At 37.0% G+C, this 72,089-nt stretch overlaps 1 protein-coding gene across 1 annotated transcript; it reads right to left on the reverse strand.

The window, feature by feature from the left end:
- Positions 1–18,967: 18,967 nt before the first annotated feature.
- TRPA1 (transient receptor potential cation channel subfamily A member 1) lies at positions 18,968–51,463 on the reverse strand. Its single transcript, XM_051768429.1, has 27 exons — positions 51,099–51,463; positions 48,432–48,594; positions 47,277–47,452; positions 45,409–45,516; positions 44,884–44,992; positions 44,384–44,529; positions 42,985–43,121; positions 40,738–40,786; positions 37,076–37,175; positions 36,060–36,160; positions 34,616–34,785; positions 34,363–34,527; positions 33,676–33,790; positions 32,250–32,416; positions 31,299–31,392; positions 30,638–30,697; positions 29,593–29,691; positions 28,663–28,733; positions 28,044–28,191; positions 26,085–26,174; positions 25,709–25,878; positions 23,486–23,615; positions 23,173–23,355; positions 22,198–22,266; positions 21,469–21,579; positions 20,857–20,954; positions 18,968–20,084 (listed from the first exon to the last, which is right to left on the reverse strand). Exons 1-27 carry the CDS (start codon positions 51,216–51,218, stop codon positions 19,853–19,855), a joined length of 3,381 nt encoding a protein of 1,126 aa, XP_051624389.1. The 5' UTR covers positions 51,219–51,463; the 3' UTR covers positions 18,968–19,852.
- Between the last annotated feature and the right edge of the window lie 20,626 nt (positions 51,464–72,089).

Here is a 72,089-nt window from a genome sequence, read left to right on the forward strand (position 1 = left end):
TACAGGGCTTTCTTAGTCCTTGACAGTGTTGGCATTTTGTGGAAAAGTAATCAAACAGGTCTTAAAATACTTTGTGCTGTAGCAGGCCATTTGTAACTGTGAAACAGGGAAGGCTGTGACAGCACATGGGCATCCCCAGACGCCCTTAGAAAAGACTAACCCTTGCTTCTTGTACTTCTCTATATTTTCTGCCAGGAAAGCACCTGATACATGAAAAGACAACAAAGATGCAATATCATTCACTCTTTGAATCTTTACCTCCACAGTTACTTCGTGCTCCAGGCCCCAGGTAACACTGCCTACGGTTGATGGTACTGTTACTTTCTCTTTGTTGTCTTTGCTATGTTTGGCAGGCAAAGGCCATTAAAAGGAAAGAATTGCAGGGCTGCTCAGTATGGCTTAGCTTGACTGTTAGCTTAGCTTGACTGTTCACATTTAACGATTCCTTTATTATATAACTCTGACATATAATGTTCAGTCATCTGGCCTGATAGCTGGCTTCTTGGACAGAAAATATACCTTTCCCAAGTCACTTCCTTCCATGGATTATGATAGTTTTGAATGTTTTGAGTGAATTTGCAGTGAAGTTTGCTTTCCCTTTAGTTATCCCAAAGGAATCTCTTATGAGTCCCCTGCACCTTTGAGCCTGCTACATATAGCAGTTGAGAAGATGGCACCATTTCCAGTATTCCTTTTTTTTAGCACAGTTGGCTTCCAGGAATATTTGAAAGTATTCAAGTCATCTGCTCCAGCTTCCTGACAGTTCTCTTCCAAACTCAGACTGCTTCAATTATTCCATTTTTCTCACTTATGTACTTTATTTCTAACAGTGTATAAAAAAGACATGGCACAGGAGTTTTGGCAAGGACCCTCAGGGCTTTTCCTCCTTGGGTCTTTTCCAGGACATAGGCACATTAGACTAGCAATGATTTTAAAAGAGTCACCCCTACTTCAGGCATGAATTGGCCACAGCAAGAGCTGTGCTTCATGAGTGCTTTTGCCCCTCTGTCTTCCTTTACAGGATTTCAGGCGATGGAGCAAAGCAGACGGTCCTTAGCTGTCGTAACTGCTCCTACGTGACTTCCTCTTCTTCTACTGCCTAGAAGTGAGTAGGAAAAGCAAACAGCAAACACTTCTCTTTTTTTTTTTTGCAACAGTTGTTCTAGTCTGCAGCTGTTTTTAATTAATTACTTGGGTAAGTGAGATGGATAGAAGAGCTTTTGAAAGCTGTTGAGAAAAAAGCTGTCTGCAAGCTAATTATACTGTTATAATAATCCCATGGCATTCCTCAGACTTTTCATCCCCTGACTGAATAACAGTTTAGCAAAATATCCAAGGATCACTTATAGTTTTGAATAAACAGCAGGGAAGAGTGGTAAAACAAAATAGGATCTAGTTAGGAACAACTACATGTTTTTCAGCTTGCTCATAGACAAATCATAAAAGATCAGGTACCAGGAAAATACATGGAGGATTTTCAAAATGTTTCCCCTCCTTTACCCAAAATATTTATTTAAGTTTGCTTTTTTGCACTTTAGGTAGTTGACATAATTCATTTTAATGAAAATACTTAATGCTTATCAGAACCACTTGGGAAAGTTCCTTGTAACTGCCAAGAAGGAAAAACAACCAGAATATCATGTAGCATTTTTGCTCATTTTGGGAAGAAAAATATGTATTTGAAAACTGAAACAGTAATACCACAGAGCCAAATGAAAGATTTTTCAAGGACTTAATAACATGAGGGTTTTTTTTCCAGAACATACTTTTATTGTCAAACATCTTAGGTTACACCTGAGAAATTAGACTGGGGGGCAGAATGGAAACATTAAGTACCTGGTGAATTGGGGGACATGTAATAACAACAGGACAAGTTGGGTGTTTCTTCCATAAAATGCTGTAAGATAGGTTTCTTTGTGTGCATAACTGCACATTGCAAATTGCTCATGAGAGAGACCCAATACATGAATCCCACTGGGAGAAGTAAAGAATAAAATGGAAGAGATCTTCCAATCTGTGGCCACAGAATTGGTTTTATTTCAATACGTTTATGTCTCCACAAGCCTCGGTGAGCTTTCAGTGCATACATCATCCTCAATACAGGTACCAATTATAAACACACAATATCCTAACAGGAATATTTCTCCTGCAAACATATCTGAAAATAAAGTTGAGTAAAATCAGTGCCAGCCAATGTCTAATGACACCCATCAGAGCCACTTATACTGAAAGACTCCCTTTTGCTGAGCTTCCATTCAGCCAAAAAACTGTGATGGGAAATGATGCTATATCTTGGTTTAAACACTATGATTTGTAGTCTTGCTACATACAAAAACATGTTAGCTCATCATGTTCTCTAGAGCATGAGAAGTCTAAATATTAATGGATATGTTAATTCAGGTGCTAAGACATGACATTAGAATTATTAAAAATAACACCTCAGCATCTGTGTCCTCAAGCATGGAAATTATTCCAGAGTAACAAAACCAAAAATGAAAGTCACACCATGTTGGTTCCAATGGACACGTTCAAAACTCTTTTACTTTCAGCTTCTACTTCCATGTGGATAGTCCTACTAATATTTCAGTTGCAGATTTTTCAATAGAGACACATATTTGCAGAGCTGAGTATGCAGCAACTACTACTTTGACATTGCACCAGTTGCAGACACTGTAGGTAGACAGTGGAAAAATATCTCACTTTTGTGGAATAAGCCTCTGTATGGGCAGGCAGAAAGGAGACAGTAGTGTCATGCACAGACAGCCACTGCAGACATAACCTGGAGATTTCATTTGGCTGTCAACTGCAGACACTTTTCTGCAATAGTCCAGAGTTCTACACACCTAGCAAAGACAACATTTTTCCAAGCTAAAGTTATGCCTGACATTTTCATTTAGGGCATGTCATTAATAACCTGGCCAAAAGGAAGCATCCCAACACCCAGCATCTGCAAAAAGGTCCTTCAAACAGCAGCTGCAATGCAACAACTTCAAAATCCAGTTGGTGATTTTCTCATGTCTTGATAAAGCCCATTGAGAGGGAGGTTGAGCTTGACAGTATTGTTTTCCCACTCTGCCCCTCAGCTTTCTGTCAAAGGAACAGGGCAGTGTTTTTCGGGGTTTCTCAGTGAGGACCATCAACACCTGAAGCCCTAGGGATGTAGCTCCATTTCACCAGAATCATGTGTGCTCACAGTCTGGCCCTATGGAGTCCTCTGAATGTAACTTACAACTGCCTTCTGAAGGGCCTAACAGAGGTGGCCTCTGCCTGGACAGACATGGATTTTCAGACCTGCTTTCTGTCTCTTGATCCCTTATGGATAGTGGAAAAGAGGATGGAGTATGGGGGGAAATGCTAAATGTGTATCAGGTGATGTCTTGCTTCTTTCTCTGATAGTCCTTTTGGAATTATATTTTCTTGGTTTATAACATGACAACATAACCCTCTCAAATGAGAAGACACCTGCAAAGGCAGCACCTGGAATTAAGTACATGTCATGAAAACAGAAGCCTGGATCCTAGATGGGACTGGGTCTCAGTCCTCTATGGACATGTGACCAGCTGTTTAGCTTGTGTGTCAGGAAGGAAACTTGTCTCCAGCCAAGTCGATAACTTTAGGCTTTGTGTCATCTCCTTTAACCTAGTCCCTATAGAGTTTTCAGTGGCCTCTATCTTTGCAGTTCTCAGCTAGAATAGGTATGTTTAACAAACACAGGCATGTACATAACAAAAACTTTCCTTATGGTGTCTTGTTAGCATTATTTGCTTTTTTGTGTGTGTTTGTTTTTCAGTTAGGGGTTCAATTAGTTCTACTGAGCACTTGAAAGATCAGCTTCCCATTTAAGGGGAAATAAATGTTGCTCTTTTGATTTCTACAGTCTCCCACAGTCTTCTGAATATGAAATAGAAAATGTCACCACATTCAAGTGCAGAGGGTATGATCACAGCATGAATGTGAGAAGCATGGCAACCAGTGCCATTTGAGGTGAAAAATGTGAATTTTTTTTCTTAATATTTCTCCTGCTAGTTACAGCTGAAATCAACCAACCACTGTTTCAGACATTTTCTACATCATGTTGCAGGATGACCTCTCCAGTGCCAGTGGGTATAAAGTAAATGAATTCAAAGGATTCCAAGATAATATCAGGTAGGCTATCTCACCTGGGATTTGCACACTGAGAATATTTCACAGTGCTCTGGACAGCAACAGACTCTTGTAATAGTGCTGTAATAGATCAGTTACAAAGTTCCCTCCCTGCACCCAAAAATCCTAAAGGTGATGGAACAATAAGAGGTGATACAAATCAAACAAAATGGAGAATGGAAAGAGGAATGAGAGGATGGCAGACTGGCATGTTTCTGTAGTCACAGAGGTACAGTGTCTGGTGGTCCCATAAAGATGTACAATACATGGAGTGTATTGTATTTTCTGTTACTTCTCTAGGGAATTTCTCAATTCAGTGAAATATCTGAATGCTGGAGACACTTCTCCCTGGAAAACTCCTTGTGTGCCTCTGGCTCGCAGTGGTGAATGAACAAGATAAGGGGATATCAGGAGGCAATACATGGTCTCTCTCCCACCTGGCCTTGAGATAACTCCTTCAAAAGATAAAACTGAAGTGACTGCTGAAATGGACAGCACAGCAAATATAAAGGCAGAAAATGTATTTCCCTAACAGCTCCACCACTGCTAATCACACAGGACATTTATTAATGAACTGTATATAATACAGTAAGGCTTTGTTGATTTGATATGTAACAGGGGAATTTTGGTTTTTCTATCTCACCGACATAGTTTATGGACCACTTGGCTTTCCATTACTGATTGCACAGAACTCCTGGTGCAGCAATGAGTGCTTACATGGTAAGTTGATATTCAGGCAATATTTGTAGTATAATTTAGCTTTCTGTTGGCAAAATTAACCAGATGGAAACCAAGACTGGATTCAGCAGCATGTGACCAGTTAGCCTGCCACAGCTCAGGGGCTGCCAGCTGATGCTCCCTGTCCTGTGTTATATATCCATCACATGGAGGATCTGCTGTGTTGTGGTGGCAATCACTTCTACAACAAGACTATGTTATTTTCATATGTGTGGTGTTATTTAAATCACTCTGTGCTTGTTTCAGAGAAGATCAATTGTAGAAAAAGTGAAACTTGTAACAGCTACAGTGTAGCATTTCTTATAATATAAGGTAACTGAAATTACTTTAAAAGGCAGTCACCTTGTACTTCATATCTTATGAACAGCAATGATTTAATGTCAAGAAAGTGCAATTTATTCTAATAAATTTTTCTTTGGAAATGAAACTTAGATTCTAATGGGACTTCATAGATTATACACATTACATCTTGAATCATAGATTTTTGAGCTGAAACTGAACAATGAAAAATCCTACAGTGCTATTAGGTAATTTTCTCTTTAATTTGGGCCAAAAGAACACTGCCTTTTGAAATGCTTTCCCAAAATCTTTGTGTAATATATTTTTAAATGACTTCTGGCATTCTTCTTTAGAGAATATTCCCAAATCTAATCAACCAATTAATATACTTTTCCTGCAATTCGAATGAAATTTGCTGCCCTTAAATATTTTCTTTGAAATTCCACTTCAGTTCCAGATTTATATAAATTATAGTAACAAAGTAAAATAACTATTCATAATAATGATTGTTATATACATAGTTTATTGCAGTAATGTCCTCTGTTAAAAAAAATCTGATCCAAATGTCAGACACACTTTGATGGACAGTGGCACCCTTATGGCATGGAGACTGTCAAGGCGCTTGAGGGTGAAATGAGGAACGAGCGAGAGGTCCACTAACCCAGTGAAATGCATTTGATCGACTGTGCACGATCTCTTTATCTTCTAACTCCTTCTAGATTCCCCTCCCCTGCAAGGTCAGGCACTCAGAGGAGCAATTTATAAACTCACAGCTCATATTCTGGTTGCAGTTCCAGAACTGACACAAAATTAAATCAGTCTTGAGTGCAGTAGGATACAAAAATTACCTTCCCAGTCTACTGAGCCCTTCAAGACTTCCAATAAATCTCCCAGCAGCAGCATTCCAATGCCTATCTTCCTTGCCTTACAAAAAGACCTTGAAATGGAAACAGAAGGGTTTTCTTTGAAGTCATATTTCATAGCACAAAAAGACATGCATAGAAGCAGCTGACTTAGTGGTTTCCCCCTCTCGCTCAAAGCATTTTCTGAAAAGTTTTAAATTGGACTTTTTAGTTAATCCCCAGAACTCCTAATTGCAGGGGCCACAGCACGTGTGAAAGCAGGAGCTGATGTCAACAAAGGTTCCTTTTGAAAAAAGATGAAGGCAAAACTTTTTAAAAATACACTGGCTAGCAGAAACATCATTGGGCTTCATCTAATTGCATTCGTCCCCTGAAAATTACAGCAGTCCTCCCTAAAAAATATTAAACTTAAGCAAGGACATTCACTTCATCTTGGAATTGGCACTGAGTGCAGATGAAATATCTCCCTGTGTAATTATTAAGTTAAGCAAGCTGTAATTATCTCTATTAGATTCCCCAGGCTTTAGTAGAGATATGCTGAGTTTTAGAGCAGTCCTTTCACTTACACTCCAGTAACTGTGAGAATGGATCTGGAGGCTGGCTCTGGTCCTTCCAGAGCCTGTTTTGCTGGTGTGTGACCTGGCACAGGCTCTCAGTGCATGCCTGGGGAAGAAAAGGCTCATCATGTTGGCCTATTCCTCCCTCCCAAGAGCTCACAGAGCTGGGGGACTGGAAGGGCCACAGCCCTCATGGTCCCTCAGTAGAGGGGCCCAAGAGATGCCCCCACACTGACCATTACCTGGGATGATGCTAGTCAGGGGAGGAACAGATCCCAGCAGAGATTGGGTGACTGTCCTTGACTGGGTGATTTGGGGATGCAGAATGTTTTCATAGCCTGCATGAAGGTCAGTCCATCGTTTCATAAAGGGCTGCCATGGTTTCTTGGATGTCAGGCATTCTGTTGCTTGAACCAAATCAGTGCTGCACAGTGGACATGGACACCAATCCTGGCAGCTCCCAAACTTTGGTCCTGATGCTGATACAGGCTTTGGCCTAGGACTCACTTCTGGTTTAGGTGTAGAGCCCTCCAAACCTGTCTGTATGCAAGCAGGTTCTGGGAGGAACTCCCATGTGAGTGACCCGTGAAGACTTCATTTTGTTTTAGACTGCTTAAAGTGTTATTGGAAAATTCTGTAAGGCAGCTCAAGTGAGTGAAAATGATTTGCTTAGGATGAATGTAACCACCAGTGCATTACTTCACATAATCTAAACAGAGTTTCAGGCACACTTCATCTATCATTCCCTGAAAGAGAGAGGCTGAGTTAATGCTCTCTGACAAATATTATGTTTCTCAGGCAGCCCTGGTGCTGTCTTACACGTTTCCTGACCTGCTTTGATTAGGTATATAAAAAGCACAAGTAAAACACAGGTTGGGTTTTGCAGTTGGAAATGCGAGATAAGGGCATAAAGGCTCATCAACACCCCAGCGCTCTCTGTGCAAGACACCCCAGCACTCATGAGATTGGAGATTCCTTCTTAGTGCTGTAAGATGAGTCACTTGGCTAATAACTATGATTTATAACAGCATTTTAATAGCTCCCTGGGCTCTCTGATGAAGGCAGGAGAGGGCAGGGTGTTACACCTCAGGATAGTTGCCTGCAGGGTGGGGGGGAGAGGGGAGAGCAGGGCTTATGTCCAGCAGTGAATGAGCATTGCTCAGAGGGCAGCTGGAGAAGCCCAGCAGGGAAGCAAGGAAGGGATGCAAGGCAGAGCCACGATGGGCTCCTGGCAGCTGATTTGCTAATGCTGACACTCTCCTCTGAATCTAACATTAATATCAGGTTTGGAGCTGGTAATGAAGAGGGAAAATTCCATGTTGCCTTTGCTGCACAAAGGAGTGTGCTACACCTCTGTGGTGGATTCTTGAGTACATTAAATTTGCCTTAAAAACATCCAAAGCCTCAAATGTACTTATTAATTAGCTCTAAGTGGGTCCACAGCCATGTCTCTGGACATGTATACAAGTAAGTAATTAGAAGAAAATTAGAACATTTCTTTTCAAACATGAAAACCTCGCACATCCATCAAACTGCGATTCCCCTTAAGTCAGTCCTCATTGCTCACTTTCCCAGAAAGGAGCATTACAGAGCAACTTGGCAGTCAGCAAACAATGTACAAGGCACACATCCTCACAATACTGCTAATCCAAAAGGCTCAGAGGTTAAGTGAGAGCTGGCAGGAAGAACAAAAGGGAGTTTTTTCTCTCTGGTTTTCCTGATAGAATCATGCTAAAACATTGGCTGGAGCAGTAAAGGCTTAAGACACTTCTCCAGAGAGCTGGGCTCATGCCCTATCTTTGGATCTTCACTCATTTTTTTTGAGGAAGAGAGTACAAACAGAGCAATTCCATCTTCCCAAGACTATCCAGAGAGGCAAGAACAGCTCAGTGCCATGGAGCTGAATGGTGATGTTTGGGTTTTCAGCTCCAGGGGTCTGAGATGCTGATCCCATGTTGATGGATGGCTTGGGAGCGCTCAATCTGCAGCTAGAGCTTGGTGGGCATGATATACCTCCCTGTGACATGCTGCAGGTTTTAAAAATACATGTCACAGGGCAGATAAAAATGAGTAGTGTCTACAAAGCTCTCTCAGCTTCCTGGGTGCTAAAAAATCAGAAAGCTGTATCTTTTTTAAGAAAAACCGTAAGAATGGTGATTGCTATCTAAAATTATCTTTCAGGATGCTAAATTGTCACTTGTTATAACCAAGCACACAATATATGCATCCTGATTAACTGAAACTCAAATTTAATTTTTTTTTCATTAGGAAGTGTCTATTCCTACTGTCTTGTCTATCAGATATCCAATTCACATTTCTACCAAATATTGAGATGGGGAAATGAGTATCCCAGGGTCAGTGATATTGTCTTATGTGGGTTGTAATAGGGTTTTTTAATTGTATTTGGTTAAACCTTTACATAAAGACAGCAAACTTTTTTTTTTTTAATGGGAAAAAGGACAGAAATAGTAATCACAGATTCTGTCACTGTTAGGAAATTAAAAAAAAAAAGGTTATGGTTGTAAGCCACAGTAACAGAGAAATAATTAAATTGTTTTTAACTGCTCCTGGAGATTGCCACACTAAACTGATGTTGGTGGGGGAGCTGGGTACACACACCTTAAGTTTGGCCAGGTCAGCCAAATCTGTGACCAGGATAAATTTACAGAAGTGAGGGTCAGTTAAGGGTCAGTTTCTACACTTAGCAAAGACCAACCAGTGTGTGACAGGCTGATGCAGCAGAGGTGGGAAGAGGCCTGACAGCCCAGTAGCCAACTCAGTGTCCATGATCAGCTGGTTGCTTCCCATGCCCCACTGCACCTGCAGGAAAGGTAAATTGGCTTCTGTGGAGGCTGCGTTGGCCTTCTGTGGGGGAACATTAGTGTCTGAAGCTACCTGTGAGCATAGCAAGGCTCTGTGATGGATGTCACTGCTCTGTGCATGGACAGGGGAACCTTCTGACAACCTGGAGCCTTGGTCAGGATCACAATAGCAGAGAAAGAAATTAAGGCAAATCTTAGTCTGCAATGACAATTGAATTAATTTAGGAGTTACGAAGAACAGGCTACTATTTTCTTTCCTTCTCTTCTCCGCTGGGACTCACTTTCCTTTAATTGACCCATTTTATTGACTAACCCTGAATCATCTTCAAGTTGCTGCCTACATTGAGCCCCATCTGGAAGCTGACTTCAAGCTCTGTGAAGTAAAAATGGATCTTTGCTTTCAATGATCTGTGGGACTTGATGCCATGGTCATTATAATGCTGTCACTTCTATGTAGTTATTAATTCACCTAACAGCAAAATATGAGTGGGGAAATGAAGAATCACTGGTGGGTTTGAGGCAGCTACACCACCCCTCCACTCCCGTGGTTGCAAGCTGTGCTACAAATGCTGGCAACACGTGACATTACAGAACGGGCATACAAAAGGCTCTGCAACTCCGAAAGCCTCTCAGGAAACATCATATGGCTCTGATTTGGGAAAGACCACACACATTCCAGTACTTGTGACACCTGCTACATGTGTCTTGCCAGTCACTGCTTTGCTTTGCTTTGCTGGTTCTGGTGTAGAAGGTGATCTTGAAAAATATTTTCTTATTTTATAACAATACCACAGTAATACATATTGTTATAAGCATCTCGAGGATGTATTGCTGGAAAAGCACAGGCCACTGCACCAGTGAAAGCCAAATGATAAAAGTTCAGTTTCAGATTCTAATTGATTATGGCAGTCACCTGGGACAACACTGCTTTGGGAGTTTATTTTTGTCCTGGAATATATAAATTCATTCTGCAGCACCTGCTGTTTGATTTTCCTGGCTGCTGGTTGTTAAGTGCACCTCGCCAATGGAGATGGGAGCTCAGGGGGGGTACCCTACACAGCACTGCTTGTGTATCACAACCCTTGTGTCTTATTTCACTGCTTGTGTCTTCTGCTCGTGCTGGATGGCCTGATCACTGCTGCTGCATGCCAGGGAAGTGCTCAGGGAGAACAGCAATGCCCACATGCCACCACAGGTACCCTGGGAATTGCTTGTGCCATGCCACTCCTGACAAAAACTGAGCAAATCTCACAGCCACCCCCAGAGGATTTTAAACCAATTATGGATAGCAGGGTGATAAGATGGATGTCAATAATGGTAACAATAATGCTGCCACAACTTATGTCTTGCTTCCCTGGGAAAATGATCTTGCTGATGGAAACCAAGAAGCAAGTGGTGTAGTAGCATGGAGGTTCTGGCAGTAAACAGAAACTTGATCTATTTTGAGCAACAAGGGACTGTATACTCTACTTGTGCTTTGATAGATATACAGGTTTGCTGCTCCTTCACATTAGAATGTGCTTCGTGGGGGATTGTGTAGCACAGGGCAAAATGTTACAGGCAGTTCTCCTCTGGGTGTGGTCAGACATCACACATATGCTCTTAAACCTGGCATAATTTGCTGGAAGGTTTGCATGAACCTCTCAGGCATTTCTAAAGTTTTGCCAGGCTGGGAATGCCATACCTTAACAAAGGTGCAACCACCTGTGTGTCCTCTGGCTGCAACCAGGATTGTCACCTGAAATCAGTAGGACTTTCAAGCATTTTCTAAACTCCTAGGCAACGTGAAGGGTAAATGTGGCAGCAAAGCAGGGAAGACTTACTGCAGAACCTCTTATAACTAAAAAATGGAGTATCTGAAATAAACTACCCTAAGGCTACCTGTTTGAGTGAAACAGCAGAGCAGCAATACATCACACGCTGTGGGGGTGCAGGGGAACAGATGGGATGGGACAGGGCTTGGAGCAGGTTGTCTGGCCTGAGTGGGGGGCTCAAGTCCTCTCACAGTGGTGTGGCATTCAGGCTGCATCTGAAGCAGTGTGTCCAGTTCGGGCTCTCCAGCACAGGAAAGACAAGAAACTACAGGAGAGGGTCCAGCAGGGGGTTACAAAGATGATTTGGGGGATAGAGCATCTCTGCTATGAGGAAAAGCTGAGGGAGCTGGGCTTGTTTAGCCTGTAGAAGATTGGAGGGGATCTTATCAATGCACAGAAACATTTATCTTAAGGGCGTGTGTCAAGAGCATGGGGGCAGGGCTAGGTCAAGGGGCAAAAAGCCCAAACTAAAACACAGGAAGTTCTGTGTGAGTATGAGGAAAAACTTTGTTCCTTGGAGGACAACAGATCACTGTAACAGTATGCCTGGAGTTTGTGGAGTCTCCTTTTCTGGAGATATTCAAAAGCTGTCTGGATGAGATTGTGTGCAACCTGCTCCAGGTGAATCTATTTTAGCAGGGGGGTTGGACTAGATAATCTCCAGAGGTATTTTCCGATGCTAAGCATTCTGTGATTCTGTGTTTATTTTTATTTTCTTCAGCCTCTCTGATTACTCTCTAGGTAGAGGTTTTAACTATTGTTAAAGCCTAAGAGGAAAGAAATCCACAGGCCTAGAAATGTATTATTACTTCCTTTCAAAATTCAACAGTAAGCTCTTTACCAATCATTCAGTTTTTATTTAAAGGCTGTTTTGTACATTAGGATTTTAGGCACTAGAAAGAAAGCTTTTACATCAGAAAATGTTCATGCTGGAGCTAGGATTCCATTGTTTCACTCTAGAGTCATTAGTACATGTTTTATGAGTTCCTCAGGAATAATTGGTGCATTGTTGTATTTATTCAGATAAGTGGTCAGTGCTTTTATCTCTGCTGGAAAACAAACAAAACTCCCTGGTGACTCACAGCCCTTGTTGTGGGGGCTCCACCCTTAATTCCCCCAGTGCCTCTTGCCTTTTCTTTCACCAATCTAATTTAAGAAGCTTTATAGCATTGATAACTTTGCTGTCCCAAACCAGGAGATCACAAGTGGCCTTTAAGCTAGCTTCTCTTTAGAACCTCTCATGTTTCCTTCCCTCTTTTTTAAATTCAGCCATAATTGCCTACAGCTCCCAGTTGGGTCAGATATGCTTTATATTTGCACCTCTTCCTCCTCCTCATCTAGCACTCATTACTCCACACTCATGTTTATTAGCTTCTTTCTTAGCCTCTTTGTTCATGTCTATTGATTACACAGTTAAGAAAATATCTGTTTTAACAGTGCATCTTCATTTGCTAATGCTTTCTGGAGAAACTGAGATTGTGCAACTTAGGGTATGCCTCAGCTGTGTCCTGGATAGGAAGGGGTACTCAGGTACATCCTCTTGCCACCTGTGCTTGACCTCTCCCTGTGGCAACATCCATCATACAACTGATATCAGGCAAGGAAGACATTACAGATCCACCTCAGCTGCTGTGAAAGAACAATTAGGATAGACACCAGGAATGAACAGGTCATGGGAGACTTCCCAGCTTCAGGCCACAGCTGATTTTGTGTCTTGGAAGCAGCAGAGGTGCATTTAGGCAATCACCTTTGCTTTCTAAGCAATGTTTAGAAATACATATTTCTGCCTTACCTTCCTGTAAGAAGTTTATGTGGGAAGCACTTTTTTTCACTTCTCCAGCTGTTTTTCCTTGCTTGTAGCAGCTTGACTTTTGTCCCTCAGTCCTTCCACAAGACCTCACCTGTCTGGTGAGTAGGAGGCTAAAGGTGCAAGCTTCTGATTGTGGTCATCTGTCTCTACTTCGTCTGACATAATTGTAGCATATAATTTATATCCCCAGTACTTATTTGCTTATGTTACAAAATATTAGAGGTATTTTCAAAGCAAAAGATCGTTTATTTGAATCAGATAAAGGAATGAAGAGAGTAGAAAAATCTTTTAGCTAGTTTTTTATATTAATGAAGAAACATGAAATAAGAGAGGATTTAGTTTTGTTCTCTTCCTACATTAAAAGTTAAATTTGATATCAAAATATAGCAAGTGTTTTACAAGTTCCTGTGATGGAGAGCAATGGATGCAGCTTATTACTGCTCTGCTTTTGGTAAAGGATGACCATGATGGTAACCAAAATGTCTTTGGGTCAACAAAGAGATGAAAGAAAAGCATTTTCACATTTTATCTTCTCTGCATGATACACATCCCATACGTCTTAGTAAATATAAGAAATGAGCTTGTGCTGAATGATAACAATGATGGGTTTTGAATAAAACAAATACTTCATTGGTTCCTCTTCACTCTCAGCAAGGTCTGTCTTGAACATGCAAACACAGACTTTATCTTCAGGTTATTTGTTTTTACAAGAAGGAGTTACGTATGTAGAGTCTACCTGAACACTTTGGATCCTCTACTTCAGCAGTGGCATAGAGCAGGGGAGATGCTGACACTTCCCAGAAGCAAAGCTGTTTCCCTCCTGCTTCTGTTACTACAATGGAGCGATCATCTTAAGGCTCTGAAACACTATACTCCTGTTATCACCAGGATATGTGAAAGCAAAATCCCATCGGAGAAATCTGGAGTTCTAGATTATAACAACTGTCTGCTTCTCAGCTTTTATCTAAAATACAATTTACATATAAAAATAAAACTATTACCTACAGATGTCTTTCTCTCAGGACAACGAAATAAAGGTGGTGGTGCCTTCACTGAATTCTTTATCCAAGATCAACACATGAATCCAACTCTGTCTTCTCCGTCCAACTCTGAATTTCTTCATTTTTGAAGAGTTGTTGGAATGTTGTTGGCAATCCTTGCCTGTTTCATTTTCTTTTTCAATTTGAGTGTTTGAAGGACTTATCCAGCTTTGTATAGCATTTTTTTTCTTGTAGCTTTGCAGAGTCCTGGTGAGCACTGAAGACAGCTGGAAGTGCCAGCAGATACACTTTCTACATAAACTTTTTCAGCCTAGGAAAGTGCATCTGTCCCTTGCCTTGGGAATCCTTTCCTCTCGTTAAGGTGAAGCCACCATACTACAATTCTTCATGCATGCAAGATGTGGACACAACTTTCAAACTGAAGTGAAGCAGACCAAATCCTTTGAAATATACATGCTCCTTTCCTCACAATCCAGTAACATTGCCAGTTGTGGCCTTTAGCCACGATTACTTTCAGCCATTTAATGCAACTGTAATTATCCCACAGACTAGGAAGATATGCCAATAAATGTTAAAATTTGAATCCGCAGGAAGTGAGTCAGCTCAAGTAATGACAAATGACTGTGAGGTACATTATGGATATCTCTCACAGCATCACTTCCATGCTGCCTTGCTGAATCATTCCCATGGACATTGCCAGCTCCAGGGATTATCATCAGAACTGAGTTGAGAAGCACACTTTCTTCTTTTAATAGTTTAAATGATCTTAACTCTCCCTGTCCTTCATCCCACATGAATGCAGCTGAATTTGACATTCCTCTGAGCAGCACCATTGTACTCTGGGCCAGTGGTGCCTTGGGAACTTTCAATCCTTTTTTAGTGTTATCATGCTAATGTCAATGTAACTTCCTGTTTCTCCTCCTTCATTTTTTCTCCAAGTTACTGGCCTGTTTTTCTCAATCCACCATTTCCTGCTGCTGATCAGTTTTTAGACTGCAGTCACCTCTCTGGATAAATAAATACTAACAACATTATAACAAATTTCTGAAATTAATAGCTTTAAATTTTGCTCTACTTTCTAAGCTATGATTCCCAAGTATGAAATAACATAAAATGCATCGCTTCTTGTCACTTGCATCACTTCCATCTTGACTTCTAAACCAAGTCTTACCATTGCTGAGATTTCTCCCTGTCCTGAGTGTCCTTGTTTCAGGTGGGATAGAGTTAATCTCTACAACACTGAGCTAGTTTTTCAAGCCTCTGAAGCACCTTTTCTAGTGATTACTGTGACATTGTCTTGGTGCATTTCTATAAGGATGCCAATATCTTTACCTAACAGGTTCAAGTATGCTTGAGTGGCCTGTGCATGGACCAACCCATGCCCAGGTTCAAATGGATCTCTCTTGCTGTTCCTGTGTCAGTACAGATTTACACCTTGGCATGACCCAGTATCTTTTTACTGCTGAGAAAATGCTGCTTTTGGTATCAGAGATTTTCTCAACTCCTGTGTTGTTTTATTACATCCTCTCAATCATTTAAAAGGGAAAGCTCAAAAAACTCTCCTGCTGTCTATAACTCCAGGGCTAGGTTTGCTATACTCCTATACTTTGTCTGTTGATTACAAAGGACTAATTCCTGCCTACAGTGAGACCATTTCTGTCAGAGAGTCAATGTAAAGATAGCTTACAACTGATGTGTACTATGTTGCAGCCTAAGTGATTTCTTACACTGACAGGGTCGGGTAAAAAGGCACTAACCTAAGGGAAGATCTGGCTCCAGTTTCTTCTCCTGGGTCCTCCAACACAGATTAAAGATATTTTCTCATCTTTTCTTTCTCTTGCTATGTGCTTTGCTAATGGGCATTTCATCTTACAAAATAAAAACCTAAGCAGTTAAAAGGGCCACCACTTTGTTCATATAGATTTCTCTTCTTCCTCAATATGTGTAGCCCCCAAGGGTTTTAAATCCTTCCTGGCTGATTTCAGTGTGTGTGGGTTCTCCTCTATCAGTTCTCTGTCCAATTTTTCATATAGCATTTTCGTGTGAAATGTTTTACAGTGCCAGTTTTACAAAGTCAGTATGTTGCAGATAAGAAAATGGTACAATAAGAATAAGGAGAATGCAAGGCTATTTCTCTAAGGAAAAATGTGAGTCAAAAAATGATGGAGACTTATTTATAGAGTGGCTTTGTCTTTGTTTCAGCAGCATGTCATATGAAGAACACCAATATGCACACTAGACAACTTTAAGCAAGTTATTTTCCACCTACCTGGTTTTGCAGCCCCAAAATAATAGTCTGACTCTAGTCCACTTCAAATTTGGTCACTTCAAGTTTTCTTCTAAGGATGTATTTTATTGCTCTAGCTGATTTTAAGTTTGCTAGTATTTTGCTAGTCTGTCCTTATCAGCAAGTCTGATGCTAGAAAGCAAGGCATCCGGTTTCAGCGAAGGATTGCCAGCTTGTTTCAGACTGCCAAATCACATAGGCATGGCATTTCTTGTCCCAAATTGTGACCCTCCTGTGTGTCACACAGGTGAGGTATGAATCAACCTTCCCAACAAAAGCTCTTGAGAATGGTCTGGTTTTGGTGGGAGGAGATGGTGCCATTGCCTGACCCACACTGACATTCATCATGACAAGAAAACAGTTCCAGAACTGCTGAGCAGCAGAAAATAAGAGATGGAGTAATTACCCTCACTATCAGAATTATTTGTTATACAGTCCTGAAAAAGACAAATGGTGACCACGTATGCTTATAGAACTATCTGTACCTCAGCTGAAGAGGTGTTGTATCCATACAGACTAAAGGGAAGTGGGTAAGGATTGGATACAGATATACACCCATCACAGTTTGCAGATGCTATATTCACAACCAGAGAATCCACTTCAGTTGCATTTATCCGTATTAATTCCAAAGTGTGAATTTAAAAATTCACACGATGACACTTTCAGTTAATATATATTTCCTTGTATCTATCTTGTAACATATCTAAGGAGGTTATAGACAAATGAGGGTGGGTCTCTTCTTCCAGGTAACAAGAAATAGGACAACAGACATTGGCCTTAAGTTGAATCAGGGGAGGTTTAGATTGGATATCAGGAAAAACTTCTTCACTGAAAGGGTGGTCAAGCGTTTGAACAGTCTGCCCAGGAAAGTGAAACCACCATCCCTGGAAGTGTTAAAAAACATGTAGATGTGGTGCTTAGAGACAGGTGGACCTGGCAGTATTAGATTAATTGTTGGACTAGATGATGTTAGAGGTCTTTTCTAACCTTAATGATTCTAACAGGACTGCTTCTAGAGATTGCTGAAATGACTCAGTATCTTCAGCTCAGTCTACACAATTTTATTTAACCATAACTGTAATTTGTATTCCAGTTGACTTGACTTGTATTTTTTCTTAAACTCTACACCTCTTGTCCTTAGGCTCTATTAGATATTTCTATCACATGGCAATTAAATACTCTTAGTCTGCTGATTTCTACAGAAAGCTAACTAATTCAATGTTGTAATGTTAGCTAATTATACAATACCTTCTTTCTGTCTTTGCATATAAAATTTGAAAGAAAAACTTTTCTCAAATTGTAAATTAAATACTCAGAAAAGCTGAGAGGCAGCTGTGTATAAATGTCTCAGAGTTCTATTTAAAGAGGCTTGAAAGGCTCAGACTTTAAAACTGTGAGTGCTGACTGGTTTGCTTCTGCTCTAATCATACTGCTATTCCTCTTCACTTCAAACAATGCATTTAGGTCCAATTTACTTACTCAAAAATGCTATCGCTCACTGCCATCTAGTGTTAATGATACAGACTGTCAGGAATTCAAAATTATTTTTGTTAAAAAACATTTGCATTTTTTAAGTTTGGCCCTATCCTGAGAACTTGGGCATTCTTCTTTCCACTGACAGAGGGAGCTGCAGATGCACAGCAGTTCAGAAAACTCCAACAGGGTTTATTCACAGGAGTAGATCCAAGTCAACAATGCTATTTCAGTGACTACAGTTTTATTATTACTGTCTCGACTCTGACTCTGCTTACTTGTTCTCTCTCTGTTTCACTGTGTCACACAGGCTTGACCCTGAAGCAGAGCCGCTCCTCCTGCAGCAGCCTGCAGGGCAGACACACTGAACTTGGAAGCACATTCCTCACACCCGTGTTGCCAAGGGAAAACTGGAGACACTGGCATGCTGCACTACCTGTGCAATGCATTTCTTTCCACCTGGGTGCATGACAGCGATGGTACACACCAGATCTCAACAGTTCAGTTAGAATGTAATCCAGAGGCAGACTTAAGGATGGGGCCTCTGGAGCAGGCAGAAGTACATCTGTGGACACAGTCATGCAGTAGTATGTTTATGTTTATGCCCCCAGTTTGCCTTCTGAAAACTTACTTAACTGAACTTTGCAATCACACTTATATGCAAAATGCCTGTGCACATTCTGGGAGGTAAACCCAGAACAGAACCTCAGTTTTAACAGCAAACATCTTCAGCTACAAGTGGCATGGATTTATGCCACAGGATTCAAAGGTATCAATGAATCTTGACGGTGGAAAGAAACAAAAGTCCAAATGCTTCCTGAATCTCTAAATGCCATTCACTATTTGATATTAAGCAGCTATTTACCCTAGTAAGCATTGTAGAAAGTGCAGTGATAACCTTTCCATTTCTCTTTTTTACCAGGCAAGGATTTAAATTCTCAAATCTGGGATGGAACTGTTGGGTGATAAAGAATTTTCCCATCTGAACAGCATGTCATCCATGGCAGTACATCTTCCTGTGTTTTCTAATGACTACACCAGTTTTGTACAGTGTGAATCACCTTCTGCTAATTTTAAATAAACAGGAAACACAATTGTTCTTTTGTGGAGAATAACGTATGTTAAGTTCTCAAAGAAAATGTCTGAATTCAAAAGCGAACCACAGAGAGTTACCACCACATATAGTCATAATTAATTTATTAGCACTGGTTTTGAAACAAATGTAGTCATGTACTTAAACACAGTTTAATTCATGTTTATTTCTACATTTGATATATTACTGTATATTACATAATGCACTGCATATCCAGTAAATAAACAGTAAAACCAAGGTGCAGATTAAGGTAGCAAGGTCAATTTTAGGTTATCAGGAAGGCCAAAATCACATTAGCAGTATAAGGACAGCAAGTTGTAAATGACTAATATTAAACAGTCATTCTATCATTGCTATATGCATGCTAGTACAAATGATCCCTCTGAGAATTGCATACAGTTGTCTAGAAAAGGAAACAGTTCTTCCCTTACATTACAACTTCATGATCTTTCATTTCTTACCTTTCAGGCCTGATCCTGCAGTCCCTACTCAGCAAAACTTCCAACCTCTCTCAGATTAGTTTTGTACTTTTTCTTTAAGCTACATAAAGCCCATTGGCTCTCTCAAAGCATCTGAAAACTAAATAACTAGAGTCTAATTTCTAAAAATTTAGAAATTCTGAAAATACTGGTAACAGAAAATAATGTCATTGCATACAGACCTAAGTGTACTAGAGCCAAATCCAAGATCAGATCTAGACAGAAGCCTTGGGAACTGTCAGGACAGCAAGGTTGGCATCTGGTGAGTTAGGCACTTTCCTGATTAGGCAGTCACTTTTAGGATCACAGTTTTGAATGTAGACATCTTCAGTCTCCTTAAATAATGTTTTGAGCATCTGCATCCTCTTTTTGGATCTGGCCTTTTTTTATACTTGAATACATGATGTATCACATTAACATTATGCAAAGACAATAAGAGAAGTGACCCTAAAGTAAAACAAAATGATAATACAACATGATTTCACAGCCATGTCTAGAAGAAGCTGTTGGTTTTTTCTGTGCTTGGGTTAGGCACAGTTGTTTTAACAGCTTTTAACACTGTATCCCATTTACTATTCTTGTGCTCTAACTGCCTTTTCCTAAATTTGTGCTGAAATAAATCATTGCTGTCTTCATCCTCAGCTTCTGACACTATTTCCATTTTCTGGATAATCAATTTAATGAGGTCATGTTGCTTTTCCAACAATGTTGATATATCTTTGAGCCTAAAAAATAAAAATAAAAAAATGCATACATCAGGTTTTGTCATTTGATTTCAAAGGACATTTAACTCATTAAAATTACAAAGACCTGGCAGTGCTTAACTTCACCCTTCTGACAGTATTTAACTTGATCCTTCTGCTAACAAAGACTATAGTCTGGAATATATTTAATTCTTCAAGTTGTGGTAGGTACTTCTCTAGGTTTCAGGAAATAGAATTAAAGAATAAGTTCCTGGTTCTTGGGAAAAGTAACTTATTATATAGTTAAGGTAGAAGCAACTTCACTCTCAGAATAAAATTGTTGCCAGTTCTATCAAAAGTTTTACCTATTGATCTATTTTCTTGTCTGGCAAGAAAAAAGAGCCAAAGTTGCAATGGCAATTAAGCATCTACAAACATTTAGTGAAATTCAAAACTATTTTTTACAGCATATGAGGAATACTGATGAGGCACTGACTACTGATCTCTTTCAAAGGACTATCCAAAGTGCAATTGATGCAAATAAATAGTTAACCTAAGTTAGCATCACACATACAGAACTCAGTATCTGTTATCTTTCAAGAAAAAATGACATGTTTCTTGAAAATGTGTCTATAAAGTGTCTTTATAAAACTACCAAACAAGCATTTTGAAAATCTAACTTTCAGAATGTCTAGACTGACAAAATTACAACATTAAATCTACATTGTGATTGAAAAGGTTCTCTGTGAATCGAACTATGTTTGTAATATTGGTTCTACTTGTTTTTACATCAATAAAATAATGCAACAAATACCTGTATTTCTGTTTCAGAACTTCCAGTTCTAATGTTGTATCAGGGCTCTGTGCGTATGTGGTAGAGTCTTCACACCCAAAGCAATACTGGAACACACTCTAAACAAAACATGGAACCAAACTGAAGTAAGTATTATAGTCTGAAAATAGATTAAAATTCCCAAATAGGTGAATGGAAAATTTCCACACAGTGCTAATGTTAAAAAGAGTTTCTGTTATGATGGGGCTTTTTACATATTAAAACATTTATTTTGCGATATTTTTTATCGGAAAATTCAGTCTACCAACAACAGTTGAAATTAAATGTAAAAAAAAAAAAAAAAAAGAAGAAATGCCAAAAGGGAGTCATTCTGTTTTTTATCTGAACATCTTCTGTAGATTGTCTTGCTTAATACAGTTACAGATCACTGAGTTTTCAAACACTAATTATATCTGAATATGGCTTCACTCAAACTGATTTATCATTTTCACTGACCTTAATCAACGTTTAAAATTCCCTTGATGTTAGTTAATGATTGAGTCTTATTAATGCAGTGTTCCTAGCAATCTGTGTACAAAGTCAATCATACCTCATTTTGGTAAGAATTCTTCTGTCTAATATTCACCATCTTACCATAAATCCACAGTATCTTGGCCTGTTGGGATATACAGTGATTGATTCCTGGTCCACCCGACTTAAGAACCAAAATGGTAGCTTCTTCTCTAAGTTGGTGTGAAGGTTAACCTAAATGTAGTTTTGCATTTAAAATGAGTTATATTCTCTTAAGATAAATACACATTATCATGTGAAAATAACATATTCAAATCACTAGTACTAGTCCACACTGCAAACAATGGTGTAATATTTGAACAGTCCAGCCCAGACACTGAAACTACACAGTTAAAGCAGTATAGCAGTATTATCTTAGCAGAATTAATTATTCCACACAGATGGACACACTTATAACTAATGAGACTTCAGGAAAGCAGAATGAATTTGGTGTCCTTTTGATTTTTGTGTATCTTAACCTTCTTTCCACTGCATAAGTTTTTTAACAAAAAGACAACTCTCCAATTTCAAGCATTGCATTTACTGATTTTGAGATTCTGTTCTTGGAACAGCTCAGAATTCATTGAATTGACTCTTGAAAAATTCCTTAAAAATGCATTTGCTTGTACATGTCCTTTACAATGACTCATATGATTGATAAAGAGATAAAGATGCCATGTTCACCAGTTTGCTTTACACAGATACTAAGGTATTAATTAGAGATGCTGATGACAAATCAACTAATTATCTAAATGTTGTTCTAACAATGATATCTACTTCCAACACTTGGGTTTTCAATGGTATGTTACTTACCTGCATTGCAATCCTTTTGAGTGCAGCGTATTTTTGTACTTCAGCAATATCCCCAACAGCCAAACCAATCTAGAAATATCAACATTTCATTATCTACTTTTTCACAGTCTGTAATTTCAATTGTATTTCTCATTCACATTTAAATAAAAAATAGAAAATCTAACATTCAAATTAGCTTTTTCCCTGGAATTTAGGAATATTTTTTGCATATTTGAAAAATACATATCAAGATATGTAGAAAGCATTTTTAATGACACCTCTTAAAATAAGAGGCACTTAATAAGGCACTAAAGAGCTACTTCAAAGAGCTGTTAAAAATAACATCCCTTCCTTTTGATTCTTCATTACTGCTGCAATGTTAAGTGTGGCAGTGCTAAATATCTTTAAAAAAATGGAATTGTTTGATTTTTATTGCTCAGCTCATATAAAAATTTTATTTCCTAAAAAAAAAATTATGTTCAATGGAATTTTGCTAAAGATATATTACCTATTTTCCCCCTTTCTCACCATTATCATGTTTTCTGATTCTATTTATTCAGGTCAGGCTTGTTAGTGAGTTCCAACACTACTGCTGATTACTGATTTCTGTGCTATGAAGATCTGATTTGGGTTTGCTTTTTTTTTTTTTAATTATTGTTAGTGCTAGGTTTTGATACAAAAATCATTGTTGCCCAATTTTCTTTATACAGACCTCAGAATAATACATTGCAGCTGCAATTCAAATTCCATCACAATTACTACCTAAAGATATACAAGATAACCTTGCAAGAGTAAATTGTGTTAAAATACTCAGAATAGTAAACTGGATGGAAAACAAGTGCAGAGAAAGGCGACCTTTTAATATGTTATGAAAATATCAATTTAATAAATAACAAATGAATGTCACTTACTACAGTAATTCTATATGCTAAATATAGAAACCTGCATATAAACCTATGCTTAACCACTTTTTATATTACTAAGTAAATTACTTACGAGCAAGTTCATAAGAAGGATTGGAATAAGCAAGGTAAATATAATGAGAACTGTGTAACTCAGGAATGGATATGGTAATTCACTGCTTAGTAAAGGATCCAGGAAAGCATCATGGTAATTAATGTCTCCCAGCATCATTGCAAATGTCTTCATTACAGAAAGCAGAGGTGTGCTATATGTTTGCTGCAAAAAGAAGAAATATCAAAGTCAAGAAAAAAACTAAACTGATGAAATTTGTAAATAATGTCTTGAGACACTTTAGTCAAAGATAATATTTATAATGATAAAAAATTAACTATGTGATCCAACTAACCTGTGAACCCAAAAGGACAAAGAAACTCAGTCCAAAGGCCAATATCAGGAAAAAGAAAACCACAGCTATCCGAATCAAAGTCCTCAAAATTTCCCAGAACATGACAACATAGATGCCATAGTTTTCAAATCTATGCAACAAGTAAACAGAAAAGACATAGAATCAGTCACAGAATTGTTTAGGTTGGAACAGACTTTTAAGATAATCAGCTCCAACCATTAATCTAGCACTGCCAAGTCCACCCCTAAATTGTTAAATACTGAAGTTAGAGTCCCTTGCAGTTATTTACATAAGGCAGTAAGTAATGCTGATTTTCATCTGTGAAAAGAGACATTTTGCCTCTCTGAGACATTCTGAGATGGCACAAACCGGTTGTACTTTCACATCCAAAAGAGTGGAAGTAATCCTACTTACATCAACCCTAAACCGCATAATCTTGTATTTTAAAGCACCAGAGCAGTTTTCAAGATATTATTTTTCATGGATAACATTTATTCTCTCCATAGCCATAGGTTGTACAATATTATACCACTGTTGCTCTCAGAATAACAGCATTAGGAAAATACCCAACTTTTTTTCTGCTTCTAGAAGCAGGTAAGTGACCAGAACAAAGAACAACTGGCATTATAATCCATCTATCAGGGAGATGCCTGATTTAAAAGATTTTGCTTCTTACAAAGTAAGAACTTACTACATACATGTAGTTTTCATATAATACAAAGTATGAAAAACAAGCAAACAAAAATAAATGCATTGTTTGCAGAGAGAAGAGGAGTAGCGTACTTTTAAGACACCTGTGTTTCCAACAACAGTGTGTCACATGGCAAGCCTCTCCCATTCTTGACCAACACAAATGTCAGAACACAAATTGTCATAAAGCAGATTAAATTACTTATTCCCCCAAGTCTGAACTTGGGAACTTATGTCCTCTCTCAGATCTGAGGACCCAGTGATTGTTTTATGCTGCAACAACAGCAACTGTGAAAATCCCTCCACATGATTTTCACCCTGAAATATTATGTTCAAGACTGAAAAGGTCAAGCTGGAAATAAAACAAACCTGATCTTCTCTTATTTATTAGGCATTTATTAGGCAAAATTCCATTCAAGTCAATGGAACGACAGGTTGCTTTGGGAAAAGACAGCCTGAATGAGTTAGAAAAATCAGGTATAGAGTTCTACTGCTATACACATGGAAATATAGACAGACCAGGGAGGCATTTCAGCTAGCAGCAGCAGGAAGTATGAGCAATCATCTGTTTATTCTTTACTGTCTAGATTTAACCCTCATTTTACCCATACCAGACAGGACATGCCCATTCTTTAGTCACCTAAGTCAGCAGACACAGGTAGGACAGGGTTTGCAGCAGAGGCAGTACCATAAAGGTATTCTCTTTGACCTTAACTCTGTCTACAAACCTTGTCCTTAAACATCCCTATTACAGTAAAATGATCCTGAAATTACTCAGCAAATGCTGTGTTTGTCTGTCTGCAAGACTTCACGGGAGTGATTAGTGCATATATACAACAAGAATCAGAAGAATATTTACGCAGTGTTATCACATGGAGTCCTGCTCGGGTGCATTTTTATTAGTCCTAAGCACTACACCCACACTACTTTTTCCTTCCACCTAGCTTTCCTGCTGTTTATAACTCTTGGACACTATTGTACCAGTGACAACATTAGAATAATGAATGTCAGTAAAAAGACCTAATGTCAACTGAAGAAATAGTATCATCCATTATAATTCTTTTATAGGACACAATGGTATAAAGAAGTGGGGTGTGCCATTCAATATGTAAAATGGTAAAGGAATTTACCTTCTCACAGGTATTACTTATAAAAACTGACTTCCTTATGCCTCCTGTAGTTCATATCCTTCTGATCTTGTTTTTTTTTTTAAAGTCAAAGTCTATACAGTACAATGAAAGATTATTTTAGAAAGATAAATTCATGGCTTTGCTTAACTAACATTAAATACTAGTATTTCTTTGGTTGTCAGAACATATGCTGGGATGCTCTACATGAAAAACACTGAAACTTCTTTATGGTTTCATTAGGTTAAAAAATTCCTATGGTCCTAATCTGGAAACTTGTATAGCATGAAAAAAAATAAAAAATACAAAATGGGACTATCAAACTTGGTCAGTCACTGTTTAGGATATGTAAAATATCTGAAAGTATTGAAAGTATTTTATTGTAAAGGAGATAAATAATTTTTACCGTTGAAGGTAAAGCAAGAAGTTCATCCAAGACAAGTATACAGCAATTGCTCCACATTCCCACTGTAAATGAGCTGGTGTATTAATAAATAAAGAAGACACAAAAATTATGCTTGTAGTATAAATTGTCCAGTCCAGTAGATTGGAGTAATCCAACAAATATTTCAATTTCTAGGATTTAAGAGAGACAGATACATATTTACAAATCATGCATCATTAAAGGACTGAATTCAATGCACTACTTAAATACCCTTCTTGCTTTTAATCTTGCATAAATTGGCATTTCCCTTCTAATTAGGGAAAAAACAGATTTAGTTCAATATCATACAAACAGTCATGCAAGTACACTGAGTAATGTTATTTCTCTATGTACTTACCTGCTGAATTAGTTGAAATATTTCTTTGCAGATTCCCAATAAACTCATAATTAAAACTAAACACATACACACCCTTGTAAAGTATGAGTCCTGAAACAAAAATCAGAACACAAACCAAATTAGAAACCATTAAATGAATGTTCATTTCAGCTCTACCTATTACATATACATTATATTAGCAAGTTAAGAAACTCCGTTAGCTTCCTTCATATAAATGTATTACTGTCTAAATTCTGGTTTACTAGAATTTATTGTGCAATTCATGTTATGTGTATTGTATTTAAGCAATTCAAAACAAGTATGAAAGTTTGAGAATTGCCACGATAAATAGTTGGGAACTGAAATTGCAATATCTATGCCATATGTTCATTGTTCTATGTTCTAGAACAAGCAGCAGTCACAAGCATTGAGGCCATGTTGCTGAGAACACAGCTGCGCTGGGCAGGGCACGTCTCCAGGATGAAGGACCACCGCCTCCCCAAGATCTTGCTTTATGGTGAACTTGCCACTGGCTGCTGCATGAGAGGAGCCCCAAAGAAAAGATACAAGGACTCCCCAAAACAACATCTCAGCCTTGGCCATATTGATCAACATAACTGGTTTACTTTGGCCTCCAATCGGGAGGCCTGGAGACACACCATCTATAACGCTGCTGCTTTCTTTGAGAACACACGCAGGATCACTCTTGAGGAGAAAAGACAACGCAGAAAGAATTGTGTCTTGCAGAATATACCACCTAAGGAGTCTTTCTGCTGTGCCTTTTGCAATTGGATGTGTCTATCTCGTATTGGCCTTTTTAGCCACCAGAGTGCTTGTAGCAAATGTGGATAGAGCCTTTCCCAAATCTGTTCTCCATAACTTCACTATTAGATTGTAGTCTCTGGAAAAGCTGTGGAAGTCTTTGGAGAAATTGGAGGTCCTGACATCCGTACGTGGCTGCTCCGTTTGATGTTTCACTTTGCAACTGGTGTAGGCAAAGACAACTTTGTTGTGAAAAGCTGTCTATTGGTATGGATTACAATAGTGGATTTCATCTTAATAAATAACCTGTAGAGTTAATTCCCCACCTGAGGGGTTTATTAACTCATAGGCAGACCACAAATTCATGGCACTCACTTTTCAGTGGTGCTGGAATACACTCAGGTTAAAAAGGGACATTGCAATGGGGCAGGGGCTGAGTTAGGAGTACAGAACCCCATTCTGCAACGCTGCGCTCCCTGTAGAGCTGGCATTCCCCACTACATTGCTATTACTGGGTCATTTGGACACTGTCTCCTCCAGTGCATGGCATTTCATATACACTGCTACTGCTCTAGTCTCTCAGGCAGCAACTTCCCAGCTTCCGTTCAGTTCACTGCTTCTCCACCAGCTGGCACCATTCCTCGTTGGAGCTGTGCTTCTTCCACCCAGTCTGATGATTCAAGGACCTGAGTCAGTCTGAGCTATTCCTCAGTCTGTTGCATGCAGCTCCTTTTATTCTCCTATCTTCCACCAGGAAGATGAGTGAGTTAATGGAGCATGAATGCTTGGATTTCTGCTACTTCTGGCTTCTGAATCTTCAAGAATCCCAAATATACTGGACTGGGCTGGGCTGCATATGTAGTTCTCCAGATTTTTTCATATATCAGGATATCCTCATGAACCTTTTATTTCTACTAGCATGTATTTTTTGAGTTTCTGTTTCAGTTGTAGGTTTTTTCTCTCATTTAGTCCTTTTTCTCAAAATTAAACAAATATTCACTTCAGGGAACAAAGTGTACCAGATGTAAATTTTTCAGAACAGACTGAAAATAAGAAGTGAGAACTGCAAATCATCTTAGAAGTTGCTGCTGAATGTTAAAAAATATACACTTCAATTCTTTTCCTTAGAGTTGCTAGATCATAATCTAGAAATTATTTAAATAATCACAAATTTTGCTATAAAAATCCTAAAAATATTGTGACTAGTAAGAAAAGTACCTCATATTCTAATGGTCTTGCTTCATAGAGCTCTGTTCCATTCAAAGGTCTTCCTGGCTGTATGTGAGTGACCAGAAGAGTCAGTGGGATGAGACCAAGAGAATACACGCCTAAATTCATTAGATGTGCTCGAAACCCATAGGCCATCCTTGAAAGTGAGAATATTAAAGTTACAACACTTAACCAATTTAGAAGAGCATGCATTCAAATGTTAACAGTCAACAATGTCTTCAAGATGAAGAAATAAACATTTCTTGAAATGTCGCTTCGTGATGAATGTATTCATCGAGATTTATGTGGACAAAAGTGTATTTGCCATTCTGAAATGTTGTTCCTTTCCTTTTTACCTTGGCAATCCTTTTATACATTTTTGCAATAAAGAGGAAACAAAGATAGCAGCTGTCTTTGCTGTAAATATCAAAGAATCTTTACTAAATGCTAAGCTACATTTTATACGATAATCATCAGCATATTCTAAACATGCTTATGAGAGGTTTATGGAAAAGGCATTTGCTCAGACAACACTAGAAGTATGTACATCTTAATAAACAACTCTCAGGAACAATAGTCCTGACATGCAGTGTTATCTTTTATGCACATTAAAGTAGAGTAGACCCACCATTTCATAAGCAAATATTCTTTACACACAGGATGACTGAGTAGCTCCATGCGGTTGTGTCGTACCATGGCCTACAACACAAGAAAGGGGAAGGATCAAATTTAACTCATCTAGCTAAGAAAATAGCTTACAAAACTGGTCAGGCCACCTTTATCTTAATATTAACCTAATGAAAAGTAAAATATCTGTGACACAGTGCAAAGTTCTTTTTTTTATGCACTCTGGCCCAAAGCTATCTTGCCTTCTCTCCCTGCTAAAGCATTCAGCTTCTCTGTTGCTGCTGTTTTAGTCTCTTTCAAGTTTTAAAATGTGTACAGACTATTTCCAATTGTACCTGTGACTAAGCTTTATTAGTTACATTTAATGAGAATTAATATTAAGTACTAATTAATACATTAATATTTATTAAAAAATATTTATTATTAGACAGGATACCAACTCTAATCGCCAACAGGAAGACCAAAAATAAGCATACAAGTCAGAAAGCTTGTTCTGTTAACATTTTCTGACAAAGAATGAGAAAGAAGACTGGCAATGTGAAAGAACAGCAAAATTTGGTTTAGGCACATAAAGTATTCTGCAATTAGCATATGAAAAAATCAGTTTTGACAGGTTTTTAATGCCTTACATTCCAATACATAGTCACTACTATGAGTATGTTTTTCTTTGATGTACTACCTGCACATATAGTATGTTCTCTTGATACATTCATAGTTCAAATAAACTAAGAAATTTTTTTTAAACCTAATAGAAGTTTTATTTATTATTATTTAGACCATAAGAACTCTGGCCCATATTTTATTTCAACATACTTAAAATATACAGAGGTATGGGGCTTTGGAGAAGAAATATTATGATGAAATATTCAAACCTCTTGATTATATCTAAAACAGGGCAGCAGGGAATGATGCCAGTAAAATGAGAACTTACATTTAAAGTGATAAGTGGTTCATAGAAAATATTTTCATCATCCTTTGGTTTCTTGTTAAGTGTCAAGGGACACTGAAGATATCTGAAGTTGTATTCAATCTGTGTAATACACATACACCAGCATTTAAATGTGATGCAAATGATAATTTAAGACTGAGATTTTCTTAATATAAAAAAGGCTATCCTTTAGAGAACAAAAGGCACATTGTGTCAAAGCAGTTAGAACAGTTATGCTTAGTCATTGCTAACAACTCTGCCAGGGAACACATGCTGTCCAGATATACATATGTGACTGTAAAGATGTTTAAACAAACAGCCATTTTAAACTGTAAAAGGAAAAGTGCAAATTTCTTCCTAAAATGTTGCAGTTTTAAATGTCATTCTCAAAACTCTGATTTGTTTTAATGCCAACTGTGAAGAAAAGTTTGTATTTAAAGGTTATATGGCTTTGATAACACAATATAAAGAAAATGTACAATAGCAGAAAATGTGCAAGTTTCTGTTAATGATGTGGACACAATCCAATATAATAATGGATAAGGTTGTTTTCAATATGGTTTCAGAGGTAACATAACTGTAAAACATTCATGCCTCCTTGCCATTGTGAAAACAATCTACTGTTTAAGATTTTGGACAAGAATTTACGAAAAAAGAAACACGTTGGACTTAAATTATTGATGACAATGTACTAGTTGTGATAGGCATGCTTTTGATATGCATAAATAGACACTATGTCTTCTTTCACCACTGTTTTGAAATACCCATAACCTCTGATACTCAGCTTGATTGCAAGAATTATCAGAGTAAAGATAAAGTTTATGCATTGCAGCAGTTTCATGTTATACTTGTTAAAATACACAAGCACGAAGATTACAGAACTGAACTTCAAAGCCATTTACAGCCCAAAGGATAACATATGATCAGTCACCCATGTTTTCTGTTAAGATCTGATATTCATCCAAAAGTGTATCTTAGCCACATAAACTTGACATATACATTAAAGTATACATACTGTATACTTTCAAAGATTTTTTCATTCACTTACATAGAAGTCTCGACTTGTCTTTTCCTCTGAAGACTCAATTATGCAGTTGTCCAACACCAGCTTCACAGATGAAGAGCAAAGGGAATTAAGGTGATATAGATAATGTTCAACAGAAAGAATGTGTTTGGACCAAAAGAAAATTACCTTCAAATACAACAGTCATCCAACAGAAGTGACGATTCAGTCAGATTTTTATGAGGTATGTTTTGATGATATAAAACTCCATAGTTTACATGCAGGAGTTAAATATAAACTGTGCAGTTTACAGGGCTACCTGCTAGTTTACAAGTATAAAGTGTGAAGTGTTTATGAATATACCAAATCACTTGCTATTTTAATAAAAAGCACTTTGTAGTGTTATTTAGCAATTAGCTGATGACATTCATCACACTTATACTCCTTTATATACTACCTTTATACTCTTATAACTCCACTGAACTCAAGAAGCTAAGAACTTTCCTAATACAGAAGAAATTAAACTGGACAAACTGAAACTATCACTAAAATACAATTCAAAAAATTTGTGATTTTGTATTGTTTCTATTTTATAATAATACATATTCCTGAGGACAGCATCAGAAAAACAAGGGCAAATGATGCAATATAACTAATTTCATGTTATTTCATGCAGTCATTTCTTTAATATGGGCAGAAGACTCACTTTAAATGAATCAGGAAGATACTCAACCATTTCCAGCAAAGGACACTTATTGGCACTGGAATAGTGAGAGAATGTCACAACAGCTTCTTCCCACCTGCAAAAAGTATTTTAGGCATTGGAAAATGAATGAATTTCTTGTATTTTAAATTAACTACTTTTAGATTTTTTGAGTTTTATTTAAGATATTATCTTGAAAAATCATAATATATAAACATTTTATATACTATTTAATGGAAAATTAGCAGTTTAGGGAGTAACTCAGTAACATTCTGGATGCTTCTCTAAGAATTATTGACATTAAATTCTGTTATCAAATAAATAGAAATGTTTCAAGTATGCTAAGACCTTCTAAAAAATACAAAACTGGAACTATTGCTGGAATCCTGGGTTACAAGATTAGGCAAGTGACAATAAATACCAATAAATACAGTGAAATAATTGTAGTTTTCCTGCAACTCTTACCACAAGATGTGATCAATGGTGCAATACTTTATTCCTCAAGTGAGACTTCACTATATTGTAACATAAAATATTCTGAACTGCAGTTGAACTGCCACATTTTTAAATATTTGCAACACTTAATTTTAAATTACATCTCTTGAATGGTATCAGTTGTACTCACATTCTGACTAAAATTCTATAGGTATTGAAGCATTATGTGAAAGGTCAAAATTCTATCTAATGGCTTCTACGTGTTTTTCTAAAAGAGAATACAAATACTCAGTGTAATATGATAAACAACATGCCACAGATCTGATGTTCATTAAAATTATGCCATTTTTTATCTGCGTTCATTAGAACAGAACATAACCTCTGGAATTTTAAAATATGTACTCAGTTTTACTTACTAAACCACAGGTTTTCAGAACTTAATCTCAGTTTAAAAAAAAAGCCAAAAGGATAAATCAAAACACACTGAAAAATAAATTCAGCATTTTCTGTATACATTACCTTTTGTGCAAAATGACAGCAGACACTACATCTTTTCTCCTGTTGTGTATTGCTTCATGGAAAAAAGTAGCTAGTGCTTTGTTGAACAGAATTTTCGCACCATAGTCAAGAAGTAACCTTACTGCTTTTGCATGTCCTTCTCGTGCAGCCAGGTGCAAAGCTGTGTTCTGTGAAGACAAACAGCACAGCAGTGCATGAACAGTTAAAACAAAAGTACCTTTCAGTGCTTTCCCACATTGAACATCTGCATGCTTTTTTCTCAGCTGGAAGTCCTGAATACTTTTACTAGCAACATAAAAGATAAGAATATTGTCAGAGATTCTCTTAGAGATTATAGACATGTTTTTTATTTTATGGTTACAGCTACAGTAATGTGAAATCTGAAGAGGAAACTTGCTGTTAGGTAAGAAAAGCCAACTCATGAATATCTTTTAGTTTTGCAACTAACAAACTACATGTCACAAATAGGTAAAAATGATGGTATCTTTAGATACAGAACACTCGCATTTAATAACCAGAAAGAGAAGCATAGAAGAGAAGTTATATCCAGGTGTGCTTATACAAACAAATCTGCAAGAAAATCTGTGGGCACTTTTATTAGTGGTATTTGAATAAAAGAAAGGCAATGAGTACTTTAGGAATTAAGTCAAACTGAAACTGACATTTGAGAGCCTTCTGAATGCACCCAGATTTTTCGGAGGGAAATTAAGGACTAAGCATTTGTTTCTCATTAATTTATAGGCAAAATTTGTTGCTAATCTAGTGATTCTAAGTGTTTTAACACCAGCTCTCAGAGAAATTAGCAGCAGCTTCTGTGCTGGAAATTGAATAGTTCTCTAAAATGACCACCCTATGTTTTCTGATGGGGAACTGTTAGGCAGGTTCATATAAGAGGTCTCCAATCCAGGAAGTGGATTCTGTCTTGACCCAACAGACACTGTATGTGTCCAAACTTCAGAGTAAGATAGATGCTGTATTTATTGGATATTACTGTGCAGACCAGATGGATTTCAAACAATATATTAAAGAGCTAGAGTTGATATTGGATTTTTCCAAGTCTGTATAAGTTCTTTAAATTTAAATTACCAATGTTTGCTACATTGCTAAAATATTCTTGCAACGTAAAGGGGGCAAGAGGAACATGTCTATTATACTCAGTATTTTATGTTTTCTGTTAGGCTATATGCATCTTTTCTGTCTCCCACTTAAAATAATCAGATAGCAATATCAGCAATCATATATTTATCCAAGAAATTAACTTTCAGAGTGGTGAAATATAAAGGCGCTATGTTTGCCACAGGAAATGAAATTTACACATGTAATGCACCTTAAATTTACACATGTAAAGCTACAAATATCATACCATTGACATTTGGTCTAGAAGTAATAGCAGACATGAAACAAATAATGTTATGTGAACACATACCCCTTCTTCATCCACTCTATCAGTACACTTCACATTAGTATCCAAAATGATCTGCATTGTGCGAGTGTATCCTCCGAAGGCAGCATGGTGCAGGGCTGTCCAGCCTTTATAATCACTTACATGTAATGGTATAAAATCAGAAATTATAAACATGTACATTGGAACAGGACTCTCAACTTTTAGTTCCTGGATTCACAGGTGTGAGCCTGGGAGCTTTTTGGAGCTGCCAATGACCTGAGGATCTTTGACCTGGAAGCAGGACTTACAGTGCAAGGCAGAATGCCTTGAACCACCAATCCTAAGAAACCCTACTCAAGACTGGAAGTGAAGCTGAAACGATTGTAGTATTTCCAAAGCAACATTTTTTCCATGAAAAGGTTCAATATTCTTCTCTAAGTTGGATTTAGAGAAACCTCAGTTTCCCCAGCATAAGAAGCTTTGTATTTACAGCTAGCCATGATTCTATGTGTCAGGCTGAACCAAAGCATAAAGCAGATTAGTTTTACAAATACTTCATAACTATGCTCCTATACTGTATATTTGCGTTTAGATGTATTATTATATTAAATATTTTAATGTACTATATCTATATTTATATTTATATTGCATTAACTTCCCAGCAGATGGACATAAAATGTAGGGTGATAGTTCTTTTCGGGCTTAATGAATGGAAATCTGTATACTTACCAGAGGAAAAGAGCCCCTCTCTTCAGAAGAAACTGAACTACCTTCTCATGACCATTCTGGGCTGCCAAATGAAGGGGAGTCATTCCCTTCTTATCACCTTCATTCAAAAGTCTTGTGTCTTTCATATCTCTTATAAGTCGTTGACATGTATTGATGCGCCCATAGCTTTGCAAGATAAACACGGAAACTAATGTCAAAAATACAGGAATGAAAAACTTGGCATGGATTCCATTGCCTAGAGAGTACTACTAACCTGGCAGCAAAGTGTAATGGTGACTTCTTGTCCCTGCTCTTAGAGTAGATGGAAACGTTGAGGCTCAGTAAATTATTTACAGAGAGGGCCACACCTTGTCTGCATGCATAATGCAATGGAGTGCATCCTTCATTATCTTCATCCACTACAAGATTTTTGATATGTTCCATCTGTCCCCCCAAGAAATAACCCCCCCAAAAAAGCACAAAATTACATATATATCTCTAATGCTTCACAGCTTCTAGTATCTTGCAGCAAGAGCATTAATACTTTAAAGCAGTATCTAAAAATAGGAAACAAACTTTAGGAAAAATAAATTTAGGAACAATGAACATTTAATGTCTGCTGGCTTGTGGGTCACCATTTTTTCAAACAACTACTTCTTTGAAGAACACAGGAGTTTTCCATTCTGCACCCTTACTGCAACCCATCCACAGTACAATACAGGAAATTCTTCTGTGCTACCATTCCATCACAATGCTCATTGCTGGCAGCAGAAGGCTTGTATCAAACCTAGTCTATAGTCTATATTCAGTAGCAAAACTTCTGGCTGTCAAAACCCATCATTTCACCTGTTTACAGTGTAAATTGTTTCTCTTTTTCATCTTCATTTGCTTGTTTTTCCTCTGTACCTCGTCCAACTCTCCCATGTATAACCTTTACTAAGGCAAAAGTCTCCTCCCACAGTTCGATCCACTTATTTGCCTGAATTATTACTATGATCAATAATCAGAAAGTCAATGCAGATAACTGAGTTACCACTCAATTTTAAAACTGATTCACTACATCTGCTGAAAATGGATGTTAAATCTATTCTGCATTACTTATCAAAGTTGTTTACAGATTTTAGCAGATGTTGTAAGATCAGTTAGATTTGATTCACATTTAAAAGTTAATTCTTGAGCTCTGGAGGCCAGCAAATTTAACGTTTTCAAGCAAGCTTGGGCTCCAGCAACATGAGTGCTTCATTTCAACATAGCCAAATACAAATCTATGTTCAAAATCCTTTCAGAAACCAAATCCAAGATTCATTATGGTCCAGTCCACAGAAAGCTCCTGCAGAATCTGCTGCAAGCTATTTAAGTCCTAGAGCTTGACTGAGTTGAACACCTCTCCTAGCTTTACTGCATGCAAGCTGGGAAAATAGAAGTGAAAAGTTCTATATTTTATTGCCTACCTCTTGAGCTATTCAATCCCCCAACAGCAAAATAATTTATGGGATTATGTTATTCCTTTGCCTGGCAATAAGAAAACTGTATTATTGGCTTTGAAATGTTTTCATGAGAGATATGTACCTCTTCAAACCATTTTTTGTGACATGGGCTACTTAACAAGTACCACAAACTTTTACAAACATTTCAAAATAACATGGTAGTTGTTTGGGTTTTTTTTAATGTTTTCCTAGTGAGGGTAACATAAAGACATAAACTGATGCTTACTGTACCTGCAGATATTTCTCATTCAGATGCTGCAATCCTCCAGGCTGCAATACCGTCAAATGCAAGAAATTCCGACCAAGATGATCTTTTAATGATACGTTTGCTCCTATAAATATGGAAATAAATACTAGCAAATTCAAAACTGCTGACCCTTCACATTACATGATGGTGCTTAACATAAAGGAACAAATGCTGAACAAATATGTTTATAAATCTATACAATTTTATAAAATAAATTTTGTAAATCTATAAAATATTCTTTCAAATTGACATTGTAACATATAATTTTGCTTTCAAAAAAATCACCCTGACACTTAAATTTCATAATTTTTTTTGTGTATGCATTTTGTATTTCATTGCAGCACCTAGATTTATATAGGACCCTTATATTCAAAGATGCTGAGCACCCACAAATCAAGAGGTAATTTAAAGATGCAGATGAGCACCTCTTATAATCTTTAAAGTTGTAATATCTCTACAGTTTCAAAAGTTATTATAGGGCTTATTAGCAAAATCAGTTATAATACTATTAAGAAGAGGAAATACAGTAATAATCATCAGCTTGCACCAAAAGTGTAGCAATTGAAAGATATAGCTCAAACATTTTCAAAGTGCCTGTGATTTTATAAAATCACAGGTAATGCTTGAGCTATGGGCTCTAACATTTAAAGATTGAGTGCCAGTAGAAAATATCTCTAAGTGGTGTATTTATTCCACAGTTCTTTGTGAACTGCTTAGGAATGCAGGGACGGAATGCCAGTGGCACCTCCACCTTGAGAAGCATGACACATGACATGTTTGACTACAGCCTGTTCACTCTGTATTAAAAAGGGTGAAATCATCACACCAATTCCTCCTTTATCTCATGGGATACCAGCACTGTGCAGCTGTTTAGCCCAGCTGCTCCTGGACTGGATGCTGAAGTGCTGAATCGAAATTAAGAGGAAAGTCAGACACAGGATTTTACCATGTATGAACCCTGCTCAAAGGAAGTTTATAGTATGTATATATTCCTTTTTACCTTTTGAGAGCAGTAAATTCACAATTTTCCATGATGCACAGGAAGTGGCCAACAGAAGCGGGGATCGACCTTCTATGTCAACGCTATCAATATTAGCCCCCTGCAATAAAGAATTTCAAATTTATCAGGAATAATGAATAAATGAAACTCTAAAATGGTGCTGCTTTTTCAAAGCATAATGCGAATATAGACATTCTTAGTAACTCCAGATGTTCCAGATAAGTAATTTCAATAAACACATTATGTTTTTATATAAAACTACTATGCTTTCTAACTATCAGCCACAGCCCAGTCATCTATATATAAAAACTCCATGCATTTAAGTACTCAAAATATAAAACTCTAACTCGAAAATACTGGGAATGAAGCTATGGACAAATGCAAAAATTGTAGCTCTTTTGAATGATGCAATCTTACCTATCAAACAATTACCAGAACAGACCTTTCTGAACCTCTATGCTGTATGAACACTGTTCCATTTTCTGTTCTTCATCATAAGTGATATGACTCAATTCAATTTTGACTCCAAAGGAGCTGTATTAAAAGTGGACATACTTTTATTCTGTTTTGTCTACTTTTGCACTAGATGCATGTTGCCAGGTCAGTATGGTCACTATGAACACAGTATCACCATGATCATATCAGCAAAGTACTACTATGAGCATAAACATAACTAACAAATCCCACCAACAAGGGAGTATGAAGATACAAACAAATGAACCAATGAAATATATTTGTATTTTATGACGGCTTAGGTATCATTTTTCTAGATACTGAGTTGCAAGTCAAACTTGATGAGTTGAACAAAGTACACAGAAAAATCTGTTTTACTTCAGTTAATATCCAAAGATGATTGGAAAAAAAATCAATGGGAGTTTTTCCATTAACTTGAATCATCTTTGGGTCCAATCTTAATTTGAGAAAGAATTAATCACAATCCTGAGCCATATTTACTTTCTAGGATGGCAACACCTGTAATGTGGTAATAAGAAATGTTTAATAAATGTACAATGATTACTTTACCACTGAGAACAGGAAGTTTCCAATGTATGTTGATTAAATAATTGGGAGCAATACATGCAGGACCCTTTCCCCAGTTACCTTTCTACAAGGTCAGACACCCTCGTAAAAATATTCTTATTCATCAAAGAAACAGACTTTTTTATCCAAGTATCTATTCTTTTCAAAGAATACAGGGTAGCAATTTTCAGTTCTTTATGCAATATTTAATCACCTTTGCTCCTGCTAACATAATTGTTCAGCTGTCAGTCAAATGAATTTGTCAGCACTCATAATTATTTATCAGAGTAAGGAGTAACTTATACATGGACATATATATTTACCACATTTATGATACAGCTGACTTAAGAGCTTGGAAATTTAGTTTCTGAACTCCATTTACTTTTGCATTTATAGATTAATATATACGAATTAAACAGATAGTAAAATAAAAATTAAAATGCCAATTTTGTAAATATCAATTAGTATTTTTATCAATTTAATATTTAATTTTCCTTTTTGTGAAGACAAAAGAAGCAAAAACGGAAAAAGGGAATAAAAAGAAAAAAAAGAAAATTACTGCTTATTTCCTTTGAATAAGCACATTTCAGTAAAAATAATCAAGTAAACTCAGGAAATTCCAGACACCTCAATTTTAAATACAAGACACCTCAATGTTGTCCACTAAATAAGAAAAGAAAACTCTAAAAGACACTAAGATACTAGCTAAGTCATGACAACTTTCTGATTTTCATTTCCTTATTCTTCCTTATCGTTGTGTTTGTAGCTTGCCAATACAATCATGCCCACTTGTATGCACAAACCAGATACTGTGAGCCTGTAAAATGTGACAATGGCCACTTGGATGTTGAAGTCACCGTTTTTAAAATGCTTAATTTGAAAATCAATTTGCAAGTAGTATTTCTTTAAAGATATAAATTTTGTAATGCTTAGATGTTGGGAATATTGATCTAGGTTTCCATCTTCCCCTTTTTTTCAAGGCTTCGGTTAGCCTTGGGTTATGTCAAACCATAGCTCTACATCTCAACCAAATAAGAGCATGTACTCATTGCCATGTTGTGTTGAGTTCAAAGGCAAAATAATTAAAAGCTCTGCATGAAATGTATCTAGAGTTGATTCTCTGGTTTTTGTGTAGCACACTGAGCCATAGTTTAATAATTTTTAAAAAATAAAGGTGTTATTTAAATGTAAATAGCATACACGGTGTGCCTGGGCAGTTCTGCTTAGCATAGGTCATCTTACCTTTTCTATCTAGAAGGCCTAAATGTAACATTGTATCTGTTTACGTCTCTTATTTTCAGACAGAAAGCATATGAAAAACAAGATATAGAAGTAATTATTTTAAGTTATTGTGCATGAAATGTGAATATTTAATAATATTCATATAAAATAAGTAAATGTTGTTCTTTATTCTTTATTCAGTTCATTCTGAGCTGAAATTTGCTAGTTCTGTCAAGCAGTAACACTGATGTACCTTTTCCTGCCAGGAGTTCAGGGGAGCAGGCAGCACAGCTTATACATGCACCATTCCACAAACTCCAGCGGGCATATTTTGATCCATTCCCAGACAGGGCAAATAAAAACAGTCCTAAAGCTTCAAAACTGACATACTTTATATGGAAAGCCAAACAAACCCTCAGCATAGCTTCTATGGAAGAGGCCAAAATATTCAAATGGCACTCAAGGAATGAAAGTTTCAAATGGAGTGTTAAAGATATTTATGATATAATACTTTTTGCACACAAGCCTCCAAATGCAAAACCTTATGCCTGTGTTTCTCAGGTAATAACTTCTGTAGACAGGTCATTTTGTCAAACAGGTGTAAGCAGTCAAACCTCACCATTTCACATTTGAATCAAAAATAAGCACAACATCTAGTTGTGACTAAATTAAATCCCTACAACAGAGTTTCTGAGAAAAGCAAAACTGTATGTAAAAAAGAATTATTCTTAATATAATTATAATGAAATGAAGTAAAAAGCCTGAATACACACAAAACAAAAAAGGAGCCTGATGATTTCTGAAAATTTCCTCAGCCAAGTGGGGCACATAATGATCATATGAGCCTTAGTTTAATTGGCACAAATGGACATTGGGAGCATAGCCATAAGTATCCATGATTACATTTCTTCTCTTTGTCTCTCATAATTATTCAGTGAAGAAATATAACCAAACTACACAGAATAAAAAATATTTCTAGATCACACACAAACTTTGATATATAGCTATGTGACAGTATAGTAATCGTATGTACATTTTTTTAAAGAAAGGATTTATTTCTGAAAAAAAATTAGATTAAATTCAATGCATATTTAGCATTTATTTTTTATTTCATATCTGAAAAGTGAGTGTGACCAGACCAGTTCATCATATTTGGCAAAAGACATTTATGAAACTTTTCTGAGTAAGTAAAATGGAAATAAAAATGGAAGGTTTCATCCTATATAACTGTGGGATGCTATTATGGATCCATAACTACCGTTGTACTGTAATGCTCAATTATACATTATGAAACATATAAATATATCTGTCTAAATAGCCTATACCTGAGAATATATTCTCCTTTATGAATTTCTCTATGCAGACCTGTAGCAATAGATAGCAATAATTTCTATAAACATGTTGCTTGGTTAAATATTTACCATTGAAATCAAATACTCTGCCAGTTCATAATGATCGAACAACGCTGTCCTGTAGGGAAAAATGAAAAAATACAGTAACATTAGAAAGGACAAAGAAGTTTCAAGCCAAAGGGCAGTACTCTTCTCCATTTGCTACATTTTCTAATATTTTCTAATAAATAAATTTTAAAATACAGAGATAGAGAGATACCCTTATCACATAATTCATTTTCATAAATTGTTTTGATTTTTGTCATGAAGTTTTCTTTTCAAACTAAGTTCATTTCAATTAATACATTGAAAACGCACTGCAGGAAACAAAGACCTCACTGGTAGGTCAACAGGCATTTTACCACTTATTTTTAAGAGAACCAGTCATTTCATATGTACCACACAAGGTCCATATAGAATTCCATAAATTTCAGATGCAGTTTGTTCCAGGTATACTTAGAGCCTCAAATTCATTTCACTGTTCTGAACTTCAAAAGTAACCTGCTACATATTTTGTGCAATAATGCTAGTGTGGGGTTAAAATGGCAATGGGTAAAAATGTACTCTGACTGTGGCAGGGAAGTTTACTTGAAAAAATATGAAAAATACTTTAAAGCTGTCTATAGGCATGAAAATTTCCCAGGTTTTATTCTACAGTAAGACATTGAATTACATATTACAGGAAATAAAATGGCCAAAGCAGGAAGTACAGTACTGTAAATACACGCAGTCAAAGTGTTTTCAGAACTCAGACCTCTGTGAAATATTTTGACTCAATAAGCAACACAGAAGGACAGTTCCAAGGTTGTACTGAATCTCAAAGATAACAGTTGCCTTAGGATTATAAGGGGTAATAATTTTGGGTGTACTATAGTTAGAACGGATTACTCAAAAGATGTATTTTAAAAGTCAAGTCACAGTTCTGAATATGTAGAGATGCCTCCATTATCTATAGCAGACCCCTCCAGCCAGGCATAAATACTGGATGCTTCACATACACTCAAATTCCAAGGTGACTGAAGAGAAAGTGAAGTCATTTTATGAAATATTTAGATGGAAACATGACAATAGGAATGCAAAAGGATCAAGTCTTGCCTCTGTTTCACTACCGCTTTGCTTATCAACAAGTTAATGTTCCCATTCAGTTTCTTTATATTCTGAGATATTTGGGTGACTTTCTACCTTTCCGATGATTCTTGATAATATAATTTTTCCTGTTCCACAGACACAGGGAGTAAAAGAATGTCATTCCTTTTACCAAGCATTTTTCAAGGACGATAATTTTTATAGATATGGCAGCCAGTTATCTATTATGTACTATGTGTGTCTGCACAATTTTCTTTGGCATTCTGTCATCACTTTCTCTTCAACTGTGTTCTATCATTAGACATGGTAACATTTCCAAGTGTACATGAACATTATCTTAACTTTACAACACACTCCTCTTTTAATGTCTTCAATTATCTTTGAATCACACCACTTTTTACTGTGTCCAAAGAACAATAATCTCCACTGCCTCTGACATTCTACCAATTATTTCATACTGTTAAACTTCTTGTAGAATAACACTGTCAAATAATTATAGTTAAATGCAGTGAAAAGTATCTTTCTTGCAAAAAATGTATAGATGGGGAGGTATAATATATTCCATAGAGTTGGGAGCCAGCACATTTAACTAAGCATCTTTTTGCTATAAAAGACTGAGGAAAGTTCTCCACAGTCTAGTGCTCTGGTATCAAACAGAGTATGAAAGATTAGAAGTCTAGAGGATTATTACATACACCAACACCATCTGCAACTTCAAAGTCACAGGGTAGTGTACCAACATCTCCTTGTACCTGATCAGGCATAAAGATAATTTTTTGTGGAAAAAAAAAAAAGAAAATATTCTTTTAAACAGCTTATATTATTTTTCATTCATTTTCTGGAGAACATCACCCCATTAGATGAGGACATTTCCTTCACATCGTCAGAGGCTGTTAACAGTTCCACAAACTTTTTCACCAACTACTTTACTGGAGTAAATTTTCAGTGCAAAATGGCAGTAACCACTCCTTAACATGGTTCCAAGGTAACTGGAAATGGTTTGATTTTGGTATCAGGACCAAAATTTTTAACATTCTGACCAAATTATTGACTTTTGCATACTGTACTGAAACCATCTCCCATACCACGGAGAAGTTCCTAATCATGTGGAATGGTTTTCCAGATGTAAGGAATGATTAAGAATATCACGGCTCACAATTTATAGTGAAGTTTGGCACGGTAGCCTCCTACCTGTGAAGCAATGTTTCCTTATTCCCATCCACAGCATCAATAATGGATTCCTCACCAGCATAGGATGATATCATTAGTTTTACAATCTCAGTTGCTCCTTGAGTGGCAGCAAAATGAAGTGCTGTGCATTTTTCATTCTTTAAATGGGAGAATAAGACAAAATTTAAATATTTAAACCTCAGCAACCTCACTTCCTATCTATCGAACACACTAGTGATCTAGCCCAGGATTCGTAATTCCTAAATGCCTAAACTTCTATGCAAATAATGAAACCCTTTAGTCTTTTACTGAAGTAGTAGAATTCTAAAGAGATTGTAAAGACCAGAGAAGACTAAAGAGACAGTTTTAAAGGATTACTACAAAGCTTTTTATCATTCTATGCCAAGTCCCTAAGATAAGTGATAATTATACTCTTAAAAATTTTTTGTAGTTTCATTAAAAATCAGACAGGTGCAGCACCCTTTCATATAACAAATAAAGAAAAGCTACAGAAAATCATAGGTAGGCCAGTACAAATCAATAAGCAAACAAATGGGCCTGTATAATACAGAAAATGCATTCTTTCAAAATGTCCTTTACTTCCTAAATGGAATATTCCTTAGAAGTAATTCTTAAATCAATTTTTCCGCAGGTTAAAAATAACTTGGTCTAATACGTCTTTTAGCTATTATAAACTAGACAGTCATAAAGTAATAAAGCAACATATAAATTATTAGAAAAATATTTACCAAAACAGGATTTAATTTCATTTCACTAGATGGGATATATGCCTGAGGGTTTTGACTTTCTCCTTTTTAGAACAGGAACATTTCAGTGAGTGCATTGGAATGGGCTTTTCAACAATGCCATAAGCATTCTCAAAACAGTCTTCCCCATCACAAAATCAGCAGCATAAATCACCTCATTCAAAAGCTGTGTTCAAAGAATCAAACCAATAAAGAAGGCTAAACTTTATTTATTTTTGCTCTCGTTAGTTGATTTCAGCCTTGCAAATATCTTGATTAATGATAGATATTTTTAGAAATGTTTATTTATGAATGAAGCTGGGCACAGATCCTTACACCAGCAGTGCTAGCAGCTGGTAGCAGCAGTAGTATCATGAATTTGTGTTTGATTTCAAAGAAGATACTGTGAAGGCCAAGGCAAGGCTGATGACAAACAAGAACAATAAGAAAGCATAAGATTGAAGATCCTGTTTCTGAGAAGGGATGACCTTATGTAACTTGTGTAAAGAAACTTCACATTTTGGCCGATTTGAATGAGAGACTTGTTTTAATTTGCTGCTCCCTCAGCTTTGTTTTGGAAGAGACAATGAGCAATGATTTTTTTCATACCACTCAGAGATTTAGAGATACCTAGGTTTTATCAAAGTTACGTTTCACTCCACTCTGAGTTTTACCTGTTTTAGATCGATTTGGGCTCCAAATTCAATGCACATTTTAATCATGTCGAGGTCCCCACTTTGAACTGCCAAATGAAGGGGACTGCACTTTCCATTATTGGTAAAATTGATGTGGGTTTTAGCAGAGTGACCCAATTCTTCACCTGAGAGATGAAAAATAAATGGATTTTTTTAAAAACAAAAATGAAATAACAGAAGATACAAAGGCTTTCAAAACAAGTATATTAAGTGTGGAATAATATTTTCCCCCTCAAAATATGAACCTCTCACATCTATCATTAAACAGTGGATTAAGACACTAAATTTCAGGAAAGCAGCTTGTTTGTTGCTGCAATCATATAAAAGTTGTGAGCATGAATTGCCCATAGGAATAACTGCGTTAACTTCTTGTAAGTTCAAACACAGTTATAAGTGCTTGTTTCCATGGTTCTTTGAGAACTCAAGCAGTAAACTGATAATGCTAAATCCTACTCACTGCTTGGGAACAATATGCTTACCTTTTTTTAAAAGAATTTCCATACATGTTTTTGCACCTGAAAATGCGGCTGCATGGATAGGCATACATCCCGTTTTGTTTGGTTTACATATTTTCCCTCCATTTTCAATCTGAAAAATAATGAAGCTCAATACAGCTTAATGACATACAGAAAAATCTGACAAATGCACATACTATTTCAGGTATAGTCTCCTGTATAGCTGTCTCTTTGAATACGCATTTATGAAGTTTATATACAAGCATCTTTTGCATATTATATCCATACATCTATACATGCATATGCTTCATTTTGTGAGGGACCTGCAAAAGCAGTTTAAGTTTTTTCCTGAAGTTTGCCACTCAGATAATTACATATATATATATATATATATATATGCTCTTAAAAGATTAAAGTTTCTTAGTAACCCATTCAAAGCAATTTGAATACTAGGTCTATGGTTAACCTTCCTGCATTTAACAAAGAGACAGGAACAGAATAACACTGCACCAAGATAGACAGAAGCACATCAAAAATGATTATACATACCAGGAGTGTCAGCGCTTCAGGATTATCCTTGTAACATGCTACAATTATAGGTGTGTTTCCTGCTTCACCTTCCAAATTAACATCTGTACTGCTATGCTGGACTAAAATCTAAATGTTTAAGAAAACATTCAGTCAATCATAAGCCAAACAAAATAACAAAAGCCTACTCCATTATTTTTGTTGTTTACCACCCATAGCACTCTTGCAACTTTTTCATTTTGCATGCCAAATGCCCACAGTGCATAGGCAGAGGAGGGACAAAATTCAGGAGAATGTAAACATACGCAGAGTATTTTAAAGTCTGATTTAACAATTTCCCCAGCAATGTGAGAAAATATTTTCTGTAGCAAATTACAGATGGAGATTTTCAACTGAAGTTTGTTTTAATGTCTTCTGATATTCTCTATTCCCTGGTAAGTGGCAATATTGTGGAATCTGCTCAATTAGGTATCTATTGGACAGTTATATATGACGAAGGGAGATGATGCTTGAGGAGAACTGAGACCCTGCCAGTCCTGAAATCCTGCTTCAGTTTCTCTGCTAACACCTGACACTGAGCTATCAATCTCATCAAGTACCATTATGACTGCTTGCAGCATTTTTTGAGAAGCAACGGATCTGGAAATTATAATAACCATATTGTACTGCATATTTATTCCCCTAGCTACATATTTATTTAATTGTCTTTCAGTAATTCCAGTGATTTTTTTCTGTATTAAAGGAATTGGCAGATTTTAATCACTCTCAGGCAATTTGGCAATAAAAACCAAAGGAGAATTATCCTGAATAAACAACAGAGTGGAGAAAAATTGAGAGCATAGAGAGATCAAGAACAGAGCTGCAAAAGCATCCAAGCCCAGAAGCTGATATAATGACATTCCTGAAAATGAGCTTTGTATTTCAGATTTTATTCTTCTTAATTCATAATAAATACAGATTTTGTAAAAGATGTGAGGAGAGTGAAACATTTCTAAAGGACTGAGTCTTGAATACAGGTATATGTGTTTCTTTCTTTTGTTTAGATGAATTAGAAAAAGTGAAAAAAAGGGAAAGGCAAGTGATGTGATGTTAAGGTTGCATTCACCTAATAAATGGAAGAACACTTAGAGCCATGGTCTAGCAACCGCAGCAGTAGTGGATCAAGGGTTGGACTTGATGATGTCAGAGGTCCCTTCCAACCCAGCTGATTCTATGATTCTATGAAATTCTAAAATTCTATCCAAATGCTGCATTTGAAGTGAAAAATCCTCACTGCACTTAGACAAAGGGATAAAAAGTTATGCTGCTTAAAATCTCAATGCTTTTGCTATTTTACAAGGTTCAATATGGACACCTTAGTAATTTCTTCACAATATATTTTTGTGATTTTTAATTGCAGTTAGTTCTGCTACTAATCAATTATTAGAATGTTGGTCTTAAGAACTGTGCTTTCTGATTAATTTTAATCTGTTTTTATTAGAACTAGTTTCAAGAAAGTGTTGATACTTCTAAGACTTCTTAAATAATTGTAATAAAAACAAATCAGAACATTATAATATGAAATAACACATGGCTACATGAAGTTTTAGTGTTAAAAAGAACCTTTTTAAAGAACATTCCTTGTGTTTGAAAAATTGAAAAGCATTTTCCATGAAACACAATAACTACTATCATAGCACAAATATCAGTATTTCTAGAAATCAGTCAGTTACTTTTTACTTGCTCTGCTTAGACACGAACACTTCCATAAGCATCATATGTTACACATCCTACTCCCTAAACAAAACATATGAGGAAATACAGCATATATCAACAAGGTCTTCGTGCTTGGCACACAGCTGCTGTTGAGCTACTTATCAACTGTATATTTTCGTGGACTTTAGACTTACCTTCACAATTTCATTATGCAGGGACTGAACAGCCATATGCAAAGGTGCCATCATATTGGAGTTGAGAATGTTGGGATTGGCTCCTCTGCTGAGAAGCAAACGAACACTTTCAATCTGGTTTTTCTTTGTGGCCCAGTGCAGTGGGGTATTTCCAGAAGAATCCATCACGTTTAATACTAGGTCAAAGGAGAGAAACCAAACTAAAATAAAAACCAAAACAAAACCATCAAAAGTTCTGATTGCAATGGGAAACAAAAGGTGTCTTTGATGAAGTTACAGATCTCTGGCACCGCATTTCTTCGAAGAAAGAAAGGAAAAGATTTCCTGTCATGCAGTGTCTATTTCTTGCCCACTATTACATACTTTTTTTTTTCACCCCAAGAGTCACTTGATTTCCCTCTTTCCTTGACTATTCTCTTTCCTTTTATTTGACTTTGCAGCCATTGCTTTAGAGGCTGCACAGAACAAGTAAGTGTGAATAACTGAAATAAGAGATAACCAATAAATGCTTGCAAACTGTAAGGAAGTTAAAGATCGTATCTATTCTATTTCACTTAAGAACACAGAAGTAAATCAAGTCACACCAGTTGTAGAAGTGGTCTGTTCTACACATACATTTTGAGTTTGAAAATTGAAGATAAACTTCAAAATATATTCTAAAAAAATAGGATGAAAATTATATACTGAAAATAAAAAGAATATGTTTCAGCCAGAATAATCTAAAATTAGAATGGTCATCATTAGGTGAAAAAATGAGCTTTTCAGGGCCATTGGAGGTTTGCTCAGTAGTCTAAAGTCTATCAGTGCAATCTGCTGTAGTTCACAAAGTTTATTATATAACAGACACATAACAGAAAGTCAGACCTACTGTACATCACTGTAGTTTTCTTTTTCATATCTGAAGACTGATACTTTGTATCAAACAAAGTAAGACACTTATGGATTCACTGCATTAGAGACAAAACAGTTCTAACATAACAAGGGTCACTCAAACCACACCCAAGAGAGTGCAAACTGTGGCAGACAGTTTGAATTATATTTCAATCTATAAATGGAGATAACACATACCAGTTCTGTTTCAGTTGGGCGATGGACACTTCGATTATTGAACTTTTTTATTCTGTTAAATAAAATAGTTGATAAAATGCATGTTACCTTCAAAGGAAGAGTCGTCTATGATCAACTGCATTAATTCTATTTGTCCTCCTTCTGCAGCATGATGCAGTGGGGTGGCATTTAATTCATCTACTTTTGTAAGACCAGAACGATTCTTCTTAATGAAGCTCCGCAGCCTACAGGCGCTTCCATCTGAAATAACCTATTTTGGATAGAAATATTCTCATTTTCTGATTCTCCTAAAGGCAAGAAGTTAGCAATGCTATAACGTGTTTCTATGGGCAGCTTACCACTCAATAATTCTCCCCCAACTGTCTGGTTTCATACAGAAGTTTACAAATCCTGATCAGATTGGGCCAACAGTGAAACTCAGATTGATTTAATCAACTGCAAAATCAGATCCAGATGAGAAACTGTGCAAAATTAAAACGGAATTCATCTTGAAGACATTATTTTCTCTTCTGCAGTGAGCTCAAGATCCTCCTTCCACAGTGCAAAATCTCAAACAAGCAAATTAATCACTTATATTTTTATATTCTTTCCTGCAGTGGCCATGTCAAATGAATCCAACAGAGAGGAAAAACTAATAATCTTAATAAGTTTCTTTTTTAGATCTTTCTACAGAGACCCTATGTCCTGAGCTTTCAAGCTCCGCCATCGGGCTTCTGTGATGTTCTTTATGTCGGAGCAACCAACATATTTTTTAGTTTCAGCAGCATGCTTAGACTATCTCACAGGCTACTACTCAGTCTGAAACTGAGATCTCAGTATCATCACAGTGATACTCTGACAGCTGAGCCTGCACCTACTGACAGTTTGATACATTCCAGATACTGTGATTTACAACCAAAGCCCCCTATGGAAGCATGCTGATTCTTACTTTATGATATTCTCCAAATATTTTTTGTTAGACTGATTCAAAGCCCGGAAAACTGATAGAAAAAATGTTTGCAGTAGAATGGGCAGGAATTTAACAAACAGTTGTTAAAAATTAGGAGAGAATAAAAAAGAAAAACAATTCAACAAAATTGGGAGGGGAGAAAGGGAGAAAAATGCATATCAAAAGTAATGTAAACCTTCCCAAAGATGTGTAAGCAAAGAAAAGAATAAGAAAGGAAATCCCCTAAAATCACTGTTCCCTTCTCAGTTGGAAAAGAAAAAGAAAACTTTGCTCTACAGGATCCCCTGAGTCACAAAGTCTCAGCAATTTTTGCTGTCATTAAGCAAATATACATTACGGGGCAGCCCACTCGTGTGCTTAAGCACGTGTTTAACTTCATTCAGGATACTAGTCCCACTGACTTCAGTGAGGTTACTTGTGTCAATAATAGTATTTGTCAATAACAATATTTGACTGAGGCCAAATACAGGGTTAGCATCTGCTTCAGAAGTGCAATCAGAAAAAGCTAATAGAAAACATGTGATGTAATTGTGGAAAGGGTATTTAAGATGACTCAACTATCACAAAGATAACAGGCCAATTACATATTCAAATATCTATACATTTTATACACATCAAAAAGCTATTTAGGAAAACCTTGTTACAGAGTCCAGTATTTTGTATTCCTTCTAATGTTCCTTTTTTATGTCTATTGATGTAGACCACATTTTGCCACTCTTAACATTGGATTTACTTTTCAATGTCAGACAAAATGTAGTATGATGATAATTTCCATCAATATAAATAAGATTTATCAGCCAATACTGCTGTGTTTCATTAGCAAAATAGGAAAAGAAGAATTCAGTTAGGTGTTCTCAGTACTTCAGTTGGTAAAAACCAGCAAAGCAAGTGATTGTAAACTGCAGCTCGTTTGCCCTTGCCTGAACAGCTCTGTAGTGCCAGGTCACCCACTAGGGTGATAAAACACGTTATGCTGAAGAGGTGTTGCTCGGGTCTACACCTAGCACACAGAAAACATAGATGGCTGGAAATGATCCCAAGAGGTATCTAAACTCATCTACAAACTTTGTCAAATTTGTTTAGCTTGCTGTTAAAAATCTCCTAAGTTACCCAAGTCTTCCATCCTGTAAGCAACCTCTTCCTTTGCTTAATTATTCTTATCCTTAAAAATGGGCCTGCCCAAAGTTTGGTCTAGGTTGCCTAGCAGCAATATAAATACATTACTTCTCATCCTATTATCTATTAAAAATGGAAGATTTTATGTCCTTCCTGGCTGCAATTTCATATTTGTAGGTTGCACTGCTGGTTCTTTGTCCCTCCATAATAGTTCCAGTTCTTCTAAACTTTCTTTTTGGGACATTTTTGCTTGATAGTCTACTCATTCCTGCCATGACCCTCCTTCCATGGACCTCCTTCTCCTGCACAAGGATGGGATGTGAGATCCGCACCAGCCGCCTGCCACCCACCACCCACATCCTCCTTCTCCTGCTCCCCTCCTGCCTTCCCGCTCACTCCAGTGCAGACTTGGCCAGACAACACCTGGGCATCCTGTGCCTTCCCACGCCACAGCCAAGTCAACTGCCAGCCTGTCTCCCGTCCCTCACGGCTCCACTGAGTGAGCAGAAAGGGTCTCCTGGAGGGAAGGCTCCCTGGGACATAACCACTGCCGAACCCGCACAGCTGTCTCCAGAGTCCTACCGCACCTTCATCCACCTCAACTTCGCCTACCTCACCCTCCACCTTCAGCCCTCGTCCCCACCACCAGCCCGGTCCCGCCGCCCCCTCCCCGCGCCCTCGGCACGCACCTTGAAGACATCCTGCGAGGCGACGGAGGCCGCGTCCGCCTCGCAGGCGACGCCCTGGTAGGAGCTGGAGGCGGCCGCCTTCTCCCGCGACCGGCAGAGCCGCAGCAGAGAGCGCTTCATGCCGCCCGCCCGCCCGGCTCCGAGCAGCGCCCGCCCCGTCCGCTCCGGAGACCTGCGAGGCGACAGAGCGAGTGACGGCGGGGCCGAGGCCGCTCCTGGACACCCCGCGCCGGCGGGGGAGGCGGGGAAAGCGGGCGGGGGCCATCCCGATCCCGCCGCTCCCCGCCGGGGCGGGCATCCCGCCGGGCGGCGGCTCCCACCGCCAGCAGGCAGGGCCCGGGCGGGCCCCGGGGACGCGAAACGTCTGTGCCCTAAATCACTGCTACCTACCCCCATATTACCCTCCCGGCTTTAAACCAGGGACTTGACTTGTCTAATGTCAGCTTCTCAGCATTTACTTTGTAGCCATAAAAGTTTATTGCAGAATTTGTTTTACTGGCAAGTTTGGAGAGGAGTAGGAAGGCTGTAGGAAGAGTACAGAAAGAAGCAGCACGACGTGTTTCAAAGGGTTACTCCCTAAAGCGCCCTTTATGGAAACGTGTAACTCGGGGAACTAACAGTTTACTTAATGCAGCTTAGGAAAGCAGTAGGAGTCATAGCAGGTGATTTTTTGCCTGTATGATCATGGTTTATGGCAAGCTGCTGCTTAAGCACTGCCAAAACCAAGTGTCACACCCCATACAGCCTATTTAATAGCCATCAACAAGCAATTCTCTGTTATATTGCTCATTCCCCTTTTTAATACACTTTATACTGTCTGTGCCACAATATCCTGTCGCACTAAGTGCCATAATTTCATTATATATTCGTGAAAAATGCTTTCTTTTACCACTGGCTTCACTTAGTGCTCCCTGGTGTTTTTATTTTGAGAAATGGAGTGTTCTTTTGCATTTTTTCATCCTTGTTAGTGCTCATAATTTCACAAAGATATTCCAGCACTTTGCTCACTGATGGAGCTTTGTTCATGTGGTTTTCCTTCTTACGGATGCCATTTTTTATCGCTGGACAGCCACATCCTGCTACTCTGAATCTTTTCCGTGTTTCTTTTGAAATAAAATGGTGAGACCTACATAGTCAAGGTATATTCGAGCAATAGTGTTAATTGTTTGTTCTATTTGTTTCTTCATTCCGCTCATAAATGTTCACGAATTTATTTGGGGTTTTTCTGAATGCCACTGAGCTAAGCTTCCTTGGAATTTTTTCTTCTCCACCGCAATCCCTTTTCTAAATGGTACTAGATAAATAAATAGCACTCAAGTGCTGTACACACTCAGGAGGCTAGTTAGGGTTGTGTTTCCTCTGAATTTATCAACATTGAACTGACATTTCACTACTGTATGCATTTTTGGTCATTTTGAAAATTCAGTAGCAACTTCCAGATCATCAGAAGGTCTTTGCACCTTTATACCTACACTGACTATTAGGGGTCCTACAGAACCTCCTTGCTTTGCAAAGCTGTATTCCTAGTTCATATTTTTTAACCCTTAACCAAATTCAGGAAATCCTTCTTGCCCGTCCTGTGGCAGTTTAATTTCATTAAGACACTATGAGGAAGAACCTTTTGAAGAACCTTCCCAAATCCACTTATCACTGGCATCATTTATATAATTTATGCTTGCTGATTCCTTCAGAGAATTTCGTAGGCACGTGTAACACCAGACTTCTCTCTACAAACACTGTGTTTGATGTTTTCATCCCAGAGCCTGAAACTTCAGAATCATTTATAGTAAGTTGCTTAAGTTGCACAACTTTAGCTAAGTGATCTTAAGATCATAAAGCTAAATATTCCTAAGACTAACTAGGTGGTTTTAAGTGCTTGTAGTGTAGATCCTTGATCCTGTTAATTATCAGGCAACATTAAAAAAAACCTTTTCTTCCCCCCACCCCCATCTTAGTGGACCCATTAAGTATTGCATATGTTCAACACTAATGCATTAAGGTACATTTTTGTTGTTATGTCATCATTAATTGTGACCAAAAGAAAGAGGGTCATTTATGCTATAGCAAGAAAGCTGTACTCAAGAAAGCTGGCCGTTAGTGCCTACAGAGATTCTAGTTATGTGACTTGGGATTAAGACACTGGAGGAGCTCTGTATTGCTAAACACTTTTCGTGGTACCCCGATTAGAAGCAGCCCCAGTTGGTGAGATGTCTCACCTTCCCACAGTGAGGTCCCTTTGAATTCCTTATCTGACCTTGACATTTCTGCTGCCCATAGTGCTCTTTATGAGAAATCAAACTCAACAGTCTGGATATTATGTAAAGAAAACAGCTGCTATTTTCTGTAGGAGTCATTATCTGGAAATACAGCTGCCACTGAAATATCAGTAAGTAACATTAGTAACTCTATCATTCATTTTTTTCTTAAAATCCCGTAAATTGCGGTCAGAGGAATGCTGTGAAACAATAGAAGTAATGAACCTCAAACAACCATAGTTTTACTAATTTTCTTGAATTTGACAATACTGCCACCTTCTTTTAAAATTACTGCTAGTTTTCAGTGTTCTAGTAAATGTTTAGAAGAATGTTCAGAGCACGAAAAATAGTACAAAGGTTTTCCATTCCCAGTAGGATTCAAATGGAATTTTAAATGGGCTGACCACAGCTTTTATTTCTGCATAATGATTTGACATAAGGAACTAATTGACAGAAGTAGTCGAAGAGAAACCTTTCATGCAGCTGTTTTTCCCAAGAGTGGATTAAAATACATTTATACCATTTTGTTTCAAACATGATCTTGCTAATGGTAGAAGCAGATCCATTAGTACAAGCAAAATTCACTAAAGGCAATCATAGCACAGTATTTAATTAAAAAGATGATTGTTTAATAATTAAATTGTATATACAGTAAATATGCACCGCTACAGTACTGTAGCCTTGGTAATGTTGTTAATTTTTCAGACCCAGGAATCATAAATTCAAACAAGTGTCAGTAATGAAAAGGATGCACTGTATGTTTTTTTGCTTTGAAAGTTATTTATTTGGCACTAGGATTATATAAACTGTGGTGTGTAAAATGATATTTAGGAATTTGTGAGACAGCTTAATTCAGTAAGCCAAATGAAGTCATGACTCCAGAGATTGATTACAGAAATTTTCAGAAACATGCTTGTACTTACCATGGAGGAAAAAAAATGCTACTGTCATTTTTAAACAAGTAAGGTCAACTTGACCAACACTTTACACTTGTGTCTAACGGATTTTTCATTACATTCTTTGTTCTTGAGATTTTGCTGTAGTAAGGAATATGTTAGTATGCTCATCAGAAGGATTAAGTTATTGACAGGTTTATTACATGCCTAATTTAAAAAAAATAACAGGAAGTAGAAAACAAGAATACACTGCAGAGTCTTTTTTCTCTGATGATAAAATATGATATTAAATAATATCTTACAGATCTTAAGTCCTACTCTTAATACTTTGGACATGAAGAAATTTAAGTAGAGGCCTATGGAGTAAATCTATGCTTTTAAGGAAAGTATAAAATGATCTTATGGTTAATACCTACTGTAAGTAGGTGCCAGCCACTCCATGAGAATATTCTTGGCAAGGATATTTCCTAAGGTGTCGAGTACAGCCCAGCAATTATTTGAAGCAATTATTGGCTTCAAGTTACTTCCTAGATAAAAACGTAAGGCCTTTTCCCTGTCAGAGTTGGATGTTTCAGAGTGGAGTGTGTACAGGTGAGGGGTGACTTAGGTACCCACTTCAGACAGTAATCCCTCTGTGAAGCTGGCAGCTAAACCATCTCTTGCAAACTGTCTTTTAAACAACTGAAGGGCCTCTTACAAGCTTGCTTTCTGGTAGTGAAGCTCTCTCCTCCTCCTGTTGGAGCTGTGCCAATGTACAGCCAGAGAGTCAGGTTCGAAGTGCTGACATCTGATTCCCCACCACACTGGAAAACTCCCATTCTTATTGCTGCCTCAAGGACTGGTTTCGTGGTTTCATATTCAGCTACCACTGACCAAACCTAGAAACCACCTGTGAAGTGGAGAACTCCATCCTGAAATTTAGGAAAAGCTGAATTATCAGGCTTCAGAAACTTTCTAGTCCTTAAGCCCAATCAGACTGAGACATAGTATTTATGCATTACACTGCTTACTATGGACAAGCTTATTCAGTTTTGGGTATTGTGAAGATATAACTGAATAAAAAAAAATTGGAGAATCTTGGTAATACAATATCTAAAATTAGAGAATAGTTTGGATTGGAAGGGACCTTTAAAGGTCATCTAGTCCAACCCTTCCACAATGACCAGAGACATCTTCAACTAGATCAGGTTGAAGATCCAGGTGTCTCAAGCTGTTTATACATGTAAGAGTTAGGCAAGAATTTGTTTTGAGGAAGATACTCCTATATTGCAGAAGCCTAAATTCTACCTATAATTTAATTCAGGTACTTTCTTGCTGACCAGTAATACATTCAGAAATATTATTTCTTAGTCCTACTTGGTCTTTCCTCATTAGCTGTGCATTTTACATTACCACTGCTGTACAGACAGATTTTTCCTACTCTATGTATGTGCTGCCATGCCTGTCAGGGAACACTACCCTCATTGCAATGGTGCTTTTCATTCATTAGTCTGTATTTTAGAAATCCTTTTGTCCCATGGACATCCTATCCAGCCAAATGTGTTCTCTGTAAAGACACCTTAATCACACAGCTTCTACTCTTCTTCTCTGAAAAGAGCCTTTGATGACTTTTGTTATTTTAAAAATAAAATCTAGTCTTACTGGTGGTTATTGATAAATGTCTTTAAATGTCTTAAAAGTGACAGTATGAAGAAAAACCTACCAGTATGTGTCCTAGATATTCACAGCACTCTTTGGGAATGTACTTGGCTTTACTGTACTTAGTAACAGAAAGGCAAAATAAATAGTAATATTCCTTATCACAACTATATTAACTGCATTATTTATCATTCTGTTGCACATTTCCATGTGTACATTATTTCTTAGTAAAAAGTAAAATACATAGTAAATTTTCAGCTCACTGTCTTGGAATTTCCCCATTTTGTCAGATGTGTGATATACTTTTATATTCTGCAAGTTACTAGGTGAGTGTGAATCCACCCATACTTACTCATGTTTATAGAAAATAACTATTGTATCAAAGAGGATTTGTGCCAGAAAGTGCTTGAAATCAGAATGAAATAGTGAAGTCTCAACTTGTAGGGCAAGTAGAGCAGTGAACCCAAACAAACAGAGAAATGAACTAGATTTTAAGATCATAAAAATAGGTACTATTGTGAAAAATGCACATCAGCATTTTCAGGGGGGACATATTGATACTATTTGCCTCAGAGTGCGGTGTGCATCTCACCGCTGAACCAGAGTGCTCCAACCTTTTCATGCTCATAGTTGTTGGGAACCACTGTTGGATAATGTCATGGACGTTTTCCCTGTCACCAGTTTACAAGCATAGAAAATGAAGTGTGGCAGCCTTAAACATGGAAAAGTACATTAGCAAACCCATAGTGCACGTGATCTCCAACTGTCTTTATCTTGGCATTTCAAACTCATTTTTATGACCATATCTGTCCCCTTCCTGCTGTCTCCTCTCCTGTATATTCTTCTCCCTTGTCTTCTCTCTTTATATTTCCAGGCTGTTTAATCCTCTTTCTTCTCTTCCCCTGGTATTACTTTCTTTCTGTACATATTATCCAAACAAAGTCTCTCTTCCTCATAGCTTCTGCTGACAATACCTTTTTCTTTAACTGAGAGGATTCACTTAACTCTCCAACTCTCTTATGTACAAGCATTTTCTGAAAGCACTTCCATTATATCTGATATCTAGAGACATCTGGATCTTACTTTTCCAGTGGCTAACCTTAACCTCTTGTGTAAGTAACTGGGAATAACGACTTGAATCTTATCACAGAAACCGCCAACACTGGAAGTCTTCAGTAAATGCTTTCTATGGATCATCACAGCCTGCTATAACTCCAACAAAATATCTCTTTTTCTTTATTTTTTTTTCCAAAATAGTATTGTAGAGAAGTGCTTTCATAAGAATTCGTAACAGGAAAGTTAGAAACTGTTTTCACTTAGGAAGGCTTTCTGCCTAAAAGGTAAGTCTCTCAAAGGCAGTTTCAATGCTCTCTCCCCCCCTGTACAGCAAGAGAAGTTCTCAGCCTCTCTCTCTGATATGTGAGAGGAGAGGGATAACATTTGTAGAAATGCTACAAGGCCGTGGTGACCCAGGGAGAGTCGAGGGCAATAAAGCCTGAGAGCGAACAGGAGGTTTGCCTTTTTCTCCCTGGGGCCCAGTGCTTAAACAGCACTGTGAGTTAATTATAAGTTTCCCATGTTCTGGCCTTCTAAATAAACTTTTGAATTCTTTCCACTGCCTTGGTATTTCTGGGGATACCTGTGTATCTTACTTTACAAGTATTCAGTTTCTATTTTCTATGTCATATTAGATCTCAGGTTTTCACTGCTTTCAAATATCAATAATTTACTTTGCAAGTTGTCTATATCACTTTTCTTTCTTCTCAGTGAATTGCCCATTCAGTTCCACTGAAGGCATAAAGCATAACTTTTGGTATATTAAAATATATTTTTATAAAGTTAGGAAAAAAGACTTATTAAAATAGCTTTAATTATAGTATAAATAAGCTATATATATATATTATTTTAAAGGTAAAGAAAACATTATCTTGAAAATGGTTACATATATAATTCAGCAAAAATGACACTGAATTTGTAAAATATTAAAAGATCTTGTTTTGTTTTAAATTAGTCAGTTTAAACAAATATAATTCAGGAAAGAAGGAAAAGGCAAAAATATCTTAACGAAATTACTACAAATACAGTACTGCATGTTTTAGCTAGTCTGTAAGACTTGTTGACTGTTGACTTGATTTCTGCCAGTCCTGGACATTAATTTCCTACCTGAAGTATGGTGGCCATATCAAAGTAGTTAGACACTGTGTCTTACTGACTAGGATTAAGTTATGCATACTTATTAGATGGAATAGATGAGAGTATTTGTTTGAAGTATATTTGCTATTTTGTATTTAGTAGATTTGAAACTATGACCAGACCCTCACCAGTAATAGTCTATTTTAGTCTTAGCAATATATTTAATTAAATATTTCATTTTTTACAAATGTTACTTAGAAATAGAGTTAATATCTGCCAGTAAGGTAGGTACAATACTTAGAACTGGTATATATCCGTTTCTTTTTTCATTTGGATATACTGTGGAAAATAAAAAATGTCTGGTGGACAAAAAGATAAAACAGATTGCGAAAAAGTTTTGCCAATAAAAAAAAATGTAAAGTCATACTGAACATATTTGTACATTATTTACATTTTTCTACTTGGAAAAACTAGAAATGAAAATAAACTAAATTATGTATCACAGAGTTTTCCAGTTAGCTGAAATAATGCCAAATTTACATTTCAATATGAGTTCAAAAAAATTCTACCTTGCATTTTTAACAAAAGATCTCCCTACAAGTAAAAGAAAAACAGGCCCAACAAAAATTTGAGTGACAGAGTCCGAGCAACAGGAAAACTATATTACGCTTACCATTCAAGGAGTTTGCAGGTGATTTCTCTCTGAAGCAAAACATATATAAAGAACAAAAAGATATGACTGTTTGAATCCTTATCTGATGCTTATATCAGTAAGTTCTTGTGACGTGAGAAGCCACCACCTGTGTCATCTGGTGGCTCACTTCATGTCGACAGATGCTTATTTAAAAGAGTTAGGTATGCATTGCTCACTGTGGGAGGAGCATCAATGCTCATCAAGGGATGCTTGAAGCTTGCTTTTTTTTTAATACATCTAATCCAACTCCATCCATTTTCAATTCTGGCTGCAAATGCACCTTCTGTACAAGAAGTTTTTCTCTAATGCTGTATCTTAGAGTAGTTTCAGTTTGTCAGGTAGTCACTGGAGGGTACTTGTTTACCTATTTGCAGTGAACTAATTGCTTTTAATGGAAAATCTAAACATCACTGAAGAGGAAAATTGCCTACTTATGAAATTCACTTTACTAATAAATGTTTCAAAAATTAGAATTACCATATTAAAAAGTAGCGGACTGTGATCGATACCAAATGCAATATGGGGCAGAGTAAGAATTGCATATGCTTTCTTTTTGAAATATAAATCTTACTTTGTCTTCTGCACTTTATTTTCAAAGTGCCACAGAATTGCTCAGTTCATTTGAACTAATTCTCAAATGACTCCTTGGCCCCATCTGCATTAGGCTGAAAGTCGGACTACACAGTTCTCTGAAGCTGGAATAGTTACTGTGGTCAGCATTTTGATAGAGAACAATGTTTCCTTGTGCTAGCACCTATCAATTACACTGTCTTACCACAGATGCTAGAATAAATAATTGTCAGTCTGGGAAAAGTAGCTCATATATTTCAGGCAGTATCACAAATTTAAGTTCTGTGTGATTTCATCTGTCTTCAGAATGCATGAGCCTTACTGATTTTCAAACAAGGGTTTAGACCTGTGGTTCAGAGTCACATTTTCAAGCTTTTCTATCATTTTGATCACACAGATGCAGGACAACAAAAAAATATTTAGAAAAAACACTTATTCTAAATTTAAATAAATTTTTATCTAAATTTATCTTCAGATAAATAAGTTTGGATAAAGTCTCCTAAACTGACATTTAATGAGGATGGTTAGAACTTTTGACTCCACAGCTCATCTTTGCCCAGCCTGCTGAAACCCACTAAGCACTTTAACTCAGTCACTGTTTGTGACCAGACTGCTTAATGACTTGAGGAGACAGACAGAGAATAGCTTCCTGACCTCTCAACAATCAAGCAATTCGGACATTTCTCCCTACAAAAGTTGTCTAGCATCACCACATAATTCTATTTATCTGTCGCTTTGGAGGTGGAGTCTCTATCTCAGTAACAGAAGGTAGGTATGTACAGAAAAATAGTCTAAGTGCTAGTTGTAGCTTTGCAGCACCACATGCTTAGCTTTAATAACATGGAACCTGAGAAAGAGTGGTCTTGATAGACTTTGCAGACTTATCAGTACAGTTTGAGTTGTTTTCCAGTTCTGCTGTACAGAACTTGAAACATGAAATGTGTCATGTTCACAGACTGTTGTTGCAGCAAGTAACTAGTGTGCTGGTTTGTTAGTGTGGATGTGGTTGGAATTTTGTGGATATTGGATACTGGTTCTCGGCTAGAAAATCCAGTTTTCTCAAAATCAAAACTTCAAATCACTGTGACATTTTCTGTGAGGAAACTTCAAAGTAAATGATTGTTTAAAAGAGATTTTCACTAAATTCAGTGATTTGATAGCCCAAATGGTCACACCATATCATTCATCAGGTGAACAACTTCTACGTTAAAACCTGTTAAGTTTCTTGCCCCTATTGTTCCTGCTAAAAGGATTCTCCAATAACTTACTGCTTTCATAGTTAGGAATGTTTCTGTAACTTCCAAACTAAATTGATTCGTGATCTAGAGATGACCATTTCCTCTAGGTCAATATTGTCATTTAAGCTATTACTTCCTCACCATGGTGTGTGTTCTTCTGATACACTTTGAAGAGGACAATAGTAGCCCTTTGTAGCCTTGATTTTGTCAGACTCAGCAAACCAAACTATTGTTTTGTCTTCTTTTCAAGAATCCTAACAGTCTCTTGAGACCTGTTCCTGTTTGTTCTTACTGTTTCCAAATTGGTATTTTTTTAGGGTTTACCTTCTGTAACTATTAAAACAGGCAGCTATGCAAGCAACAGCACATTCAAGAATTCCAGGGGTACATTAGGACTTAATTTCAGAATATTTAATGGAAATAATGAACTCATTGTAGCCCTCCAGGATGCAACTGTGTCAGCTAAAGGAGTACCTAGGCTGCATACAGTGGGGTAATAAACATTTAGTGTCTTTTATATACTTTGTCACATAAATATTGGAAACATTCTTTCAAATTTAAAAGCCATTAAGTGCTACACTAAAAACAGGTCATACCGAAATGAATGGTTATGAGGTGCTTAAATATTGTTTATCTATTTTTAAGAATAAGATAGTGCCAATTTTTAAAACTGACACTAAAGGATTAGGTAGACTACCTGTGAAAGTTTATTTTGTTGTCACAGAAGTGATACAAGTTGAGAGATGTTGGGGTGGAACCAGCAGTGCTCCATAAGTCATGTGTCAGCTGGTGATAATATATACTAAGAAAAATAAAACCACAGCAAATTATGCCATATCAGGCAAAACTATGAGATAGTACTACAGAATAAAAAGCAGCAAAGAAAGTAAAGAGAATGAAAAAAACACCCCAAAACAAAAAACAAAAATGACAACAACAACAACAACAAAAAAAAAGACAAAAAAAAGAAGAAAATAAATGCCAAGACATTTTAGTGAAAATGTCTTCCATAGAGTGGAGAAAGTGTGAAGGACTAGCAGCGGTAAAGATTTTAGATATGAAATCTAGTGACTCCAGAACTAAGAATCACAGATTAATATAAATTAAACAAACAAACAAACAAACAACAACAACAACAACAACAAACAAAAACCCCACAAAGCAAAAACTGAAAAACAACCAACCAAAAAAAAAAAGGTAAAAAAGGGATAAACTGAGAGGGACTTTAGTGGGTATCTTCATATGGTGAACTGTGAAGGAGGCAGAGCAGAGAGTAGTTAAGACATTATTAAAATACTATTCAACTGTTTTCTGTCATGAAGGCAAGTTGTGCTTTAACAAGATTCATTATAAACTGAAGTTGAGAAAATATACACATAGTTCATGCTTAATGTCAAAACACACCAGGTGCTCAGAACTGTAAATGGTTTCAAATGAAACCATTTGAAAGGTTCACAATTAGAAGGTTTTAATCAGAAATATTGTCTAAATATATCCAGTTTAATACACCCTGGATAACTTGTTAATTTTTCTTCAACTTTTTCCCTACCTAGTGAACTCATTTCTGTTCTCTGGAAAAGAGATACTGGGCTAGATTTCAAGGCAAGAAGCAAGAAAATTGTTGCTAAAATTATGTAGAATGTATATAAAGATAGAAACTGCATTAAGTTCAAGCCTAGTGTTTGCACTGTGCTGTCTTCTCAGTACATGTGTGGGTTTCATGGAAAGACAGATTTTTTTAATATATAATTTCATTATCACTTCATATAATTAAAATATAATAGTTAATGTCACATCTCAAATAGTGCATTACACCCTTGCTTCTTGGATACATATTTATTTTACTTTGCAAAAATTTTGATGCCTATGAATACAACTGACTTCAATGTGTTTAGGACATTAATATGTAATTTAAAGAATTCTAACATTTTGACAGAATTGCTCCAGTACCAATAATTGTGAATCACCTCATCTATTTTTTCCAAACAAGAAGATGTCTTTCAAAAAAATTCAGAATCCTTAATTTCTTTTTGAGTGTGATTTCTGGCAACAAAATCGTTCCAGTAATACACTGGCCATACCAGTCTTTGAATTACTGATTCAGCACCAAGAACATTAGCGTGCTTTGCAACTGCCCTGGGAAAGAGGGATGGCATTGAGCCACTCCTTTCCTAGCACAGGATTCTCAAATACTGGGTGCGTAAACACCCATATCCGCTGTATTTTTGCAGTTTCACCAACCCAAAAAGACATAATGAGATGCTTTCAATGGAAATGGAAACCATATATTTTGATTTCAAAACTAAAGAGATGAAAGCAACGAGGACTCATTCCTCAGTTCTGCAGCTATCTTAGTACTTGATAAATAGTTGGTTTTTTTCTAATAGTCTACATTCAATGCTAAAAAAGTACTAAATATTATGAATTTCTTTTCCTCTTAAGTAACCAGCTTGTATGATTTCCCTGAGTATGCTATACTGACCCTCAGACAGATTCTGTATTTTTAGTCAGGAATTAAAAAGTCAACATTGTTTAACTGTCTTCTTTCCAAATTTGCTCAGTTTCATGTAAGATACTTATATGTCAAAACATACGTTTGCATCAATCTGTATGAAATATGTTGTGAAAACAGAATTTCGGAAAAGCTTCAGTTATACCTTGTCTAAAGACCAAAAACTAAGTACCATAATGGTTCTTAGCCATTATATTTGCTGTTATCAAATCCTGTGGTTTTTATGGGAATGCTTATAATGGAAAAAGCATGTATTCACATTAAGTAATTATTTAATAAATAGTTGTTAAGAATCTACAGGTTTTGCTATCAGTCAATGTTAGTCACTGGAAAACTAGTAGGTCCTATTATAGTATATCCTAGTATATATATATATCAAAATAGTAGTCATTGTCAGTGAAATGACACTGGATTTTTAGATAAAATAATTTACTGAAATAACTGAATAGTCTCTTTCATTTTATCAGAAACTCCATGGAATGAGATGTGAATTACACAAAATTATTAGGGTTTTAAGTTTCTGTGTCTCACAAATACATAGAGAACCTGAGGTTATGTGTATAATTCCATTCATTTCTACAATGAGAAGAAAAAATAGCCCACATCTTGTATCGGGGAAGAAGGGGAGGGGAGAAGGGGTGGGAGGCCAAGAGAGAGGGAGGCAGGTAGAAGGCAGGAAGGAGAGGGAGGAAGGTCAGGGAGAAGGAAAGGGGAACATTTGTTACAGCTTCTATACTGTCTCTTCCTCTTTGGCAATATATCAATTGGTTTGTATGTACTATTTTTTATAAATAGTCTAGCAATCCAGAACTTTTGGCATTTTTTTTTGCATCCATGACAGGAGACAATTTACTTTATTTCCTACTAGTACTTTTCAAAGATCCTCAAAGCAGTAAATGATAGAATGGCTTGGGTTGGAAAGGACCTTAAGGATCACTTAGTTCCAAAACCTCTGCCATGGGCAGGGACACCTTCCACTAGACCAGGTTACTCAAAGCCTCAGAAGTACTCCATTAAAATATGGTTCATAATTGTCTTAGACCCTCTGAAATGATTTACCCTTTTGCAAAATTTTTGAGCTTTACCCACTGCATTAAACTTCCAAAACTGTGTTTGGAGTGACCATAGCGATTGCAATACTTGACAGAGCAACAAGTATGATGACAGCCATATGCCAATCAATTAGGTTGTACAGGAAGTCACAAGACACGAGTATGCTTACATCTGGTAACAGGCAATCCCACATCTGTTAGTGTGACTCATTCTGTTTATTGAGGGTCATAAGCCATTTGAAAAATAATTTTTCCCGTAACAGTATTGTTAAACTACACCAAGATAATCAGTCACTCCAGCCAAAAATATCTTGCCATGAAAAATGAAAATACAAGTGAGAGCTGCTAAAAAATATGACTGTATTAGAAAGGTCTGTAAGATGTTTGTGTCTAAAAGAGTTTCTGAAATCAAGCAAAAGGTCTGAAAATGCTGCATGCCTTTCAACTGGCTCATGGTAACTCAGACATCAGGTGATGGGAAAATGCTGGAAAAATGGGCTGTATGATTTCTCCATCTGAGCTAGGTCCTGCCTTGCCTCTGTCAGAACCTGGCTAACAGACTTAAAACGCTCTCTGCATCTGCCACCTCCATATACCCTTGCCGAGACTGGATGAGGATCTCTGTGGTTTAAATATTTACACTGCATCCCTTTTTAGTTTTTATAATGTTAGTAGAAACTTTATTACGTGTATTGTGTCAGGACTGTAAATATTAGCTTGAATATTAACATTGTTCTTACAAACACAGTAAACTGTGACTTTGTTTACTTCCCTATTCAGACTAAATTAAAAAATATATTGTTGGAAACAATACAACAAGAAGCAGATCACAGCTGATGAAGTGTTCTATATATACAGTTTCTTTCTTCACTTTAATGACAGAAAAGAAAACCTGACATGCAATTGCACAAAGCTATCAGTCTGCTTATGCCACTTACACTGAACTGTTCTGAAACATTTATCAACTTCGGGGCAATAAAGATGATGAACCTCAGTTCAGTGGAATGTTTTATTAGTTAGTGAAAGTAGCATAATCATTATAGAATATGGTTAAGGACTGAACAAACCGAAGGAAAAAGGGGAAATTTAGCAAGTTAATTAGAAAGTAATAGCAGTAATAGAAAAAATAACCTCAATTATGCAGTCCAGTTTTCAAGAGTAAAACCTAGGCTGTTGTGGAATAACCACTTAGAAAGAACGATATACTGTTACAGTCTCCTCATAGAATTCCTTAAAAATAGGTCCACTACCAAGTAAATCTAATAAATTCTCTCAGTACTATTCTCGCAGTACTATTTGCCCTAGCAAATAGGCTCAGTGTTTCCATTTTAAATCCATTTTAAACATCTTGATTTTGTCCAATATGAAGTCAATACATGAATTCTGTAGCTGTTGCTTGTTCAGAAGAGAAGAAAGCTGGATCTGTCAGAATTGCTGGCTGAAATTCTCACCAGATAATGAGAACTATATTCACTATAGTTGATTAATAAAAAATGTATTTACGTATGGACTGATCAGAGATCAAAATGTCTCAAAATTTAGCATCAAAACCAAAATATTTATACGTATGTATTCACAAGTTTATATTTAGCTACATATTTTTACTTTAAAAAATGGGACCAAGATGTATAGTCTGTTATACAGATGTATGTATCTGGCAGCTCCAAACCCTGTGATAAAATTTTCCATGAAAATAAAAAAACGTATTCTTAGAGTTCTTCAGAAAGGCAGAAGAAGAAAATCTCGGTAAGACAAGGGAAGTATACTATTCAGAAATATACAAAACCAGTAGAAAACTGTAGCTTAAACACTGCTATGACTTGATAGCCCAGCAGCTACCCAAGGCCTGTGGCTACAAAGAGACTGCATTCAGAAATTTCACTATCAGTTGTGTTGCTGCATGTTGGGGAAGATGGCAGCACACCATGTCAGAAAAAAAAAATCAACATAAAATGCAGTAATTCTATGCTGGGTTGGGCTACTGAAGAGTAGATGGTTGAGCACAGGGGGACTTGAGACCAGACAATACAAGTACAATATAGGATTCATTGTGGGCAATATTCAATTCTGATGTAACCAGATTCCACAAGCAATAGCTCTTTGTTCAGAGGTAGCATCCAAATGTTACAATCATGGCTTCCTGGCACTTTGCACAATACAGACCTACAGATCTCACTTCACCTGCCTTACAATCCAGGTCAGAGCAGGATATAATGGGTAGTAGGAGTAAAGAGAGAATATAGCTAATCTGAGTCTTTGTGTGTAGGGTCAAATCCATTTTAAAGTTACTGATTTTTACTGTCCTTTGCCATAGCAGTATTTTCAGATTATAGTTTAGAAATATATTTTTAAAAATATAGTGGTTTTTTAATAGAATTTTTTAAAGTGACTAATTACAGATCTCAGTAGTAACATGCAATGCTTTACCCAGTTCATTCAGTGTGTGTTGTATAGCAGTGGAATATAGGCAAGGTTTTACTAGCTTAATCTATCTAAAACTATTTCTTCTATCTAAAACTTTTTTTTTTCTATGTAAAACTCTTTTATTTATGTTTTCAAGCTAAAACCTTAATACATTTTTCCACAGTTCATTACATACCCATGTCTGGATTAGGTTTATGAAACTGTCTTGTGCAGGTTTACAACTTTTCCACAGATTCACAACATCACTATGTCCTGGACAACATATTGAAACCTGAACTCTTCTGAACTTCAGAACTTTAAATGGGAGACTTAAGATAGCCAAAATGATCTGTGGGTTTGGACAGCTGCCTATCACTGACAGGATCTGAGTTCAGTCATCTGCTCTTCCAGTGACTTCCTAGGGTGATGAACACAAATCATTCAGTGCCTCCAAGCTACAAATGCTTTTAAGACTGTCAGTGTTTTTTCTGGTTAATCTTATAGACACTGGTGTATGACAGGACCCCCAAGACACCTGGACCTGAAATCCTTAACGCTGGGAGAGTTATAAACATCTCTCATATCTGACTGATGTACCCAGCTTACTGATCTTTCTGCATACTTCTTCACTGGCTATGTTGTGACTCCTGGTAAACGATGATTTTGGTTAGTAGCTCTTAGGATCAGGAACATTGTCTCCCTCAGGTACATAAGTCTGTCAAATAGATGGAGAGCTAGTTTTACCAAAAATAACTGTTTTCAGATTATTTTGTGAATACTCCTTTCATTCCCAACTCTTTTACCTGTGCCATCCTAGCTTGAGAGGTATCTACCATTGCCTCCATGAGAAACTTGTAAGGACCTATTAAAATCCATGGCATCCCTGAAGAGACTTACTTGGCTGACGTATGTTCCCATCTCCTAACTTTAGCACACAACAACAATCTCTGCATGTTGTAGCCTTGGATGTAATGTTGTCAGACAATGTAATACAAATTGTGGTGTTGTACAGAATTATCAACACTCCAGTCACTTGAAAATGACACATAGTACATCATGGAGCCCAGAACAATGGGTGCTGCCATCACTGGGGGTGCTTGTTGCTGCCACTACAGGCAGCGATGCCCAGCAAAAAGGGTAGAAAGCCCTGGTCTGAGTTTGTGGTCCAAAAAACATCATACATGCTGCTTTGCATAATAATAGAATGATACCAACTCTATATTTAGGCCATTCTGCCCATGAAAGTGGGGATTAGAATTACCTAGTCATGCAAATGATAAGGAGATGCTCATGTCATGCAAGCAGTCACAGATTGGTTGAAATAGGATCAGAGTGCTTGTCTGTGGTATTGTCATAATGTAGTGGCTCTTTATTCTTCTCCAGAAGCCTCTGTTCCCCTTGTGCCCTTTTACATATTAGAGGAATTAACCAGAATTAGTAGAATGTTTTGGGTTGGAAGGTGCCTTTAAAGATGATCTAGACCAACACCTCTTCCATTCTCAGGGACATCAGGTTGCTCAAAACCTCACCCAACCTGACCTTGAACATGTCCAGAGACGGGGCATTTACAACTCTGGACAGTTAGTTCAGTGTCTCACCACTCTCATTTTAAAAATGTCCTCCTTACATCCAATCTAAATCTACTCTCTTTCATTTGGAAACCATTGCCCCTGGTCCTGCAGCTACAAGCCTTGGTAAAAAGTCTCTGTCTTCTTTATAAGCTCCCTTATAAGACTGTATCAAAGGCCTTACAGAAGTCAAGGTAGATGACATCCACAGCTTTCCACTTGTCCACTCATGTGATCACTGCACTGTAGAAGGGCACTAGATTGATTAGTCAGGCATGATTTGCCTCTGGTGAAGCCATGTTGACACCTTTAATCACTTTCTTGTCTTTTTTATGTTTTAACGTGTCTTCCAGGAGGATCTGTTGCATGATCTTACCAGGCACCGAGGTATGGCTGACTGATGGATAGTTCCAAGGGTCATTCTTTTCACCCTTTTATAAAATGGGCATGCTGTTTCCTTTCTACCAGTCACTGGGGATTTTGCCTGACTACCATGACTTTTCAAATACCATTGAGAGTGGCTTGGCAACTACATCAGCTGATTCTCTCAGGACTCTGGGAAGCATCTCATCAGGTCCAAAGACATATACGTTTGGGTTCATCAGGTGGTCTTGAACCTAATCTTCTCTGACAATGGGAGGGACTTCATTGTCCCTGCCCCTGCCTTACGATTCAGGGTCTTGAAAGACGTAGGAAGACAGAGTACCATTGAAAACTGAAGTAAAAAAATTTTTTAGTTCCTTGGCCTTCTCCAGGTTGGTTGTTACCATTTCCATCTTATTTATTGTTTTCTTTAATCTTTAGGCCAATGTACCTGTAGAAACCTTTATTATTCTTTGCATCCCTCGACAAATACAGCTCATGACTCACAAATGGCATAATGTTTGAAGCTGAAATTCATGAAGGCACTTTGTACTTAACATCACACTGGCTTCAGAGTGAGGTCACTGGAGTTAGGAGTGGAGTTAGGTTTCTAATATTTGGTAGAGTTAGGTCTTTGTCTCATACATTATTCAGTCAACACAATAAAGAATAAACCACAGAACCTTAGCTATTAACTTTTTAAAATAATTTTTGTGTATTGTCTGGAAAAAAACATTTGAAGATTCAGCATGAGTATATTCAAAACGCATTCTTATTGCCTTTTCTTCCAGGTTTTTTTACTTTGCATTTCAAAGTAGTTGAGAACTTAGTTTTTTGTTATAATGTTTTTTCCCATTAGGTAGTCTAAGTAATTTTGGTAATTTAAATGTTGATTCTGAGGTATTGATGTGGGCAAATGTAACATTCATTATACTTTCTGCAGTAACTGGAAAGTAGCTCTGGCCATTAAATCTTTTTTAATTGAAAATTTGAATACAACCTAGGACAAAATGGCTTGTCATCTTTTGTGCATGTTCTGTGATTTAGAACAGAATGTCCTTTCCCGGCACTATCACTGGAGATATTCAAGAACCATCTGGACTGTGACCCTGTGCAATGTGCTCTGGGATGACCCTGCTTGAGCAGGGAGGTTGGACCAGATGACCTGTGGTCTCTTCTAACTTTACCCACCCTGTGATTCTGTGATTACTGAGGCTGAGCTCATGCAAACTTTGGATGGAAAATTACTGCACATGATTTGCAACTAGGATGAACAAGTATCTCTGCAAGCTGCTGGCATGTTTAGGTGAGGTCATGAACAATTGATTATTGATGCAACTGAAAACATTTTTAAAGACTATGAAATCTTGAAGCTCCCCACTGTCACTAACTGTCCATTTACCCAACATCACAGAACTGAGCTGGAAATCCTTACATGCATTTCTCATGAGATCATATGAGCAATATCACCTAGGGGCTGCTTTTTTCTTCATATATTCTGGAAAAGTGTTTTGGTTTTCCCCCCTCAATTTGACTTTCTAGTATAAAGCAAAAAGTAACAAAACTATTCAGTAATGCTTTGGTGTTCAACATTATGACCCAGGTTAAACAAAGTGCAAAACTAAATGCAAAATTAGGCATTTTGCAGAATTGAGGTAAAAAGAGCTATTAAAATTAATGTAAAATACGTATTAGGCTAAGAATATGTAAGTACTCAATACATGGCACTAGTAATATATAAGTACATTCATAGTGTTGAGAAAACAAAATAGTCTGCCACTGGTACAGGCTCTTTCCAGTGATTTTAGAATTTCCCGGATAGTTTGTCTGGTTATGATCCTGCATGGATCCTTCTTTTTGGCCCGAACCTCTGGTGATGCAGACGTGCCATCCCTTGCCAGGGTGTGATGTACCCAGCTAACAGGTAAGTTTTCTGTCTTTAATACATTCCACAGTGTTTAACACAGGCCAGAGTGCTTTTTCTATTTTGCCATCTCTGCAATGCTATTAGTAGTGCAAAAGTTGTATCATGCAGATAACCGACTGGTTGTGAATTCCATAGGTATGAGGAGCTCTAAACCATCACACCCTGACATCACAACCTTTATCTCCACCGTGAGAAAGGCACTGTATTATTGGAGCTACAGGTACTCGAGCAGCCTGCAGATGACTTATAGTCACTGGTTTTCTGACAGCTGCCCTCCAAAGATAAGCCTCAGTCTCACAGCTGCTTGGTCTATGATCATAAGAATTCATGTCAGTACTCACAAGCAAAATCGGCGTCAGGAAACCCAAAAGCAGCAATGATAAGAGAGAACACTTTAGTCCTGCGGTTTTCATTCAGCAGTAAAACACAACTTAGATTCTTCAGTTCCTTCAATCTCTGCAATGTCAGTGGTGAAATCTAGGAAATAATCAATCCGAGTGTGGAGACCACTCCCACTTCAAAATGGAAAATATCCCATTTTGATCTTCAAAAAAAAAAATTCCCAGATTTTGTGACTATAAACAAAAGTTTTTGAATTTCTTATTACTAAAAAAAAAGGCAACAAACGTAGAAGTCAAAATTAAAAAAAAAAACTTTCTATTGTAAGATTAAAATTGAAGTTGTGTTACATGTTCACGAAAGTTATTACTTTTTTCCATTCCATTTGAAATTGGAAAGAAAATATCTTTTCATATGCTTATAACTGGATAAACTTCTCTGAAGTTGCTGAATGCATCATTCTCCTGTTTCCTAACCAAAGAGATTAGGAGTGATCAAATGAAAAGAGAAAATGATGACTTATAGGCATGAGTGGGAGCAGGAGACAGGCTCACACCAGATATTACAGCAGTGGAAGGCTTCTGTCTTCTGCCTCTCATGGGGAGTTGTATTCATGCTTGAATTCAAGAAAGGTCTGCAAGCACTGAGTATTTCAAATGTCATACTGAAATAGGAAACTATTATTCTTCCTGCAGGCTTAACAGATTGCCTGTTAGACTGGGCAGAGTGGTAAAGCAACTTGCATAAGGTCACAGAAGGAAAAAGGGTGTTTCACTACAGTGCTTTCAGTCCAGTGCTCAGACATCCAAACTATTTTTTACCAACTTAATTTCTTTTGGTTTTCTTAACATATCTCAAAAAAAATCAAACAAGAGAAAACACCTCTTGTTTAAGAGTCAGCCTCTAAACGAGAAAAATGTCGCTCTTCTACACATATTTTCTCTCTTCTCATATTTATACTTCAAATGTCTGTTTAAATACAGTGAGACCATAATATTTACATTAGTGCCAGGTGTGATGCACTAATGGGTTATGGTGGAATAAGAAAGGCATTAAACGTTCCTGTGCTCCTTTTACTATATGTTGTTTTGACATAGCCCATTTGCAGGAGACTGATCTACTGCTTCATACATGTTTGAGTGGAAATGAGGCAGAACTTACATTAGCAGAGGAAGGAAAAGATGCCACCCTTTAATCCAGCTGTCTGTTTAGTTGATAAATCTTCCGTGTTTTCACATCCATAAGCTTACCCTGTGAACATTCGTTTTCAAATCTACGTATGAATTCCAGCAAACCAAAAGCCATTTCCATATTAACTGCACAGGCAGTGAACTGCAAGTTTGGAACTATTTTTCCTCTTGAAGTGCTTCAACAAAGAGTCCTAACTGCCCCCTTGTTTAGCA

Source organism: Manacus candei, unplaced genomic scaffold, assembly GCF_025592945.1.
Source record: "Manacus candei isolate 608988 ecotype Guabito, Panama unplaced genomic scaffold, ASM2559294v1 h1tg000008l, whole genome shotgun sequence".
NCBI lineage: Eukaryota > Metazoa > Chordata > Aves > Passeriformes > Pipridae > Manacus > Manacus candei.

Excerpts from the sequence above, each read along its gene's own strand:
- TRPA1 (XM_051768429.1), bottom strand. The coding sequence starts at position 51,218 with ATGAAGCGCTCTCTGCTGCGGCTCTGCCGGTCGCGGGAGAAGGCGGCC. Across the intron at positions 37,176-40,737 it reads CAGAGTATTTGATTTCAATG|GGGGCTAATATTGATAGCGT; the intron begins GTAAATATTTAA and ends TCTTTATTGCAG. Across the intron at positions 22,267-23,172 it reads TCCTTCTTATGAACTTGCTC|ATTGGTTTGGCTGTTGGGGA; the intron begins GTAAGTAATTTA and ends TGATATTTCTAG.